The 72,089-nt window shown below is 30.7% G+C and overlaps 5 protein-coding genes and 1 pseudogene across 11 annotated transcripts; 4 read left to right on the top strand and 2 right to left on the bottom strand.

The window, feature by feature from the left end:
* The first annotated feature begins 12,273 nt into the window (after positions 1-12,273).
* SMU1 (transducin family protein / WD-40 repeat family protein) lies at positions 12,274-37,076 on the top strand. Its single transcript, XM_022862628.2, has 16 exons — positions 12,274-12,510; positions 12,631-12,841; positions 14,437-14,589; positions 17,528-17,576; positions 19,394-19,477; positions 20,414-20,517; positions 27,011-27,097; positions 27,196-27,249; positions 30,576-30,671; positions 31,732-31,859; positions 32,072-32,198; positions 32,279-32,338; positions 32,433-32,540; positions 33,149-33,249; positions 35,073-35,124; positions 36,796-37,076. The coding sequence occupies exons 1-16, from the start codon at positions 12,485-12,487 to the stop codon at positions 36,892-36,894; spliced, it is 1,539 nt and encodes a 512-aa protein (XP_022718363.1). The 5' UTR covers positions 12,274-12,484; the 3' UTR covers positions 36,895-37,076.
* Positions 37,077-37,565: 489 nt separating this feature from the next.
* LOC111278001 (uncharacterized) lies at positions 37,566-38,068 on the top strand. The gene has a single exon (XM_089763579.1). The coding sequence runs from the start codon at positions 37,684-37,686 to the stop codon at positions 37,981-37,983; it is 300 nt and encodes a 99-aa protein (XP_089619705.1). The 5' UTR covers positions 37,566-37,683; the 3' UTR covers positions 37,984-38,068.
* Positions 38,069-39,715: 1,647 nt separating this feature from the next.
* Positions 39,716-42,827, top strand: LOC111277683 (GDSL esterase/lipase At1g71691-like). The gene is made up of 5 exons (XM_022864086.2): positions 39,716-40,235; positions 40,328-40,449; positions 41,464-41,703; positions 41,998-42,247; positions 42,343-42,827. Exons 1-5 carry the CDS (start codon positions 39,965-39,967, stop codon positions 42,576-42,578), a joined length of 1,119 nt encoding a protein of 372 aa, XP_022719821.2. The 5' UTR covers positions 39,716-39,964; the 3' UTR covers positions 42,579-42,827.
* Positions 42,828-44,409: 1,582 nt separating this feature from the next.
* LOC111277682 (GDSL-like Lipase/Acylhydrolase superfamily protein) lies at positions 44,410-46,445 on the bottom strand. Its single transcript, XM_022864084.2, has 5 exons — positions 46,017-46,445; positions 45,777-45,901; positions 45,431-45,679; positions 45,085-45,343; positions 44,410-44,627 (listed from the first exon to the last, which is right to left on the bottom strand). The coding sequence occupies exons 1-5, from the start codon at positions 46,318-46,320 to the stop codon at positions 44,410-44,412; spliced, it is 1,155 nt and encodes a 384-aa protein (XP_022719819.2). The 5' UTR covers positions 46,321-46,445.
* Positions 46,446-51,682: 5,237 nt separating this feature from the next.
* Positions 51,683-55,539, top strand: LOC111277684 (uncharacterized). 6 transcript variants are annotated; one of them, XM_089763577.1, is made up of 7 exons: positions 51,683-51,888; positions 51,984-52,039; positions 52,126-52,273; positions 52,816-52,914; positions 52,999-53,226; positions 54,163-54,220; positions 55,150-55,277. In XM_089763577.1, the coding sequence occupies exons 1-6, from the start codon at positions 51,742-51,744 to the stop codon at positions 54,190-54,192; spliced, it is 708 nt and encodes a 235-aa protein (XP_089619703.1). In that variant the 5' UTR covers positions 51,683-51,741; the 3' UTR covers positions 54,193-54,220; positions 55,150-55,277. The 6 variants fall into 6 exon arrangements, with proteins under 6 accessions (XP_089619703.1, XP_089619702.1, XP_089619701.1 ...); XM_089763576.1 differs by lacking the exon at positions 55,150-55,277 and having other exon boundaries at positions 51,687-51,888; positions 54,163-54,339; XM_089763574.1 differs by lacking the exon at positions 54,163-54,220 and having other exon boundaries at positions 51,695-51,888; positions 53,002-53,226; positions 55,150-55,538.
* Positions 55,540-56,755: 1,216 nt separating this feature from the next.
* LOC111277679 (glucuronoxylan 4-O-methyltransferase 1 pseudogene) lies at positions 56,756-58,051 on the bottom strand (annotated as a pseudogene). The gene has a single exon (XR_016343802.1). The product of XR_016343802.1 is annotated as a glucuronoxylan 4-O-methyltransferase 1 pseudogene (transcript).
* Between the last annotated feature and the right edge of the window lie 14,038 nt (positions 58,052-72,089).

The following is a 72,089-nucleotide window of genomic DNA, read 5'->3' as shown; positions in this document are numbered from 1 at the left end:
AATTTACGAGATACCACTAAGTCAAGTGAACCAACATGATTGCTTAGTATGGCATTAGAAAAATAAATGCAGCTATACAATGAAAAACAGCTACAAGTTGCTTCAGAAAATCATAAAGAGAAAGAAACAGATGAAAATGTAATTATTGAATAGATGAGAGGTAAAAAGATATGCCTATCATCTAAATAAGTAATATCACTACAAATATAAAAGTTTTAAACTAGAAGCTAAGCAAGGGATCTTATTAATTAGGGTGAACTTGAGTATAAGAGAGATATCAGTTTTTAGTATGTGTCTAAGATGTGGTAATGAAGAAGAAATCACTTTTTATGCAGTAAAGAAATGTAGTTAAATAATCAAAGTGTGGGATGCTTTAAGCTTTAAATTGGATGAAGCAGTTGAATAACAGACTAATATTTTGGATTGGTTGATAGAAATGATAACAAAGTTGACAAGAGAACAGCTTCAGCTATTTATGGTAAGGGTATGGACTACATTGAATAATAGGAACTGTGAAATATATGGAGAACAAATAAGGGACCCAGATATGTTAGGGACATTTACAAACAATTATTTAGTAGAATTTACATAAGCTTAACAGCAAATTGCAAGTAAACCTGCGCAATAACATCCCATCTAAAAACTTTCAATAAATGGTTACTACAAAATAAACTTTGATAAAGTGATAGATAAAATAAGAAAACAGGATGATATTGGGGTGATTGTCAGAAACTAGGAAGGGAATGTTATTGCTGTATACCATAATTGCTTACCTCATATGACAAGCCTGTTTAATGTTGAAGCCTTTGCAGCAATATATGCTTTAGATTTGGCAAGGCTCTAAGATTACATATAATAACACTAGAAGGGGATTTTTTAACGGTGGTTAATCGATTGCAAAGAAAGCATGAAATTTATCTCTAATTAGAAACTTTATAGTAGAAACCAGAAGAAAAATGAAGTTTGATGAATGCAAGGTCAACCATGTTACAAAACCTGAAAACAATATTAATCATTATTTAGCAAAGCAAAGTCTTATAGAATAGAATGAGAAATACTAGTTTGAATAATGTCTTACTTTTTTGAAATTCCATGTAGACACTAATATGGTTTTGAGTAATGAATGAATTCTAATTTTTTTCAAAAAAAAAAAAAACTAACAAGTTTTACATTAATACAAGTGGATCTTTTCTCATATATCATGGGTCTACTTACACCAATATAAACAATCCATATATATAAAACAATCTTTACAACAAATTAAACTTTCGTAAAGACCAAATTTGTTACTAAAAAAATGGAATCTTGTCACTAGGTATTAGTGACAAACTTATAATAGTAATATATATATATATATATATACACAAAGAGTGGAGTCCAAAGATTAAACAAGCAAGACTCTCTATGCACCATGTGTTTTTTTTTTTAATATTTTTATTTTACCTTTAATGTTAGTTTCACTAACTCAAGGTAACTCTAAAACTTTTATTATCAATCTCACATCTTTAATGGTTTCTTTCTTTCTACTCCCCAACTCTATCCTCAAAGTTTTTTTTATATTTTTTTCTTGTTACCATTGCAATTTAGGCTTGGTTAAAGCTCAATTTGTAAAATTTCATGTCAGTGTGAAGTATAGTTGATTTTTAAAAATGTTTGTAAAGTTCTCTAGCCCTATAAGGGTAAATTTCTTTTTTTTTTTTTTGCTTTAGTCCACCAAAGTTTTATTAAAATTTTTTCTGAATTAGGGTTGAAAATAATGATACTTGACAAATTTGTGTCTAAGGTTTATTTTATTTTAATTTTAATTGTCAAATAGGTTAATTGAATATTATTTTCCTTTTTTGGATTAATTTACAATGAAATTGTTGTGATGGATTAACAAATATATGATACTTGTTCCTTATTGGGTGAAATGCTACAATGAAAACTTAGGTGATTTATATATTCTATATCATTGTCATAATGACTCTTTGAGCATGAAATGGCATTTTTAAATAAAAAAAAAGGGAAACAATTTGTTTGCATTGGGTAATTTTTATGCATCAATAGTTTGAGTTCTACATTTTGTTGATAGGCATGAAGACAAACATATGGTAGTTACATAAATATTCTTAGATTCATTCTAAAGTTCTAATGCAATTTTTTCTTTAGAAAATTATCACAAAGAATAGATTTAGCAACTAAATGTGATATAATTTATGTTGTACAGTTTAAGTGAAGTTTTCATAAGTACCATAGATGAAATATGCTTTGATTAACTTTGTCTCTTAATTTCCTTATACTCGATTGGAATTTCCTTTTTCTTTTAAATAAAGGTCCTTTTATCAAGAGCTTTAGTCAAATTTTTAGGTGCACATTATGGCTAGATTATTTTTGGGCAAAAAGGTAAAAAAAGGATCAAATAATAATTCAATAATTATTTAAGGAATCAACATTTTTTTGTAATCAATCAAATCTTGAATTTTTTTATTTTGAATAAGTTGAGCCCTTAAATATTTATTTTCACCTAATTGAACTCTTAAACATTTATTTTCACTTCAAGTAAACCCTTGGCTAGACGAAAATTGATGTTAATGGTTAACCAATTTTTATCTAATAAGTGCTCAATTGATTAAAATAGATGTTTGAGGGCTTAATTAATTATAATAAAATGATAAAGATTTAGATGATTATTAAATTTTTGTTTAAGGGCCTTTTTACCCTTTAACTTTATTTTTGCAATTTTTTATCCATTTTTAGAGATTATAATTCTTAGCAATACTAATAAGTTCTTTATCTATTTCATCAATTAGCTTGTAGATTTTTATTTAAGAGTGGTCTCATGTTGCCATTGTGTTAAAGTTGTTTTCCTTATCTTTTTAGTGAAAGCAAAGTTAAGGTGATTCAACTATGCTTTCATAGTTTTAAAAACTCATGTGAAATTTTTTGGGTTTTTTGTGTTAGTATGAGCAGCTTGTTGTCCACACCTAGTGACCAAACATTGGAAAGAATTCTGATTATTTTTCATCACACAATTCAGTGAACCATAAGGACAAATTTGCAATGTAGGATTATGAAAGAAAAACCTTACACTGTAGGAGATTAGATCTTTAGCGATATTTTTTTTTCACATTTGGAGTGTTTATAAATATCACTAAATGATTTGTGACATTAGTAAAAAATGCCACTAAGAGTGCTGACTATACCTATGTTGGAGAATATAGTAGCATTTTAGGGAAAAACACGACCAACTTGGGGCATTTTTAAGAAAAAACGTCATTAAATTTAGCAGCACTTTACTAAAATGGTGTTAATTGTTTAATCGCATTTTTAGATAAAATGTCGCTAAATTTCGTGACATTTTCAAACAGAAACGTCTCTAATTTTGGTTCTTCAATTGTGTTTACCAAACATCAGGAATATTTCATTTAGCGGTATTTTTCACTATAAACGCTACAAAATTAGGAAATTTATTTTTTTTATTTTTTTAATATTTACTACTATAACTAAATAAAAAAAAGTATTGAAAGAAACATAAATGAATTGAAATTTTCATAAACTAAATATTACAAATATTTAAATATCTAAATACATAATTTATTTTAGTATGCATGTAACCACAAAATTTAATACAATAACATTTAAATTGTTTTAGTACATTAAGTAGAAATTTAAAAAGTATGAAATTGATGATCGTTGAAAGTTGGAGCACTATCATTTGATGAAGGATTTTTTTTCATCATGATCACTAGCGTGCTTAAGAACCTACTGAATAAAATAAAATAGGTTTTTACACTTAATAATGAGTTATTTTTTATATTAAAAAATAGAATTAGTTATTAAATATAATAACAAAATTGGTAGACCACCTAAATTGGTTCTTGAAAATTATTGTTGTAAATAATTCATAAGAGTAGCAAATCAATTATGTAACTGCTAAAATCTTGCATGCTTCTAATCCATTTTAACACATTCTTTTTTCAATTCTAGCATGTTTCTTTTCTAGTCTGGCATGCTTTTTTTGGTTAAGCAAACAGAAGTGAGAGCAAATAGGTGATGCATATGTTAAAGAGATATAAATAAAGCTCAGGTCAAAAGATAAACCTGGATAAATTGGCATTATTTTTTAGTACTAATACTACAAAAAGACAAAAGAAGCATATTATGAACCGGTTTAGAATCACAGAAACCAACAACCTTGACAAATAGTTGGGGTTACCTTCAATGGTGGGAAAAGACAAAAAGATGGTCTTTAAAGATTTGAAAGATCAATTGACTCTTAGAATGAATGGAAGATCCTATAAAATGCTATCATTAGGAAAAAAAGAAGTATACATTAAGTTGGTTGTAATGGGATGTTTTCTGCTACCAAGATCATTATGTGATAACTTAAACAAATTAATAAGCAATTATTGGTGGATGAATGATAAAGACAAAAAATAAACTCATTGGTAGAATTGAAGATAATGTGTTGGTCCAAAAATGATTGGGGCATGGATTTTAGAGAAATAGGTGATTTTAATAAAGCTATGTTGGTCAAACAAGGGTGAAGAATCCTTACAAACTCAAACATGCTGGCACACAAAATTCTAAAAGTCAAATATTTCTCATGGTGTACCTTTTTAAAGGTAAAATTATGATCACATCCATCATTGACATGAAATATTTGGGTAACAATAGCTATGTTGAAAAAAAGACTGAGATGGCACATTGGAAATGGGAGATTAGTACACACATGGATTGATCTATGGATTCCTTTCACAAAAAATTTTTAACTATTATTCCCAATGAACAATAATAAGAAAGGTGAACTGGTAGCAAACTTAATTCATAACCAAAAGCATAGTTGGAAGTGGGATAGCTTACAAAGGCATTTCACATAAGAAGAGGCTGAGGCAATCTATGAGATACTAATAAGTAAAGTGAACCAACCTGATTGTTTAGTATGGCATTAAAAGAATATAGGCAGCTATATAGTGAGAAGCAGCTACAAGTTGCTTCAAAAAATTACAAAAGAGAAAGAAACTAATGAGAATGTAATTGTTGAATAGAGAAGAGGTAAAAAGATATGGCCACTCATTTGGACAAGTAATATCCCCACAAAGATAAAAGTCTTAAACTAGAAGCTAAACAAATGATTCTTACTAGTTATGGTGAACTTAAGTAAAAGAGGGATCTTAGTCCCAAGCAAGTGTCCGAGGTATGGCAATAAAAAAGAAATCACTTTTCATACGATGAAGGAATGTAATTGAGTGATCAAAGTCTAGGATGCTTTAAGCTTTAAATGGGATGAAGCAATTGAATAACAGACTAATATATATGGATTGGTTGATGAAAATGATGGCAAAGTTAACAAAGAGATCAACTTTAGTTGTTTATGGTAGAGGTATGAACTACATGGAATGATAGGAACCATCAAGTACATGGACAACAAAGAAGGGACCTAGGGATGTCAAAGACATTTGCTAACAATTATTTAGTAGAATTTACATGAGCCCAATAGCAATTGCACTTCAACTCACATAATAACATCATATCTGGAAACCTTCAATAAATTGTTACTACAATATAAACTTTGATAAAGTGATAGAAAAAATAAGGAAACAAGTTACTACAATATAAATTTTGATGAAGTGATAAAAAAAATTAGGAAACAGGGTGGTACAAGGTGATTGTCAGAAACTAGGAAGAGAATGTTATTAGTGCATGCCATAATTGCTTACCTAGGATGACAAGCCTATTCAAATGTTGAAGCCTTCGTAACAATATCTACTTTAGATTTTGCCAAGGCCTTGGGACTACATGTAATAAGACTAGAAGAGGATTCTTTAATGGTGGTTAACTAATTGCAAAAAAGGCATGAAGATTTATCTCTAACTGGGAACTTGATAGTAAAAACCAAAGAAAAAATAGAGGAGTTTAATGAGTGCAAGGTCAACCATGTTACAACACTTGAAAACAAGGTTGCTCACTGTTTAGCAAAGCAAAGTCTTATAGAATAGAATAAGAAATACTAGTTTGAAAGATGTCGTACTTTTCTAAAATTCCATGTAAACAATGATGTGGTTTTGAGTAATGAATGAATTTTAATTTTTCTAAAAAAAAATAAAAAGTTTTACATTAATGTAAATGGATTGTTCCTCATATATCATGGGTTTACTTACATCAATATAAACAATCTATAAATATAAACAATTTTTACAACAAATTAAGATTTCGTAAAGACTAAATTTGCTACTAAAAATATGGAAACTTGTCACTAGGTATTAGTGACAAACTTATAATAGTAATATATATATATATATTTATATATAAAGAATGGAGTCAAAAGATTAAACAAGCAAGTCTCTTTATGAACCATGTGTTTTTTTTTAATATTTTTATTTTGCCTTTAATGTTAGTTTCACTAACTCAAGGTAACTCCAAAACCTTTATTACCTATCTCACATCTTTAATGTTTCTTTCTTTCTACTCCCTAACTCTATCTTCAAAACTCTTTTTATATATTTTTTCCTATTACCATTGCAATTCAGGGTTGATTGAAGCTCAATTTGTAAAATTCTATGTCAGTGTGAAGTATAGTTGATTTTTAAAAATGTTTGTAAAATTCTCCTAGCCTTATAAAGGTAAATTTTTTTTTTTGGCCTTATTCCATAAAAGTTTTATTAAATTTTTTTCTAAATTAGGGTTAAAAATAATGATATTTGACAAATTTGTGTCTAAGGTTGATTTTATTCTAATTTTAATTGTCAAATAGGTTAATTGAATATTATTTTCCTTTTTTTCAATTAATTTACAATGAAAATATTATGATGGATTAAGAAATATATGATGTTTGTTCCTTATTCGGTGAAATGCTACAATGAAAACATAGGTGATTTATATATTCTATGTCATGGTCATAATGACTCCTTGAGCATGAAATGGCATTTTTGAATAAAAAAAAGGAAATAATTTATTTGCATTGGGTAGTTTTTATGCATCAATAGTTTGAGTTCTATCCTTTGTTGATAGGCATGAAAACAAACATATGGTAGTTACATAAGTATTCTTAGATTCATTATAAAGTTTTAATGCAATTTCTCCTTTAAAGAATTATCACAAAGAATGGATTTAGCAACTAAACGTGATATAATTTATGTTGTACAATTAAAGTGAAGTTTTTATAAGTACCATGGATGAAATATGCTTTGATTAACTTTGTCTCTTAATTTCCTTATACTCAATTTGAATTTCTTTTTTCTTTCAAATAAAGGTTCCTTTATCAAGAGCTTTAGTCAAATTTTTAGGTGCACATTATGGCTAGATTATTTTTGGGCAAAAAAGTAAAAAAAGGCTCGAACTATAATTCAATAATTATTTAAGGCCTTGACATTTTTTGGTAATCAATCGAATCTTGATTTTTTTTATTTTGAATCAGTTGAGCCTTTAAATATTTATTTTCATTTAATTGAACTCTTAAACATTTATTTTCACTTCAATTGAGCTTTGGCTAGATGAAAATTGATGTTAATGGTTAACCAATTCTTATCTAATAAGTGCTCAATCGATGAAAATAGATGTGTAAGAGCTTAATTGATGTTCAAAAGCCTTTTTAACTTTTAACCTTATTTTTGCAATTTTTTATTCATTTTTAAAGATTATAATTCTTAGCAACACTACTAACTTCTTTATCTATTTCATCAATCAACTTGTAGATTTTAATTTGAGAGTGGTCTCATGTTGCCATTATGTTAAAAGTTGTTTTCCTTATCTTTTCAGTGAAAGCAAAGTTAAGGTCATTCAACTATGCTTTCATAGTTTTAAAAACTCATCGTGAAATTTCTTGAATTTTTTTTTTTTGTTAGTATAAGTAGCTTGTTGTTCACACCTGGAGACCAAGCATTGCAAAGAATTTTTATTTTTGTTCATCACACAATTCAGTGAACTATAAGGACAAATTTGCAATGTGGGATTGTGAAAGAGAAACTTTACACTATAGGAGAATAGATCTTTAACGACATTTTTTTTCATGTTTAGAGCATTTATAAACATCACTTAATGATTTGTGGTGCTTGTCATAAATTCCATTAAGAACGTCAACTACACTTATGTTGGAGAATATAGTAGCATTTTAGGGAAAAAAACCACCAACTTGCGACATTTTTTAAAAAAACATCGCTAAATTTAGTAGTATTTTACAAAAATGGTGTTAATTGTTTAATTGCGTTTTTAGATAAAATGCTGCTAAATTTTGTGGCATTTTCAGATAAAAATGCTTGTAATTTTGGTTCTTCAATTGTGTCTACCAAACATCAAGAATATTTCATTTAGCAGCATTTTTCACCATAAATGCTGCAAAATTAGGAAATTTACTTTTTTTTTAATATATACTAGTATAATTAAATAAAAAATATTGAAACAAAATAAATGAATTGAAAAATTCATAAACTAAACATCATAAATATTTTAATATCTAAATACATAATTTATTCACAAAGTTTAATACAATAACATTTAAATTGTTTTAGTACATTAAGTAGAAATTTAAAAAGTATGAAATTGATGACCATTGAAAGTTAGAGCACTACCATTTAATGAAGGATTTTTTTCACCATGATCACCGGCGTACTTAAGAACCTACTGAATGAAGTAAAATAAGTTTTAACCCTTAATAATAAGCTATTTTTTATATTAAAAAATATAAATAGTTATTAAATATAATACCTGAATTAATAGATCACCTAAATTGGTTCTTGGAAATTGTTGTTGTACAGAATCCATAAGAGTATTGAATCGATCATGCAACTGTTAAAATCTTACACGCTCTTGATCCATTCTAATATTTTCTTCTTCAATTCTAGCACATTTCTTATCTAATCTGGCATGCTCTGTTTGTGCTTCCATTTGTTCAACATGTAGTTGCATAGTTTGCAACCCCGCTCTCAATATGAAAATTTCTTGCAAAGATTAACTTACTAAGAATGTAAATTGCTGAGAGCTATGTCATAATAATAAAATGGTGTTGGACCCAATCTAAGGCCTCGAACTTGTTCATATCTTTCTTTTTTAGTAACTTTTGTGAATATCTGATTAATCAAATAAAGCTATCAAGTTCAATGATTAATTCATAACATATATATTTAAAATAGTAAATTTTTACTTTGTGTATAAAATGAATCCAAGAAATTACTATAATTTCTTACATTTTGACATTTAGATAAGAGTCTTCCTTTTTGTATAGGTTATTTAAAAAAATTTCACACATTCAATTTTTTCACCAAACTCAATTTTCCTATATAAAAACATATATTATTGTTAAAAACACTTATATTGAATATGAAACTTAAAAAAAAAAAAGTTTCCAATACAAACATTTAAATTAAAGTAAAAATATCCAATGCCATCATTGTTATATTAAAGAATCTTACTCTAATCACTATTTAAAAAAAATAATAAAATAAATAATCTTAATCTCAACAATATATAACTACATCTGATATAAATATATAAAAGCCAAAGCCTTTAGCAAAAATGGAAAGAATCCTATGTGGATGGCTTAAAATGTTAGACATGTGGACATCTAATAAACAACATATAATAAATGTATTTTATTTTATTTAATGCATTTTTAATTTAAAAATAATTAAAAAAATAAATTGATTTATATTTATGTTTTTATTATTAACTTTAAATCACTCTCAGTTTAATTCATATTAAAAGTATTAAAATTTTAAAAATTTCTTAATTTAAGAAATTAAATCAATCCATATATAATTAATAAATTAATAAATACTACAATTATAATTATAAAATAGTTGATTCTCTAATCAATTATTTGATATATTTATATTTGATTAAATATAGTATCTAGAAATTGATGTATTTCATGTGTAAATATATAAAGCAAATATAATTTAAAAAGATTATATTTATGTTTTTATTATTAATTTTAAATCAGTCTCAATTCAATTCATATTAAAAGTATTAAAATTTTAAAAATATCTTAATTTGACAAATTAAATCAATCAATATATAATTAATAAATTAATAAATACAATAATTACAATTATAAAATAGTTGATTCTTTAATTAATTATTTGATACATTTATATTTTATTAAGTATAATATCCATTTGAGTAATTGATGTATTTCATAATGTATTTCATGTGTAAATATATAAAACAAATATATCAAATTAATTCTCCATAATTAAATTAATGGAATAAAATATTTTATTAATTTATATTTGATTGATACATTTATATTTTATTAACTATGATTTCATTTGATAAAATATTAATGTACGTTGATTTCATTTGTTTTCATTTGTAATGTTTTATAATTTTATTATTTGATATTAATGCACATTAATTTAGTTAAAATTTAATTTATTTTATTGCCATTATTAAATATAATAAATTTAATTTGTTTTATTGTTCTAAATTAAGAGATCTTTAAATGTTAATGACATAATAAAATATTTTAATATCAATTAACTTGTCATTGTTAGACCATTATTCACTTATAATTTTTATTATTTTAATATTAGCTTTCATAATTTAAAATTATCTTATTAAGAAATTTTCATTTATGTTTTTATTATTGACTTTAAATCACTCTCAATTTAATTCATATTAAAATTATTAAAATTTTAAAACTTTCTTAATTTGACAAATTAAATCAATCAATATATAATTAATAATTTAATAAATACTACAATTATAATTATAAAATAATTTATTCTCTAATCAATTATTTGATACACTTATATTTGATTAAATATAGTATCCATTTGAGTAAGTAATGTATTTTATGTATAAATATAGAAAGCAAATATATCAAATTAATTCTCCGTAATTAAATTAATGGAATAAAATATTTTATTAATTTATATTTGATTGATAGATTTATATTTCATTAAATATGATTTCATTTAAATTCATTTGGTAAAATATTAATGCATCTTGGATTTCATTTGATAAAATATTAATGCACTTGGATATCATTTGATTTCATTTGTAACGTTTTATAATTTTAAAATCTAGACATTAATGCATGTTGATTTAATTAAAATTTAATTTAATTTATTTTCATTATTAAATACAATAAATTTATTTTATTTTATTGTTTTAAATTAAAGGAGCTCTAAATGTTAATGACAAAATAAAATTTTTCACTATCAATTAACTTGCCATTGTTAGACCATTATTCACTCATAATTTTTATTATTTCAATATTAACTTTTGTAATTTAAAATTATCTTATTAATTAACTTACAATACATCTTTTGTGTAAATAGTTCTAGGTCAAATATAATGCATCTTTAACCACTTTTCACTAATTTTATATCTTTTGCTTACTACTCAACTTTACTTAAATTTTCTCTTTAATTTTTACTTTGCATCATTTCTTGGTCTGTACTGCTTAAATGTTATTCCCTTTTTATACTTATATTTTATATTTCTTTAACTATGATATTAGCTTTCTTTTTTTTTTTTATTTTTTTTTGTTAATGATTGATTTAAAGATAATTGAGTATATACATGAAAAGTCTTTCACCAGTAGAGTTACTATTATGAAAGTTGATACCACTTTTGGTTGAAACTATATGTGATATGGGTGTAACAAGAAATTGTTTAAAATTGATGGGAACTTTCAATATTATTCCTGCAATGTTGATATCCCTAATCTAATAATATAAATTGCTAAGAATGTAAATTGCTGATAGCTATATCATAATAGTTGAATGGTGTTGGACCTAATCCAAGGCCTCGAACCTGTTCATACCTTTTTTTTTTAGCAATTTTTGTGAATATCTGATTAATTAAATAAAGCTATCAAGTTTAATGATTAATTCATAATATATTTAAAATAGTAATTTTTACTTTGTGTATAAAATGAACCTAAGAAATTACCATAATTTCTTACATTTTGACATTTAGATAAGATTTTTTTTTTTGTGAGTTATTTGAAAAAATTTCACACATTCAATTTTTTCACTAAACTCAATTTCCTATATAAAAGCAAGTATTATTGTTAAAAACATTAAAATTGAATATGAAACTTCGAAAAAAAAAAGTTTCCAATACAAACATTTAAATTAAAATAAAAATATTCAATGTCAGCATTGTTATTTTAAACAATCTTACTCTATTTAAAAAATAATAAAATAAATAATCTCAATCTCAACAATATATAACCACATTTCTTTTAAAACGTAATACATAAATTTGTTTTTTTTTTAATATAAAAAATTAAGTTTTATATATTTATATAAGAAACCGAATAAAAATTATAGGCATCATGAACGCATAAAGCACCCGATTAACTGAGAGTGAGAAACTCGGCAAGTGAGACTCTAATTTAAACCCGATAGCCCTGAACCGTTTGAACCCTAACTCTCCAAGCCACGGCTCCAGTTTACTGATAACAAAAACAAGGAGGCTCTTTCCCTCTCAGTGCTACTAAATCCTAGAAAAACATTCAACACATTGTTTCCGCCCTTTCCCTCCGCCACCCAACATGACTCTGGAAATCGAAGCTCGAGAGTACGTTTTCCTTCCCTATATGTTTTCTATATTTTCTGTTTTTTTTCCCGCTTTCTGTTATTGGGTAATGCCCAATAAAATTGAGATTAATTCTTTCAATTTCTTTTCCTTTTTTTTCAGCGTTATTAAGATTGTGCTCCAATTTTGCAAAGAAAATTCGTTGCACCAAACGTTTCAAACTTTACAAAACGAGTGTCAGGTTTCTCTGAACACTGTAGACAGCATCGAAACGTTTGTTGCTGATATCAACAGTGGAAGGTGGGATGCGATATTGCCTCAAGTGGCTCAACTTAAGCTCCCAAGGAATAAATTAGAGGATTTGTATGAGCAGGTTTGGACTCTTATCATCCATTGCTTTAAAAACTAGTTTTTGATACCCTTTGTTCTGTGATTCTTTGTAAGAATGAAATAGAGGCTGATAATTTAGTGCTTCTTTTGCTACTTGCTCTTTGCTTCCACAAGTAATTTGGAAAAAGTTTTTTTTTTTTTTAAATATGGGACAATTATGTTAGAATTGGATTGGTTGCTTTGCCTTTTATAAATAATAACGACATTTTAGGAAGTAAAAGGTATATATCAAAAAGCAAGTACTAAAAGCAACGGTCAAGCTTAGCCTGACCTATTTTGTAGCTTCATAGTAGCTTTTTAGAATGCAATGTAAATAGCAAAACTTGTATTGAGCTGTTTTTATTTTGTGGATGTCATATGTTATTTTCAGCACCCTTGGTGTTGTTTAGTAGAGTTATTTGAATGGTTACTTGATAATCGTTTATAATTAGATGAGGAGTCTGTGATGCTGTAATGCAGTGCGATTAGGGAGAGAATAATGTTTACTGAGGCTAAGAACTAATCACATGGTCTACAAATTACCCAAGAAGCCTTATGTCCTTCATGGTTGTATTTGATTGCTTTTTTTTTTTTTTAACCTAAGATTGAGGTTTTTACTTTACTTCATTGGAAAAGGAATCTTGAGGTTTAGTTTGCACTTTGTGGAGATTGCTTGTGAGTAAGGTGATGTCTTACTGATATGTTGATTTACTTTTTTTTTTTGTTTGAATTTGATGTTTCAAGGAGTTTATAGTGTATTCTCTTGTCAGATCTATGATTTGAAAGTTATTGGTCTATGGAATTTTACTTTCTTCTATTGTTTTTAGAGGATTTTCTTAGTCTAATCAGTAACAGAGTTCCTCAAATCTTGTGCTGTCCTTTCTTATTATCCCTTAACCAGGTTATGTGCTTATCCTTTTTATGAAAATGGTTCTTTTACTTACTCTTTCTATTTTTGCGAATGAATTTACTTCCCTTATAGTGGAGTTTCTTGCAATAGTACACAGGTTTGATTAATTTGATCAATAAGAAGTTGCTTCTTTTGGTTTACTGAATGCAAGGTCAAAGCAAGGTTGAGACACAAGCACACACACAAAAATGTTTGTATACATAAATATCTATGCATCAGTATATATATGCAAATATATACATACATGTATGCACAAATATATATCATACATGTATGTATGACTCTTGTTGTCTTAAACAATAAGAGGTCTTCCAAGTTCTATCTCCATAGATGAAATGATCTCCCGCTTTATTCTACCACCATTCCATCATGTTAAAAGCCCACCTTTTCTCATTAGTTTTGCTCCTTGCATCTAGGATCCTATAGGTGTCATGCAATGTCAAAATAAGAATAGGCCCTTAATGTTGTGTCCGTGCTTTTAAAAAACCAATTTCAACCTCATCCAGGTCCTTCTTAGTCCTAATGTAGCTTGAACTTGAGCTTATGATGAATCTTTGTCATAATTAAGGTGTCCATCCTTTAAAATCATTAGGCCAGCTCTGCCATCTTCATATTGTGGTCATCCTTTTTCTATTTCTTCATATTTACCTCCCACATTATATTTCCTCATTTTTTTATGACTTCTGCAGATTGTATTAGAAATGATTGAACTACGAGAGTTGGACACTGCACGTGCTATTTTGAGGCAAACACAGGCAATGGGGGTCATGAAGCAAGAGCAACCTGAAAGATACTTGAGGCTTGAGCATCTCCTTGTAAGAACTTATTTTGATCCAAATGAGGTAAGAAACCTAGTTTTGATGTCCTTATTTATTGTTTCATTGTCATTTTCATGATGATATGCTTCACTCTTGTTTCTGGAAAATGCATTATGGTTTTCTGTCAAAATAAGTTATTGAAAGTATATAAAAATTACTATATATATTATATGATTGCCACTTTTTTTAAAGAAAATTATTTACAACTCAAGACTTGCCAGGAGGTAGAGGGCTAGTACTCTTAGGAATTTAAAGTCGTAGTAAGTCAAACAGTCCAAGCAGACTAACAAAGCATAATCAACCTTTCACTTCAATTTGTCTCAGAATTTATGTATCCATGCATGTGTAATGAGCTTGATTGAATTTGAATTTAATTCAACATTTATTTATCAACTAATCACAGGCACCACACTGATTGGTTTTGCAGCATGAAATGGAAGTTTGGTTGCCATGTTTGTATTGCTTTCCCTATTTTTTTCGTCTTTGTTGAAAATGACAAAATCATTCTTTTTTTTTTATTTTTTTATAATGGAGCCAATTTTCATTCTTGTTTTCCAGAAAGGTTATTTTGTCATCAAACAGATTTTCTAATTTGATGAAAGTTAAATAAAAAAAGTGGTTTCTTAAACCAAACAGGCTCTGCTACTACAACACAACTTTCTTTGGTGGTTAGAATTGTTGTCAAGTCCTAACTTTCCTTTGTTGTCAATGAAGAGGATAAAAAGGATATTGTATTTGTGGATCCATCTAGGCAGTGATCATTTGAATACTAGCAATGAAGCATGTTGTCATTGTTAGATTGTTGATGAGTTGATGCAATCTCATCACAAATATGGATCATTAGTATCAAGCCTTATATGTTTTTGTTGTTATTTTCTTAGAGCAAGTTGGTAATCTAAAAATTTTTTGAGGAAAAATAGGGAAGTGAGTGGTGTTTCCCTTTCCTGGTTCATTGGTCTCCTCGGAACTGGGGACCAGTGGGGGATGGGGGAGGAGTACGGTTTGAGTATTATGCCTTTGGCGAGAAACATGGGAGAATGTGAGTAACAATTTTCTTGTTTGTTGCATCTGTGAGGCTAAATTTTTTGGCTTCAGATTAGTAAAGTTAGTTAAATTTTTGTTCCCTTATTCTGAGCTGAGTATAATTGTATTGAGTTTCAGTGAGAAGGTACTTACCCTAAATTGCAGCTTTGAAGATGCTTGAGATTCAGTTAATCTCTTTACAAGAAATTGATTGTTGTTGATAGGTCTTGTATATTTAAGAATATTAGTGAATAGCGGGGCATCTCTTACTTCATTGTTTCTTGACATGGGATTGGTTATTGTAGAGGTTCACGTGTTATTGTGGTTGTCCCACATCAGATAGAAGTTGGATTTGAAAGAGAATATTTATGGAGGCACTAAGAACCCATCAGTTTAAGCTTAGGTTAAGTGTTGCCAGCATGTATATATGGGCTCTTTAAGTATGCTCTTTGTGGTCTTAAGCGTTGACTTCTCTCCTAACAAATTGGTATGAAACCTGAAGGGTTGAGTTGGGTGCAACATGTTAAGGTTAAGTCATGTAAATTCCTTTTGGTTTTGTGGCTATTAGTGAATTAAATTTCAAGTGAGAAAAGCCAAACCTTGAGCCCATGAGGAGCATATGAAAAGGGCTCGTATAATGTTGGATGGTTTCTTTGGTCCTATATGCATATATTTACATTCATATTCAGTTTTCACTCAATGTGGGACAACCACATTCATATAACGCAGCCAAGACATCAGCTCCAGGCCTATGCGACTTTTAAGGCGCAGGTGCACCCTTTGGTGACTCAAGATCAGCCCTTCACTGTAGTGCCCTGTTCTAGTGCCTCACATTGGCACCTCTCCGTTGCTTGCTAGTATTGCACACGGATACACCACAGAGCTAGAGAGATAAATTAGAGAGAGAAGTTTAAGACCAGAGTAGCTTTTGTATTCAAATTTTTTGGTTACAAATTAGGGGAGGGGTCACTTCATTATTTAGACAAGAACCTTACAATGAATGGGTAAGACAATATGTGTCACAATGCTGTGAAGGAGGCTTGTAAATGCAGCAGGTTTGAAATGACATGTGGTCGGACATGTTAACAGGGTGAGGAGGACACAGGACAACATTAGCACTCAATGTGTGCCTATGTGTAAGCTGATGTGTATGTGTAAAGTGTTCTAGAGTGTACAGTCCATATATCTTCTAGATAGGTTGAAGAGTATTCTTGCAGGGTTCTAGAGCATGAAGGTTTTAGATACTGATGTGGCACCATCTTGATCATCCATTTTAAAGGGTCTTGTCTATATAAGAAATCATTTCTCCCCTTGTACTTCTCTTTCTAGTTTTCTTGTGTATGAGTATGCAATAATAGCTAGGAAGAGGGATGCACTTTTTTGAGGCACTCGAGCTGAATATTATAGCGAGTCTTTCTTGTGAGGAAGTTTTCTTGCGAACGATAAGCAGTCTCATATCATTAACTAAAATATGCTTGTGTTTGAAGATTTCTATTTATAGAGAAAGAAGCAGTTGAATTGTGCGAGGAAGTTTTCATTACAAAACATATTTGGATAAATGCTTAATTAGCATTCTAGCTGAAAAATCTTTCTTTTATCCTATGTTCACATTTTGTTTGAGTCCTTTAGATGAATAAGCCTTCTTTTTCTGTTTTCTTTGTAATTCCTATAGATGTTTTTAGTTGTGTTATGATACCTTGATTTAGTTGGGTTTTTTATTGCCTTATATTAAGGTTGGGTGTCAAACGCATCTTACCGATTGGTTTTCAGGTGGATTCTTTAACATGTTATTAGGCCTGTTAGTTGCCCCATCTTGCTGGGTTGTAGTCATTGTCCCTGTGATATGCCTGTTAGTTGCCCTAGTAATGTATGCTCTGCATTATAGTTTATGTCCAATGCGTTATGTAACAAGGTTTATGCCTTCTGTGTTATGTAACAGGCTTACCAGGACTCAACAAAAGAGAAACGGCGTGCACAGATTGCCCAAGGTTTTTTCTATTTGTCATTTAACTTCTAGTGGTGTGTTTACCTTTTGGCTTCAAAAGTTGCTTTTTGAGCCTCTATTTAGTTGTTACTCTTACTGATTCCTTTTTACTTCTTACAATCTATGGCTAATAGAAGGGAGCCAAATCATATGTGTGTAGAAATAAGAAAAGGACTAAAATATAACATACATTTAATTGTATTAGTTCTATATTGAAATCCTTTTTATTATCTGTGAAAGTCAATTCTTTTAAACTTTTAATTCTTGATAAATATCTTTTTGCTTTTGCATCAAAGTACATGATTTGCATTTTTGCTTGCAAGTATCAAAAGGAACCATCTAAGAGTTTATTTGTTTGTCGCTTCTTTTTTTTTTTTAAACTTTCTTTTGCTTCAGAAGCCAAAAGGCAAAAAGTGCATTTGGATACAAAAGCAAACCGTTTTTTACTGGAAGAATCAAATTAATATAGCACCTTTATGTTTCAAGGTGGTACATTGTTGTCATGTGATTGTTTTTAATTAAATACAATCTTACCTTTTTTATTTTTTTTTCTAATTTCTTTTACTTAATAACAAAGTCTAAGGGAGCAAAATATTAGTAGAAGAAACAACTTTATGGAGCCTTTAATTTTTGAGGCATATATTTTCAATTATTTGTAAAAGGCCTGATTAGTAAGATTGATGGAATTATCAATTCAATATAATGTCTAAGTATTTAACAAGAAGAGGGGGGTGTATTACAGAGCGAGTAATAAATAGGTGGTAGGCTGATCTGAAGTACATTTTGCAGAGAAATTTCTCTTTTGAACCTCAAGGGACTTAGTTTAATTTTTTAAAAAAAGTTCTTAAGTTCTGAAAATAAAAATAATATCATGCACGATGAAAAGGTAAGTTATAAGCATCTCCAGATTAGATCTTCGGAAATAAGCGAGATTAGAACTCTAGGAAAAGTTTTCCTTTAGGTAATTTGTGGCTAATGTAATTTCATTCTATTTTAATTTCCTTTTCTTGCTGGACATCTTAATCACAAATCCACATGCCTTTTCTCTCTACTTTTTTAGAAATTGATTTTTTTCTTTAAATGCTGACAGTAATTTGAAATGATATGCATATATATGTGTGTGTGTGTGTGTGTGTGTGTGTGTGTCAGAACTTATAGTAATTTAGGCAATAGATGGCAATTTGTAGCACCTACTGCTTTTCAAGGATGTTGAGTTTATTTCATTGCAATTGCGACAGTGTGATGTCACTGCTATTATAAAATCCACTGTTTTATTTCTATATGTATTAACCTAGTAGCTAGATTCATCTTTAGGTTGTGATTAATGTTTATTGAGGCAAGTATACCCCTTTCCATGCAACTTTAAATCTTGGAAATTCTCAACTTTCAAAATACAAGGCACATGTTCTCTTGTAGGCACAATTTTGTGGAACCTGTCCAATGCCATATCCCCACCCCCCTTTTTCTTTTAATTTTCCAGAGATATATAGAAAAAAAAAAAAAGAGAAAAGAAGAAAAAGTTTTGTAGTATTTAAATTAGATCACATTGGTTTTGCTAAAATTTCTCTAGTACTTTACTACGGTCTACCTTAGTGTTCAGTCAAGATGATGTTTAAATCAAGTCCTTTCTACAGTTAAGGTTGAGTATAGCAAGTAGATCATTGTCAATGGACATGACATAACATATCATTGCACTTGCATTTAAAAATGTTAATAGGTTTGCAGATGTACATTGTAAATTTAATGCATTTTCAATATGCAAATTTCATGCTTGAATGAACTTTACAAGTTGGATTGATGATTTATCCTTTTGCATTTCAGCCATTGTTGCAGAAGTGAGTGTTGTGCCACCTTCACGTTTAATGGCTTTGATTGGTCAGGCTTTAAAATGGCAGCAACATCAAGGTACGTTTTCATTAAAATTAGAAGAACCTTCATTTGTTGGTTTCTTGTTGATTTGATGCATATAATTTCTCTTTACCATCTATTTAGATCTCTATTAGGACATCTATAGGGTTTGAGTTTTGGAATCATAAACTTAATGAAGGAAAAATGGGTTAGTAAATTACAACTCAAATAAGCACAAAATAGTGGTTTAATTTAATCAAATATGCCCCAAAAGTCAAAATTGTAGACGTTCAAAACTTAAGAGTTGCACTGCTAGTAGATACATATATACGGTGCTTTTGATCAGTTTTTAAATGCATTTAAAAAGTGTACATTTAGGGATGACTCAAGATGAAACGCTAAAAGATTGCTGTGAGGGGTGACCAAAAGATGCTACACCTTAGAGGGCATTTTAACTGGGGTGTTAATGCTTCTTTGGCACTGAAAGGCAGAGTGTACAAAGTATTCAAACATCAGAAGATTCAGAAAACATCCATGGCCACTGAACACTTTATTTGTCCAAAATTTTAATGGTTTGAAATAGAAAACAAAGATCTGTGTTAGTGGAAGGGAAAAGGATAGGAAAAAGAAAAACAAATAAGAGAAGATGCCTTGAGGGATGAATATCATGAAAGGAAATGGAGCTTTAAAGCAGAGGGAGTGGTGGGAGAAAAGAGAAATAGGTCATTAGATGCATGGGTGCTAGAAAACAAATGTGAAGTTAAAATGGATGTGAAAAGGAAAGTTAAAGGTTGTGGAGTGTGGAGAAAAAGAAATAAAAGAGAAGAGAAAAATAAAAAATTGAAGAGGAGAAAATTGTAAAGCGGAGAAAAAGGGTGGGTCCTTTGGGCTTACTAACAAGTTTAATAGGCTAGCTATTCTTTTTAGCATGTTGGATTTGGTTTGGTTTTACTTTGATTGTTGGGGTCATCATTCAATATATGTCTTTTTCAGGTTTGCTTCCTCCAGGAACACAGTTTGACTTATTTAGAGGAACAGCTGCTATGAAACAAGACATAGATGACATGCATCCAACAACCCTATCACATACAATCAAAGTAAGTTTTATGGTCTCATGTTTCAAAATTGTGTGCTACTTGCTTTTCTTGGTTTTTTCTTGATGTCAGTTTATTGTTTTGGTTTTTAGTTTTCTATAGATCTAACATCTTGTTCTTTTCCTCTTTCTGGTGGGAATCTGAATTTGCTTTAGTGCTTTGTTTTGTTTTTTATTTCTTGTGTACTTTTTTTTTTAAGATTGAAAAATTTTGGTATTGATTTGTTTGGGTAATTCTTGATAATTTTGATGGGTATGGGTGTTCCATTCTCTACAATCTCTCTCTTAGGTTTTTCCATTTAAAATAAATTCAAATGCAAAGAACTGTTAAGATTATAATAGAACTATTTAATTTTTTTTTTAATTTTCTTTTTCCTCCAAAGTTTATTTATTCTTAGGCTTTGAAACAAAAAACTATTGTTAAGCAGTTGTTTGCTGTCCAGCATTTTCTATTCCTATAATCTATTAGAAGGAAAATGTCTCCTGAGACAGAGAGATCTCAAAGTCTGATAAATGATAGTCATTTGAATTTTGCTTAGTGTTAGTTCAGTTATCTAAGTAGCAACTAATGGACTAGGATCACTGAAAGCAGCAGATGTTGATAACACATAGCTAGTGTTATCAACTGGATATGTATAAAAAGTCAAAGATTCAAAACCCCCAGAATGAGTTGAACCTTTAGCGATCTGAATCATTAGGCAGTCTTCGTTCAGTAAAGATACTCATATTCTCTCGGATTTTTGCTATGTCATATCGTCTTGAGTTTGATATGGCATATAAATCATCTTTAGGCTTGGCACCCATAATTTTTTATAAGTGTTCTTTATGAGAAGATTTTGCTTTTCACTTTGGTTCTAGTGTAGTAATAGAGGACATAACTTATGAGTTCTAGTTTTAAATGGGTTCATCCCTACTAAAACATATTTGATTATTTTATTGGCTCAAAACTGCTGGCGAGTAGAAATTATTGGGATAAAAGTCAAATCTATCATTGTACTATATTGGAGCCTCCAATTTTACCATCCTACTTTTTCTTGGGGTACAATGCTATTGTCAAACTACAGATTTTGGTGCAATTTCACCATTTTACTGTTAAGAAGATGATGTTGACTGTTAACGGGAAGATGTAATTGTTTGAAGTAAAAAATAAAAAAAAAGTTTATCAAAATTAATATAAAATAGTGACAAGCTATGAAGCACGAACATGGACGCGCAATACAGGTATGAAACGACATAGACATGGTGACACAACAATTTCTAAAAATAAGGATAGGGTACGACAAAACATGACCACAAAAATATTTTTTATGTAAAATTATGTAATGTAAATGTAAGTACAATAAAAATGTAAATATTGATATTTTTCAATCAAATATTAATATGCAGATAGCTTCTTAATTTTTAAAAATCAGTTTTTGAGCTAAAAATTTTGAACCTTTAAAAACCCATTAGAGCCAAATAGTTTAAACTCAAAGGCCAAAGGTCCTAAATCATCGTGGCCTGTGAGGAATTTTTTTCTTGGTTTGTGCTGCCTTTTTTTTTTCCCCTATCGTTCTCTATCCTTTTAACATATTTCCATGAATACTAAACTTTTTACTCCCACTTTCCCAGCATTTAGCTCTCTTCTCGTCGTGTTCTCTGTTTTTGCTTTTCATTTTTTTGGGGTTTTCAGCATCTCACTTTCTTAGGATTTAAGTTTTTGCTTATTGTTGATTCTAGATTCGGTGAAAAAATGAAAAAAAAGAAAACTTCATCCTGTGTTTGGATATGCCTTGATCATGTTTTGATCGTGTCCAATTTTTTTGTGTCCTAATATGTTCGATACTTACCCCGTCATATCAGAGAAGTGTTCATGTCGTACAAGTATTAGACATTGGTACGCAGGGGTGCAAAACGTGTTTGTTCTTCATAGGTGATAAATAAAACTAATAGCCAACTAAAAAACTCTAATACATTGTTTTTATTGTTTATAATTCAAAGGAATGCTTATGAAACAATTATCAAGAAGAATTAGAGAAACTGTGCTAGACAATTCCAAATAAAAAATGGTATCAAAGAAATTCAACAAATTTCAAGATGAAGGTCAAATTTACCATGGCACTATTATGGGCCGCCTACAATTTTGTCAACTTACTTTTTCTTGGTGGAATATTACCATCATATTGTGATTTTTCGTGCAAACTTTTAGGCACTTTTGAAAGGAATAAGAATATTGCATTAAAAATGTAGAATATTCATTTTTTCAAGTTGACAAGATAAAATTTTTGTTTTTGCTTATAACAATGCCAACTAGGCCACTATTATGATAATCTTTTGTGAAAGAAAAAAAATGCTAACTAGAAAAATTGTTGAAAAAAACTATATACAATTAAAATATTATAAATAGTTTGAACCATCTATAGCCAAGTAAATAGCAAAATTTATTTTTAGGGAAAAAAGAAAAAGATCATTGGTTTTGATATTAAATTTTTTTTTACATGTTATCTATGAAGCACGGACTTGACATGCACCCTTGCGCATCGGTGTTTGATACGTGTCTGATATGGACACACCTTTGACATAGCGGGATATGCATCGAATATGTCATTACACGTAAAAAGAAAATGGATATGGTTAAAACATGATCAAGACATGTTCAAAAATGGTTGGACATGAGATGAAGGTTTTTTTTCTTTTTCCCCCAAATCTAGAATTAATAATGAGCAAAAACCTAAATCCTAAGAAAGTGAGTTGCTAAAAATTCATAAAAAATAGAGAGAACACAATAAGAAAGTCAAATGCTGGAAAAGTGGGAGTAGAAAGTAAAATATAAATGGAAATATGCTACAGGGATTGGGAATAACAGAGAAAAAAGACGAGAGAAAGAAGAGAGAGGCGGCACACAATTATAGCCAAATATGAAAAGAATTCCCTAGTGAATAATTTAGGGCTTTTGAACCTTTGAATTTGAGCTATTTGGTTTTAATGGGTTTTTGGAGATTCAATTTTTTAAATTCAAAATTGCTTTCAAAAAATTAAAAAGCTATTTACATATTTAAATTTGATTGAATAGCATCAATATTTATATTTTTATTGTTTTTACATTGAATTTTTTTACGTAAAAATTTTTTTATTGCCATATTCTTCTGTTCCTGTGTCATTTTTAAAAATTGTTGTGTTGTCATGTTTGTGTCATGTCGTACTCATATTGCGTGCTTTTGCTTAGCAGTCTATCTCATGAGGATCTTCATTTTCTATGAGATATGTCCTATAGAACCCATCATATATCATTTAGTAGTGGTAGATTTACAGAAATATCCAAGATTTAAAAGAGGATTTCTTGTATTTGTGAGCCATATTGTGGCTTATAAGTATTTTAAAGGAGCAATGTTTTATAGCAGTGAAGGTTCTAGAAATTGTATGTTTAACTTGATATAAAGTTCTTTCTTTGTTTCCAGTGTTGCTTGCATTTCCGTAACATCTGAACTCATTTTCTGCTTCCATCACTTCATTGCTTAGGTTTACTTGTAACCAAGTTAAATACCACGTTCTTATTGTTCACTTTTGCTTAAATTTGATTGGTTGAAGCATATCATTGTTGATTTAACTCTCCTGACTTCTTACACTGCATATTCTCCTTTCTCCTCCTATTGTTGATTCCATCATCATATACCTTAGAGAAAGTGCTCCTCCACGTATTCTTATACACCGTGTTGCTTTTTGTTTCAAGCATTTTAATGCAAGTGTTCTCTGCTATTTTCCAAGGACTCCCGGATGGAGAACATTAGTTTGCATTGATTAAGTAGCTAAAAATATAAGTGCCGGTGCTATTGGTTTTATTTGATTTCTTGTAGGGCTAATTACACATTTGGTACCCGAATTATAGTTAAATGTTTCTTTTGGTACCTATTTTTCAAAATGAGCAATTGGCTACTCGAACTTTGCTTTCTGTCTCCTTAGGCCAAAGTGTAATGTGACATAGATAACCAATAGAAAATTGCCACCTGTCCATATAATGCCATGTCATTAGTGGTATTTTTCCTCCTTTAACCTATGATGTGGCAGCAGGGTTTTGAAAAAGCATCCCCATCGTGAATAGCAGCTGCTATATAGCAGTAGTGGTGCCCTTTGCCACCGTTATTTACTGCAATGGAGGTGTGAACGGTTATTTGTGCGTGTAACACCTCTTTGCGGCTGCAAATAGCAGTGTAGCAGAAAATAATGGTTGTAATGGCATAATAATGCCACTGTTGCCTTTTTTATTTTCGGCTCCATGCCAAAAAGAGAGAAAAACCTAGTCAAAATTCAGTCAATTCAATCAAAGTTGAACAGATTTAAGTCTTAACCAAAATAAAAAGAGAGAATTGAGTCAAGTTAATAAAAAAAATTCACTAAAAAATATCCTTTTTCTTCGCATCTTTCGACATTTGAGTTCTGGATGGTGGTGAGAGAGAGCTCTCTTATGGCTTCCATGGGTGTTGGCTTTAGGTTCTGTTGCCATCTCCAATCTTTACTTTTGAGAGAGATAGATAAATAAGACTTTATAGTTGAAAATCTTGAGGGAGAGACTATGATAATTTGAAAGAAGCATGTGCGTGGTTTGGTTGGGTTGGGTCATGGTGGCTCTGTTGTGAGATGGGGAAGAAAAGTGGAAATAACCAGGGGAAAAAACAGAGAAGGGGTGGGGAGAGGGCATATTGAAGATTTGTCATTTTGTGACACTAAAATCAAAAGTGGGTTTTGACTATTTAACTTTTTTGGTGAAAGTTTAAAGAGGGAAAGAAAAATGGATGGTGGAAAACTGGTATTTTAATATTTTTTTTGATAATGTAAATGAAAATTTAAAAGGTAATTGAGTTGTTAAATATTTTTAAGAGTTTAAGAAAGAAATTTTGGGAGAAGGTGCAAATTTGAGAGGCTGTCACTTGTGGGTGCTTTTGAAAGTTCAAATTAATTTTTCATTTTCTCATCCTTAGTTAAAAATTTTGAGAGCAAAAGACACATGATTTATGAGAAATGGAAATTTGAGAAATTTTTTGGATGATTTGAGAGGGAACTAGACATGATAAATGGTGAATTTTATTTTCATAAGTGTTTAGTATATGTTATAGTCTCATTTTAAAAACTTATATTAAATGATAAAAATTTGGTATTACTTAAGTTATTTTAATTTTTTTTATATTTTTGGTTTTTGATTTAAGTTAGATTGCCAAGTATCTTGTTAATTAATATATTAGAACTTTTGGCTATTATTTTTCTAGTCAAGTTAAAATTAATGAGCTTAATTTCATATACTTGAAAAAAAATTAATTTCACATAGATGTTTGCAACTGCGATAAACGCTATGTACCGAAAACATGACCGTGATTGTAATTTAAATCCCTACATGGTAGTGAACCCAATGATGACGTGGAACATTATCGATGTGTGGCATGTTTTAATTGACTACATGGGACACGTCATACATTGGCCTGACATACTTAGTGGATGTGCAATATGATTAACAGAAGCAAAGTTTGAGCATCTAATTGCACTTTTTTAAACTTTATATGTACCAAATCGAACATTTGACTATAGTTTAAGTACCCACTGCATAATTAAACCTTTCTTTATTATTATTATTATTATTATTATTATTATTATTATTATTATTATTATTATTATTATTATTATTATTATTATCAAACTTAGATCAGAATGATATGTGATAGTGGGCTTACTGCTGAACAGTAGGAAGAATATTATGGAATCATTTGGAGGTTGGTATTTATGGCTAAAGTTGTTTGGCATGGGTCGAAGATAATATGCAAATAAAACAAGTGGTTGAAAGGAAATTTAAGACTAGTAGCAAACCAAGACAAGTGTATAAGAAATAAGTAAGATCTTAATTGAAGTTATGATTAGAAAATCAGTCCTTTGAGATGACTTATCACATGCTCTAAGGTCATTATTGTGCAATAGTGATTAAAATAAAATAGAAACAACAAAAAGAATAGGAGACAAACCAAAAGTTTATGTAAGTTGGAAGTAGTTAAGGGAGATTTGGCATTTAAATATCTTCCACAAGAATGTGCTTTGGCATTTGCACAGGCTTTTCTACGAGTGCTTTTGTATATCTTCTATATATTTGGTTGTGGCCTATCTCCTTTTTTTTTTTTTCTTTTTTTCAATGTGTTATTAAAAAAAAAAAAATTTACTTAGCATAGAGCTTGAGATAGAGGATTCATGTTGTGTCCATTGTTTGGGGATGCTTGATCTGAGTTAATTGGTTTTATATGTGGCTGATATTTCTAATTGTGGAACCTGCAAAAAAGTTTTTAATTACCAGTAAACATGAGTTTTGTTTAAATTCAAGAAGGTAAATGTTTTTGCTGTAGATTTTCTTGGAATGTGAAAGTTGGCATTTTTTTGGTTCTATAGCTATTTTTTTCCTTACATGTCTTCTGCTATTATTTTCTTATAAAACATTCAATTCCTTATCCTTATTTTTCTTGGCCCTGATGGTTTCCCTGCTTCAGTTTGGGAAAAAATGTCATGCAGAATGTGCTCGGTTCTCACCAGATGGGCAGTTTCTTGTTTCTTCTTCTGTTGATGGATTTATTGAGGTTTGATATCTTCAAAAAGGGAAACTGTCTCCATTAGTGTAAATTATATCGTAAATTATATTGATGATCTTTTATTGTGTTAACCTTTTTGTTAACAGGTCTGGGATTATATAAGCGGGAAGCTCAAGAAGGATCTTCAATACCAGGCTGATGTGAGCACTTTGTTTCCTTTTTAAAATTATTTATTTCATTATTGTTTTGTTTGATTACTGTCTCCAATACCAAGTGGAAGGACTTCCTGCATAAAAGTAAACAATTCCTAATTCTAGCGTGATTATTATACTTTAATTGTCTGATATTTGTCTATATCTTTTATTTTTCTGGTCATTAAAAAAATTCATTTGTAGGTCTGTGTTTTTATTCCTTATGGAAGGATTACTTTTCTAAGATTCTTCCACTTGTTTTTATAGTTACACTATGATTTTTTGGAGTTTTGTTTGTATCATTTTCTTTTCCTGGCCAATTAAAAAAGCATTCATCTGTAGATCAGTGTTGTTGTTACTTTATGGAAGGATTAAATTTGCCAAGTTGCTTCCACTTGTTTTAATATGTATTTCAGCATCTTGATATATTCTGATTAATAAGTTAAATTATGCTTATAGGTTTTGTTTGTTTATAATGTAAACTAAAAACGTATACGAAGATTAACATTGATCATTAAAATTAGCTCAAAAGCATCTTATGTATGATTATGTAGAGTGTACTTATTTCGTTTCCTCTTACTTAAACTTTGTTTCCTGTGAGGGTAAAATGAAGGCATGAAGTTAGATTGTTAAATGGGGATTATGTTTGTGCTCACATGAACTTAATCTGGACTTAATACTAGTTACATAAATTCATTGATCATAAACTCAATGCAGTTTCTTGTGAATATAATTGTATGTAATTGGTTACATCTATTTTCCGCATCATTTGTTATTAGATATTCATCAAAGCAGGAACCTCATGTGTTGTTAGTTATGCATCCTCATCAGCGCATTATATCTTGCTTGCAAATCAAACAATCTTTATGTCTTCACTTCTATGGAATTTGTTTGCACATGAGATTTTTGCTTAGAGAGTATGTATCATGAGCATCCTACAATTTTCACTTTCCTGTTTATAGCGAAAGTCGATTTTCTTTCCTCTTATCCTACTGAAATAAAGATGAAAAATGATAAATCATTTTGAAATTTCGCTGTGCATGGTTTGGCAGCATGTGTGAAATTATTTTGAATGAAAACTAAATCTGAGGCCTTTAAACTTTTCTTTTTGAATGAAAAATAAATCTGAGGTCTTTAAACTTTTCTTTGTGTAGAGACTAGCAATGAAATTTGAATGATAAATATTACTAGGTAACCTTGTATTAGTGTGATGTAGCATGGGAGTAGAAAAATGTAAAAGAAAACAGAACACTGGCTAAAATCGATTAAGAATTGAAGTTCAAACAAGAACAGGATTCATGATCGTAGAATCAATTGCAATGATATTAAAATATGCTGTGGCTGCTGCAGAACACTGGCTAAAATCGATCAAGAATTGAAGTTCAAACAAGAACAGGATTCATGATTGTAGAATCAATAGCAATGATATTAAAATATGCTGTGGCTGCTGTAGGAGATCAGAAGACTATTTACACTGGGGTATAAAGCAGCTATTAGTCCCTTATTTGTTTTCCTTAAAAATTTATGGCTACTAAATGAGTTCAAAAGACTTTTAATAGTAGGGTTACTGAGCAGTTTCTTCTTATTAAGTATACTAGTAGATGCTGACTTAATTAAATGACAAGCTCTTTGTAAGCTAAATTACGCAGTTAATGATGATGCACCTCACCACTGTATAGAACTTCAAATGATTGGTAGAATAGCGATGATGTCTGTTTTTTAACTTCTCATTTAAAAGCTCCACCAGCATCCCATCTTGACTAAGAGCAGTTTTGTTCCAGTATTTGATTCATCACATAGCGCAATAAGTAACTTCTCCAAATCTGATTGTGTAAAAGCAAATGCTTCCTTTATCGTCAGTATGGTTCAAAAAGGTTTCTATACAGAATTTAACCACTCAAAGTTGTCATTTTTCAAGATTTACTGATGGGACTTCTAAAAGAAGTAATGTTCCCTATGCATTTCTTGTAGAGCAAGACTAACCCATAAAAACTTTGAATTTCTTTGATTGATTTTGGTGATCTTTACCCTTTAATGCTTAACGCTTTCTCCGGCTTTGATTTCAGTCCTTTTCTTCCCACAGTTAAACCTTGAAACAACACCTTATGGCACAAGAAAAAAAAATATTCTTCAAGTTTATAACTAGATTCTCTCTAACGGTTGCTACTAAAACTTGATTTGGATTTAGTATAAATCAAGATGTCATCGAAAGAAAGGGCCAAAGTTTAGTTCAAGAAAGGCTTTAGTGCCTTTATCAAAACTTGCATGAATGTGCTTGGTGCATTTTGAATCAAATATCACTAACCATTTTTAGAGCCCATATGTAGTCTTGGAGGTTGTCTTCCTTTCTCCAAGACTCGTTAGTTTGATATGATGATAACTACTTCTTACATCAAGATTAGAGAGCACAGTAGATTGGGTTGATTGACCAAGCATAACTTCTAATAAGGGGTGGTATCTGATAGTAGTAACTTTGTTGATGGCTTGACTTAAAGCAAATGATCCTAGCCCTTAAAGCAAATGAAAGTAGTAACATCAGGAACCATCCTTGTTAGGACAACTTTGGCTGGAAAAGCAAATTAGAGCATTTAATCCTAGCCCTTGGTTACAAATGATCCCCTTCTAATTTAGGCTTTAAAACTAATTAGAAGGTTACAATCTAATCACATGATAATATATATGAACCATAGGCAATTAAAATAACAAACATAAGATAAAATGACAAAATAAGCACTTTAGTTAAGTTATAGGATGCTTGTGCATGAACATGTTTGATCTTGAATTTTTGTGTCCCAAATTATTTGGGTTGAATAGCTTGAGTAAGCTTCTAATTAAACTAAACCAAGCTCATGAGTGCTTAGTACACTTAGCATATTGGAAAACTGTGTGGATGGTAATTAGTTTTATCTGAACAGAATATGAAGATGGGTTTCCTTGTGATCAAATTATAGATGCAGATAGTTCTTATGAAAAGCCCTAATATAATGTCTTGGGAGAGACAGTTAGCAGATGTAGTCTTACTGGTCTAATTGCCCCATGTTTCTGTTAGCCATTGCAAAGTTAGTTACTCATGATGAGGTTGCCTTAAACAAAGTAATTTTCTGTAAACCGATTGGTTCTGTAACCTCATATTTGTTGATAGCTATGACTGTTTGTGAGAATCATACTTTGATTCTGAGTTGAATGTGAACAAGAAGCAACCATTACTGCTGTCATGTTTGCCATTCACCTGTCTTCAAGAGAGGATGGATGATTGTATTCTTTCTCTTGTCCTTTTGTTACTTTTATTTTATTCTTTTTTTAACATTTGTGCTATTCTTGACATATCATCACAGGAAACTTTCATGATGCATGATGATCCTGTCCTTTGTGTTGATTTTAGCAGAGATTCAGAGATGATTGCATCAGGGTCACAAGATGGAAAGATTAAGGTAAGTTACGTTGCATATGCTTGAATTTATGTTCTAGTTGTCTGTGCTCTGGACAATGACGAGTCTATCCTCAAAATCCTATGCAATTTCTTGTTTACCACCTGCCTTTTGTTTTAGGAATTTGTCTAATGAAAACATGTTGTGAGAAGCCTGAAAGAATTAGTAGTTTGTCTGATGATATAATATCAGTTCTAGTTGGTATTTTAATGGTTGCTTGACATTTGTCAGTCAATTTTGGGTCCAAGGAAACTGATATCTTTTGATGATTTTAATACTTTCTGATCTTCAGTTGTTGCTTCCTTTGCTTTTCATGTTTCCCTTGTTTTAAAGGGTTTTCATTTACATAAAATACTTTTATGCAGTGCCAAGAATGATATCTATTGTTGTAAGGTGCTTGTATCTCATGCAATGGTTAAAAATGTAAAACTGCAATTCCTTTTCCTTGACAAGAAATGAGGTAGTTACAATGCCACAGCTAGAGTGATTGGTAGCTACCATATGACAAACATAAAACAATGGGAACACTGCTACTATTTAAAATAGCAATAGTCTCTACAATGCTAAGAACATCAGTAGCTGGAGGAAATTTCAAAACTTGTAGCGGATGGTTTTTATTTTGGGTCTGGATAACAGGTGCCTATAGGCACTAATTAAGGATAGTTAAAATACTATTTTAAGAAAGGTTTTTACATCTAATGCACTATTTTCACCAAATCCAAGAAGGAGCAATGCATTAATTACAAATCTTTTTTCTTAAATATTGTCTTAACCAGTGCCACTAGGCACCGTTTAACATCTCCCTTTTATTTTACTTGTCAATTTTTGGTTTTTGGAACTCATTTTATGCTCCATTTTCATGGTGGGACTTCATCTTCTGAGTTCATAAGATGTACCTGATTATACTTGATGCTACACCTCTGTTGAAGCAAGTTGAATTTCTTGTCAGTATTGCATTTTTTGTCAAGTAGCAGCTTTCTTTGTGAAATCAAATGTCATTGGTTTACAATTGGAACTTAATAGAAGTCATGCAAGTACAATCTGACTTGTAACATTTTTTCAGGTTTGGCGCATAAGGACAGGTCAATGCTTGCGCCGTCTTGAGCGAGCACACTCTCAAGGTGTGACAAGTCTTGTCTTCTCTCGTGATGGAAGCCAGTTACTAAGTACATCTTTTGATAGTACTGCAAGGTACTGGTATATGGCCATCTCCTTTTCATATACTCTTAAGTGTTTGCTTATGTTTTTTCATTCTGAAATTCTCATACCCATCAGTGAATGTTTTGGGTGCTGATATTTTTCCATATAAATGGTCATGATGTATTGATTTCAGGTGCAAAATCTGACAAATTCTCTGATTGCTTCTTTCCACCCACCTTTTTTTTTCTCTTTTTGGGGTGCAGAATCCATGGATTGAAATCTGGAAAGTTGCTGAAAGAATTTCGTGGCCATTCATCTTATGTGAATGATGCCATTTTTACAGCGGATGGAAGTCGTGTTATTACTGCCTCCAGTGACTGCACCGTGAAGGTAAATTATCTATACATGTAGTCAAATTTCAATCTTTTAGTCTTATGTTTGGTACATAACTGTCATGCTGCCTTTTGTAGGTCTGGGATGTAAAAACAACAGACTGCCTACAAACATTTAAGCCACCACCTACTTTAAGGGTATTCTATTTCTCAATAAAGTAAGCTCATATCATAATATCATTTATGATGCTCTTTGTCTTTACACCTTTGCTTTATATCTTTTGATTGGTAGGGTGGTGATGCTTCAGTGAATTCAGTTCATCTTTTCCCCAAAAACACAGATCATATTATTGTATGCAATAAGACATCATCAATATATATCATGACACTTCAAGGACAGGTAAGTTTGAAAGGAATTTTACTCCTGTTAATGTGATTTCACATTGTTATGATTTCGCTTAGTCCTTTTCTCAAATTACTGCATTGATGATTGCCGCTTCTTTCTTATTATCAAAGCATATTCAATTCTTGGAGTTTTAATAGCGGGTCCATTGGAAATAACTTAAATTAACTATTGTTTTTGTTGAAATTATTAAATTATGATCTCCTTGACCACTGTTGCCAATGCTAGTTTTGCCACTTCCACCTTTCTGTCACGATTTTTTATTGAGTTCTATCTTTTGCTATACCATAGTAAGCATTATCTATTCTAAGTCATAACTCATTAAGCTACACTTTAGAAATTTTAATCTGATGGGAAGAAATGAATTTGAAGTTCTGAATCTTTTAATATTGCTTCTAAGCCTAAATCTTTAAAAAAATTTTATCATTCTAGTGAATATAAAGAGGATGAAGTATCGGTGCTTTCCCTTTATTAGCAATGGTAATATTAGGTTTGCTTGTAGTTAAGCTAATACTTTGTAAACTCTTCATATTCTTGTCCTATGCTGGTGGAATGGAAATGAGCTTTTATGATCATACTTTACTTCCATAATGGTTGTGGTGCAGGTTGTGAAAAGCTTCTCATCTGGTAAAAAGGAGGGTGGGGATTTTGTTGCTGCCTGTGTCTCACCAAAAGGTGAATGGATATACTGTGTAGGCGAGGACAGGTAATGCTTGAAAACATTCTTTTAAGAAATATAAAATTTAGATTATAAAGGTGATTGAGGGCCCAATCAACCTGTAAAGCCAACCTGTAAAGCCTCCAAGGGAAGGAAATCTCTTCAGCCAGCTCTTATTTGGCATGTTGAGAAGAGGGCTATTAAGTTTTAGCATGGGAACTTGATGTGTTTATTGTTATTGTAATTTTTGGCAGCTTAGTTTTGGTAAAATGACTAATGAAAAGGTCCTGGAAGTTCTTTTCACTGCCGCTTTTTTGGTTGATAAATTTGGCCTGCTGAGAAATCTCACTACTTTGCAATATAAAGATTAATGATTACAAATTGTTTTCCTTTGAATTTGAAAACAAGCATTTACAGGTTTGTTTCTTGGCAATACCCCGCTACTATTAAATATAAAGTTTGGTATGGCCTTATATTCAAGTTGGGTGTCTCCACCTGTTGTCAATTTGTTTTATATGGTGTCTTAACATGGTATCAGAAAACAAGTTGTTGTTGCCCCTTATTTGTTATCCATGTGTTAGCTCCCTCTGTTTTTGTTGTTAATATTCAGCTTGCACATGAGGTAGTCTATTAACTATTGTTATCCTGCATCGGTTAAGTTTAGAGTTCATTGTTACCTTATATTCAGGTTGTCAACATGTATTTATTCAAAGTGGCTTCTACTACCTCCAACTGTTGTTCTAGATCCAATCTCCAAGTTTCCATCATCTTGATTTCATGATTCCAAATTTTGTCTTCAGTCTCTTTTTCTCGCCGATACTAGTGATTCTCCTCTATAAACAAGTAATACTGCCTTTGAGCATTCTTGGCTTCTTATTCTGCATATCTCGCTGTTAGTACTACTAGTTTCTCTATCTCCTTGTTAACCTTCCCTTGGTATTTTTACTCTTTAGTATTGGATTTCTGTGTGATCACTGGGTAAATTACTGCCCCGTGATGAGTTGTAAAACAGCATCAAAAGGCACCTTTATTATCTGTTTTTCACTATTATTGTTGTTGGGTTGTAATTTCCATCAAGGTTTCCTTTGGCCAATCTGTTCCTTATCTCGTTCTCACAACTCCCTAGATTCTCTTACTCTTTATGGTAGTGCTTCTTGGAACTTGGTGTGAAACTTTTCAAGCGCTTTTTTATGTTGCAGGTTTTCTTTTATATAGCTATTCTCGCTTTTCGTCCCACTTCTCCTTGTCCTCTAGAAATCCTTTTTCTTCCCTCAAAGCCCTGGCTCATCTTTCTTAATGCTTAAGCTATGGACTAAGCCTTCAAAGTCTACAATCTCTTCTTACAATGGGGCAAATTTGAGAGCTACGTCTGATTCTATGTGATATAGGCTTTAAGAATTCTAATTCCACAGGGCCTGGATTATTTAGTTTTTGAGGGTATTTTTTTTTTCCTGGTGTCTTACAACAGATAAGGTCCTGACTGCCTTAGTAAATGTGGTCCAGAAACTGTCCACTGTGGGATTTGTTGCTGTGGAAGAATCAGGACTCATGGCTGCACATAACTAACTGTTAAGCCATTTATCCTTGGACATAATTTATCAGTTTATTGAGTAAAATATGCACCCTTTTTCTCATTGGTGGATGCAATATACTTGGTTGTGAAGTTCAGGTGCTGTTGTAATGTTCAAGCATTGGTGTCTTATCTGGGAAATTTATAATTGGCTGCTACTTGATTAACAAGATTTCTTCCTTTTTGCTGCTGAATGTTATGGAAATTACTTGGTTAACAATGTCTTTAAAAGTAATGTATTTTTCTTAATTTCTTTATCATTTTTAACTTGCTTTTATTTAATTTGTATTAATATCTGCAGGAATATGTACTGCTTCAGCTACCAAACTGGAAAACTAGAGCATCTAATGACGGTAAGCACTCAACTTGAGGCTAAGCTTGTCTATTCCGCACTTCTTTTTTGTCTTTTCTTACTTTCTACAGTTTGTTGTTTTCTTCTATATATATATTTTTTAAATTTATAAACTAAAGAGTATATTTCCATTTTCACTCAAGCCATCTTTCCTTGTTCTAATTTAAATCGATCTAGAAGCCAGCTTTAAGAAAAGAAAATTGAAATTGGATTGGTGGTATATGTAGATGGTTCGTTTACTATAACCTTAATTTCATGATTTGGAATCATTACTAAAGTTAATTTGGAAAATCAATAAAGAAAACAATAAAAATCAAGTTAGAATAATGAATATATCTTCAATCCAATTGTTTAGGAGATCTTCATAAGTGAATATCTTGGGCAATTCAATTCACCCTTTATACAAAAATTTCAAAATGTGAATGGGAATCCTTCTTAATTAACTACAGATCCTTCTAATTTACCAGTAATTTCTGAAAGCCCTGCTACTGAGATATAATGGGCTCTTTGAGAAGGAAAATGTGGCTATGGGTGTTGGTAGCTCAGAAAGATTCTCTACTGTGATTGATGTTGACCATGGGGGGATTTGGTTGTTGTGTCCTGAACCAAAGATGGCTCTTAAGAGTTGACTGTTAATGACCGTGTCAGCTAAGTTTTGCATGTTTGGTGGTGTGCACGTGGGCTGTATTCCTCTTGGTGATATAGTATTTAATAAATTAAAAAAGAGAAAACAGAAAATAAATCAATTGAAGTAATAACAATTTGAATGTAATTTCATATTGTTAGTAACATTGAACCTTTGTATCAAATGATATTTCGGACAACTATTGTATCTTCATGCATGCAGATCTTCACTCTCGTTTGTCTCTGCATGGTGTGTAAATATCCCTTAACCCCAAATTCTGTCGTTAAAACTATAAAAGTTGTCCTTAAATATTCACCTTGAAAATCACAAACGTAAAGGAAGAAAAATTAAACCTGTGGTGTCTCCTCAACTGTTATAAGTCTTTAACAAAAAAAACAAAAACAATAAAATCATAAATTTGTACATAACTCTATTTGTTTATACGCATAGCACTAACAAATCACATACTAACATTTTCTTGTAATTATTAGTAATATCAAAATATAATTGCTGATTAAATGGGCATATTATAAATAAAAGATTAAAATAGTATTTGTGTGCTTATATAGGTCATTAGGTATCATAATTAAAAGTTTAAAGTACTCTATATATGCTTATATTAAATTTAAATGGGTATAAAAACATGTTTTATGTGTCTTACACTTGTTAAGCGTGTTCTCTTATGTTACAACTAATTTAAATGTCATTTGTGTCTTACATGTGTTCAATATACCTGCATGTTTTACAAATCTCCTCATGCAGATTTTGCTTTTTGAAACTGTGAGCTAGCCTTTGTCTCAACTTGTTATAAAATTGAACCATCATAATAACCTTTTAATCTGTAACAACCTGTGTAGAATTCATATGTATGCGCCCTCCTCAGATTGTTCTTGAATTTCATGCACGGATTGATCATACATGATGCAATAGAATGGATATCCATGTAGCATAAGATATTTTCTGCATTTAGAGTTGCTTCATGTTGAAAGATTCCGAAGTTGGGGCCAACTGTACTATAACTGTGTATTACGTTTATGTCAATGACAGGTCCATGAAAAGGATGTAATAGGTATTACACATCATCCTCACAGGAATCTTGTTGCTACATATGCTGAAGATTGCACCATGAAATTATGGAAGTCTTAAATTCAATCTCTGTTATTTCGTTTCATTTAGGTTTTTTTTTTTTTTTAGAAAATTTAGCTTTTAATGTGTTCTGTATGTTACCGGTTGTGTGGAGAGAACCAAAAATGTTTCATTGATGGTTTCAGTAACTAACTATTTAGATACAAATTATAATACACTTGCCCATAGTTTTATCCTCTGAACTTGTTAATTTTATATGATCTTTAGCTGGACAGCTCCTTTCTGATGTTAATGGCTTGAGCACCTGCATAACTCAATGTGGGAAAATTTCACTTAACAGTCCCTTAATTATTATTTCAATTTTATTTTTTAAAAAGGGAGGCTAAAGATTAGGAAATATGAGCAGAAATTTAGGAGTGTTGGAATTGAACGAATGCATTAAACCATCGAAGAAATTGAAGCGTCAAAGACAAGGGCTGCTGACTTTTTGTAGTCTTCAAAGCAGACTTTGAGAAGTTTCCCAAGGAGAGAAACTCTTGGATTTATTTCGCTTCTTGATTTAATTTGCAGATTGCATGATGTAGAAAGAGTACGCCTGGAAAGTTAAAAAATACATGGTATCTAGCTATCTATATATATTAATTATAGCTTTGAAGTTGGTGAAAGTCGCCTAATTATATGTGAATGACTCTTTCATTAAACCATGCCAAATTATATCTAGTTTGAGCGTGACCATTACACCAGCCCGTACATTACTAGTATAAATATTAAAACGTTTCCAACCTTATTGTTTCAACTCAGAGCCTTGAAATTTCATCTCTTAGACAACTAAGCTGTAACTTTTCCATAATGGGTGGCAAAGGTGGGAGTGGCGGTGGTAGCAAAGGTAGTGGGAGTGGCGGTGGTAGCAAAGGTGGGAGTGGCGGTGGTAACAAAGGTAGTGGAAGTAGAGGTGGGGGCAGTGGTGCTGCTGGAAAAGGTGGGGGCAGTGGTGCTGCTGGAAAAGGTGGAGGCGGAGGAGGCGGGGTTTCGGGAATGATGGTAGCTCCGGGGAGTGGAGGGGCAACATTTATTTCGAGGGGCTCTTTGGAAAGCAACCCCCAGGGTTACTTCTCTGGCCTCCATTCAAGCGGAAAGGGCAACAAGTAAACGTTAATTCTGGGAAAACATCCATCATCTTCATCATGTGATTGTAGTTATACATGATTAATAAATAAAATTATCTTTGGGAAAATGGCAGTATCTCTTTTTTTTCAGCATTACACTCTACTTGCTCATCTTTAAATTATTGACTTCACAACATTAAATGCTTATATTCTTTGTTTGTTGTACTGCTTCAACTTCCGCCATACCCACATTCCAAAGCTGCAATTATAGTTCCCATGTATGAATCGCTTTTGTCAACTCTATCTTTAGTTCTATGGCTTCCATGCATAATTCTAGAACCAAAAAAATATAAAAAAAGAAACAGAAAAATGTTAAAATATTTGACAGTTCAACTGCAATCCAGTTGTCTACTGTGCGATTTATCATTGAAACAAAAAAAAAAAGAAAACCCATGAAATGATTTATTAGTTGTTTCCAGTTCAGTTGGAAGCCGATTAAAGAGCTCACACAGCAACAACATGTGCGATTTATCATTGGATTTCCTCTAATTAAACTTTCAAATGTGTCTTTGATTTGTGAAATAAGAGAAGACTTTCTTTTTTTCATTTTAAGAATTAAAATTATTGTTTTGCTTTCAAAAAAATTAATTACTCTTTTCTAGGAAATTTTATTTTTTGTTAAATTAACAATTAATTGCTATGCAAGATTACAAAATGTGTTGAAGATTGAAGCGGATATAGATTGTATATATTTTATTAAGTGGATTAATTAGTGGGGTTTTATACTTTGAAAAATTAGTAAAACCAGCGATAAGTGAAGTAATGCTTAGTGCCTTTTGCTATCATGAGAAGTGAAGAAGGTACACATCTGGTATGTACTGAAAATTTATTGAAGCCAATATAAATGTAATGTGTTGGACAAGAGGAAGTCGTGCTTTAGCCCAGGTGATGTTTTGCACTTTAACTTGGCTTTAAAGTTGGTAACGCATGGATTTCAGCCTCAATTAGTCAAGTGGTATACATAACTTGGTTAATTCAAAATTTAATCAAATTAAATTCAGATGATTAATTTCTTGAAGTTAATAAATTTATTCGATTAATAAAAATAAAATAAAATAATTTTATTTTGAATAATTTTATTAAAAATTAATCTTATTATTCGATCTAAATAAATTCGTACCTATACTTAAAGAGAGCAAACATTGATTTCAATCATCCTTCACTTTCCTCTCTTTACCATCAACCACTTTTTAATTTTACATTAATTTACTTTATACAAAGAACAAACACTAAATGATTAAAACAGATAATAATCCTATTAATAATCCATTACAAATAAAAGCAATGAATACATAAATGCCCTTAAAACGATTTTTTATTATAAGTTCTACCTTTATTTCTGCTTGGACTGTTACATTTGGCATAATTTAGTGTTGTTTGTGCCAAAACCGAAATTATTTTGCCAATTAATTTGTTGAATTGATAAGGTTTGAATTTAGATTCAAATACTGCTAATAGCATTTTTTTATTGATAACGATATATAAATTTAATATAAATTATTTCTAAAAATTACAATTTACCCTTAACTCAAATTTTTTTTTAAACAAAAATGAAAAGATGTCCCATGTAAATATAAGTTGCTTAATATTAATTTAGAAGAGATAAGGTTGAAGTTGAAGCCTTGGTTAACCTAGGACGAGGATAACATTGATAACTGTGAGATTGGCAGTCATCGCATGAAATTGGTGATGGATAGTTAAACAAAAAAAAAAAAGAAAAAAATCAAAAGAAAATAAGGAATGGTTGAAGAAAGAGGCAAAGGCTGCATGCAATGTTGGAGTGCAGAGTGTAATTACTGCCTTGGAGGAAAACAGGTGAATTCATTTACTGCTTTTCAACAACCAACCATACCTCGTATATTTAACCCCAATTCAGAAACCAACTTCTCGACCCCTATGCTCACTGCTTACTTCACCACTCTTTCTTTATTTCTTTCTGATTTCTCCACTCTCTTCAGAGAAGTATGGCGTTGTGGATATTATGCCTGCTTGTTGTTTTAGGTATGGGGTTCAACATGGTTTCAGGACAAGGAGAAGACCCTTTTGGACCAGAAGGTGGGAGGAGAAGAGAAATGGTGCCTGCCATGTTCATCTTTGGAGACTCTCTCATTGACAATGGCAACAACAATGACCTTCCTTCTTTTGCCAAGGCCAACTATTTCCCTTATGGCATTGACTTCAATGGCGGGCCTACTGGTCGTTTCTCCAATGGTTATACCATGGTTGACGAAATAGGTCTGTAACTGATCTTTCTCTTCCATCTCTTCCGTTAGTTACTTCTCACTAATTGAACAGAAAATGAATGTGTATGCACATTGCACATGCAGCTGAACTGCTAGGACTTCCTCTGATTCCTGCATACTCTGAAGCTTCTGGCGACCAAGTGCTTCATGGTGTCAACTATGCATCTGCAGCTGCTGGAATCCTTGATATCACTGGAAGAAACTTCGTAAGCATTTCCTTTCGATGCATGTATCCATGATTATCCACATTTCAATCTTGCTTATGTTACTCAGTGACGTGAAAAAGAAAAATAGAATTATATTATTTATGGTGATATTGGATGTTAGGCATTTAATACTCTTCCAATTTTCTAGAGACACTTCCCATACTTCTCAGTAACAGTGCATTAAATATAGGCTGCACCTCCATGCATGCAGTCTTGCCGCTGAAGCCTTAACTGCATTAATTTAGCTGAGTAATTATATTATAACTGCTTAATTATAATAGACGACAAGCGGCCTATATTCGAAACTATTAATTAATGGCAATACAAAATCAAGAAAAATAAGCTCTTTAGAACATCTGCAGTGTGGTTTCTACTTGTAGTACACTAGTTAGTATATTCTAAAGTTAATGCACTTATATTTTAATTAAAAGTTTATCTGTTGTACATTATAAATGAATCTGTGTACGACTTCAGAATTTAATTTCTTTTATCTTTTGCATGGTGCAAAATTTTATTATGCAGTTTCAATAAACGATAACATGCAATGCAAGTAAAGGTCTTTAAAGCAAACATGTAGAGTTAAACCCTAGTTTAATTCGTTTGTTTCATGTATATCACTTTTAAGAGATGACATATCTGAGATTCAAATATCAATACCTACCACTTATTTTTTATTTTTAGAATACGACATTCTTTATAGTAAAACATGTAGAGTTGATTCTAATGCATAATAGTATATTATTTCATATCTATAAAAAAGAGAGAAGAGGGATTTGTTAATTGAAGTTCTCTTGTATTCAGCTGTCTGCAGTTCAAAATGGAAAAAAAAAAATCAATTAATGTTCTGTCACTCGAATTTGTTTGGTGCTTATTAAAGCGTGACGTTGGTGAGTAAAATTTCTAATAGTACAAGTTTTGTGGGAGGAGTAAATACTAAATACATTGCTTAGTTTTAAATCACTAGCATTTTCTTACATGTTCTAGTTGGTAACTTTGTATATTTGCTTTGATCAGGTGGGCCGAATACCATTTGATCAACAGATTCGGAATTTCCAGAACACCCTGGATCAGATTACAGACAATCTTGGGGCAGTTGATGCAGCACAAGCACTTGCTCGCTGCATTTTCTTTGTTGGAATGGGCAGCAATGACTACCTTAACAACTATCTTATGCCCAATTACCCAACCCGAAACCAGTACAATGGCCAACAATACGCTGATCTCTTGGTTCAACAATACACTCAGCAACTCAAGGTATGATTTCACACTTAAGCATTAATTGGCCAATTACCATTGTATGCAGTGGCGGATCCAAATGGGAAAGTATAGTGTCCATGAACATTGTAGAAATTGAAATACAAGAAAATTTGAAAGAATTTTTTTTATTGAACACTACGATAAAATTGATAAATCCATCGATATTTTATATTTATATTATAAGTGTATACATCCGAAAAAAGTCCTGGATCCTTCAGTGACAATGTTGCCTGTTCTACCATCTTGGTATGAGAAAAGAGAAACCACAATTCGTTGCTTTGTGATGTGCAGACACTATACAATCTTGGAGCACGTAAGTTTCTACTAGCAGGGTTAGGACGAATGGGATGTATCCCAAGCATCCTAGCACAGAGCACAGCCGGAAGCTGCTCAGAAGAAGTGAACCAGCTTGTTCTACCTTTCAATGCAAACGTGAAGGCAATGCTGAATAGCCTTAATGTTAATCTACCGGGTGCAAGATTTATCTATATCGAGATTGCTCACCTTTTTGAAGATCTCATTGCCAATTCCAAAAGATATGGTAACTTATAATTTGAAGTTGAATTTTTGGTGATATATAGAAATTGATAGCAGTCCTTCCAAATTGGCATGACACTTCCTGTTCCGTGCATGCAGGATTTAGTGTTGTAAATAGAGCGTGCTGTGGAATCGGACGGAACAGAGGGCAGATTACATGTCTTCCCTTTCAGACGCCATGTGAAAATAGAGATCAGTACGTGTTTTGGGATGCGTTCCATCCAACGGAAAAAGTGAACATCATAATGGCAAGGAAGGCTTTCAATGGGGATACAAGCATTGTTTATCCCATGAACATAGAGCAGCTTGCCAATATTGATATTGAGCCAAATTAGTACTACATGCCCTTAATTGTCATGTCTCTATATCTGCACTTGATTTTCTTCTTGATTGGAAGCAGGAACTTTTATGATTAACAAAAAAAAAAAAAAAAAAAACCAATGGCTTTGCTTGTATTGCTACTTCAATATCTCCTCTATCCTTTGATTTGGCATCATATCTGTTTATTATCCGTCTATATATAAGCAAACAATTGTCAATTTAAAGAAACAACGAACGGCATTGATATAATTGATGGAATTTGGCTGGACTTGCATCTTGAGGTTCGAGATCAGTTTGAGATCCAGTCCTTGTAGATTCAAAACAAGTTCTAAATTTTGTAAATTCGAAACATTTTAAGTTTTGATTGTTTTGAGTTTTTGATCGTCTAAGTTTTTTATCATTTTAAATTCAAATCAATTTGGGCAGCAATTATTTTTTAAATTCAAATCAATTTAATTTTGAACCATTTTGAGTTAAACTTTCAAGTTGTTCAAATTTAGGTTATTCAAAACTCTTAACTAACATTTGTATTTGGGTAATTTCAAATCCCCCTGTTGCTACTTCCCTTCAACTAACTATGCCACATGTACTTCTGTTATTGGCCCAAGCAAGCACTTTATAAGGCTCATTTGGCTTTAGCATCACTAATATATATAATCCTCTTAAAAGATTTCAAGTAGCTACCATATACCAAATTTGCCACATGTAATCAGTTAATTGGTCCTTAAAAGCAATTGCCTTGGGGCTAAAAAATTCTACCTCGTCTATTAATCCTTTAAACAAAATATCAATTGGATGACATGGATTATTCGCGCCATCTGTAACTTGCCAATTGACTAATCGAACCCCATGTCATCTTCCCAAGCCAAATCACATTTTTTTTTGCAACGTGTCTTTACCTAATTGGTTGTTATATTTATGATACACCTGTATATATAACTGTATGAGTTTGTTTGGTTTTAATCTTAGAAAAAAACTGTAATTTATGACCCTCTGTTTTAACTAAAGTTGTCCACTACTTCAACCACCAATTTAGGGCTGTGAGCTCGATCTAAGTTGCAAGAACCTAGATGTGATTTTTTAAATTCGACTTATATCTGGTTTAAGATATTATTATATGAAGAGGAATTCATTTCACTTAGTGTAAATTTTACGTTTTTTTATTATTGGATTAAAAGAGCTAAGATCAACAATATCATTTTGATTCAGATTTAATTTTGATCCAATGATCAAAAATATATATATAATTTACACAAGCGTAAGTGAATCTTTACTCTTATTATATTAGTATATGCTATATGCTATATATTTTAATTTTTTAATTTAAATATATTAAAATATTTTCAATGTTTAATAATCAATTAATGTTACATAAATCGACATGCGGATATAACTTTTTTTTTAATTTTTAATTTATTCTTAGACTTTCAAATATCAACTCTAATAATATATCGATTGATCAAAGGGAAAATCAACAACATGAGGATATAATTAATTTTGAATGGATCTAGTAAGTGAAGCTTGACATAATTCAGCCTATGAATATTTCTAGTTTAGATTTTAAATTATTAATAATCAACTTTGCTGGTATAATAATATAAAATGAAAAAATTAATCATAAATTCATAATTTATTTAGATTTAACAAAAGATAACTAGTTTAGCAAAGCTGAATCGCATGCTAAAGCAGAAACTAGGAACATAATTACTAGCAGAACAAGTACAAGCTTCACGTTGTGATAAAATAATCAATAAAAGTAGTAATTAATAACAGTAATCATCACATTCATTTATCAACTAAAAAAAAAAAACCATGCACGACTCCAAGTTATTGAACCCTTCAGTTTTAAAGACTTGCCAATTGTTTTATGTTTATAGGATATGTATATGACTGTGATTCAAAGGATGACTGTGCGAATAAAATATTGGCTAGTTCGGTTGGATGAAAGGCATCCCAGAACAAGTATTTCCCTCGATTATTACATGGTTGTTGAAGGGGAAGGCAAGTTATCTGTCCATTGTTCCTTCCAACTCCGCAGCATCCTTTGTCTATTACTTCAAAGCCTGTTCGTAGATTAATTCTCCAAGTATGAGTTCATGTAAATTTAAAAGAAAATTAGGAAGCAGCTCCAAACAAAACATATTTGAGCATTTAATTTCATGAAAACATTAAAATTATTTTTATTTAGGTTAATGTTACTAATGGTCCTAAACTAGTAAATATTTAATGTAATATTAAATTTTAAAAATATTTAATATAGTACTTGAATTATTATTTTATTAACTAAAGTAGTATTTAAAAAGTTATTTACTTGTAATATATTATCATTTAAAACTAATCATGTTATGATAAATATCTTAGTTAATAGATTTATGGTTGATATATACTATGTTAAAAATTTTTAAAATACATGTATTACATTTAAGATTTTACTATAATTAAGAGTCCTTTGTAAGGTATCCCTTTTATTTATTTATTTATTTATTTTTGCTTGAAGTTATTTCTAAACTTGCATATTACCGTTAGCAGTCCCGTTTTCATATAGATCAATGCTGCTTTTGTAGGAATCCAGGTATACAAACTTTGCTCCTTGCAGTTGGCCACCATTGAAACGATCAACCAGCTTCCTTAGCTCAGTGTTAAAAAGAAGGATTGCCTTGTTGATATTCTCATTGCAGCGGCTGCTATTACCATGATATCGTGCAAGTTCGTATGGTATGCAACCAATTGGTCCAACTGCTGTTACGATCACCTTTCGAGCTCCTAAGCTATGCAATTGCTGAAATATGAAATTCATGCACACATAATTCAGATTATCCAACAATTCAATACTTTTAAACACCATCACGGGAAGTCATAAACTTACAGTTAGCTGGTGTGTGTAGTCCTGAATAAGTGCAGCAGCATAAGCTTTAACAGTGAAATCAGAACCAGTTGTATAGAAGGTGGGCATGAAATAGTTATTAAGATAATCATTACTTCCCAACCCACAATAGAAGATGCACTTGCTCAGATAGCTGCTTAGAGCATTGGTGTCTCCTCTGAACGACCTTCTCATTTGTAATACCGTATTGGCAAAGTTGGCAACCTGTCCATTCATCGATGTGTGGGCTCCCTGCACTTAAACTCAAAACAAACATTAAAAAAACATGTTTAAAGACCTTGACCAGAATGACAGAAGAAGAATGGTTGAAGGATTATAATTTCTATACCAGATTGTCGCCTGTCTCATCTCGAATACCAGCTGCTCCTGAGGCATAATTGACTCCCCTCAATAGTTCAGGGCCCCGAGCCCTTGAATATGGTGGAATGTAACGTGGAAACCCCATAAGTTGAGCTGTGAAATTTTTGTGGGGAAATAGAATTAGGATACCAACACATAGAGTGTCAATTTCAAGATTGGAAAGTGGAAACATGAGACTTTGGAGTTGAAGTGAAGTAACAGTACTTACCAAGAGCATCAACAAATGTTCGACCATTAGTGAAACGTCCAGTGGTACCCTGGGGAAAATCAACGCCGTAGGGCCTATAATTAGCCCTAGCAAGCGTAAGAATACCATTGTTATTTCCATTATCCACCAAGGAGTCACCAAAGATGAAGAAGCATGGTACTTGAGGCTGCTGTGGCTGTACCTGTGAGCAACCTCTAGTAGTAAAGCATGCGACAATCAAACAAACCAACAAGACTAGCTCACCAATGATCTCCATGTTTGAATGAGCTGCGATAAAATCACTGATCCCCATGCAGATGCACATTTATAGCGATGAATTGGACTCATGGTTTTTTCTGCTATTATGGGATTCATGTGCATGCAGATCCATACATTTGCTTTGAGCTTTAGGATATAGATGTCGCTAGAGTAAGTGAGAATAACTTTTAGTTGTGGTCATGACTCATGACTCATGTGTCACATAAAGAATTTACTTTATATTGAAGCAGCAGCGGTGGCGGAAGGAAGTATCTCGTGATCAACTTGGCCACCAAAACCTAGCTAGCTGAGCCTAGAACATCGCGTTTTGTCAGCTAGCTCCCCTTAAGCTAGGTACAACCCAAATGATTAAGGAGTTAATTAAGATTACTGAATTAAAACAATATTTACTTCATATATTTTTTTAGCATAAAGAAGATTGCAGTTTGAAAAAACAAAGAAAAAATTGTAAATATTAATATTTAAATTTTAAATTAGTTAGATGTTACTTCTCTAAAATAACTCTTGAACTAATGAGTTAATATTTGTGTTCAACATGAACTCTATATATTTATGATTAGCCATTACAAAGAATATGTTGATAAGAGATTAAAGATAAGAGATTACCAAAAAAAATAGATTAATCAAAGTGAAAATTTAATTTGAGGGATTAATGTTATAAATGATTTTTAAATTTTAAAAAAATATTTAATGTGATATTTAAATTTTAAAAATTTTTAATGCGATAGTTGAATTATATAAATTTGTTAACTAATATAACATTCGAAGAATTTTCTATCTGACTTGTATCATTATTTGAAACTAATAATGTAATTATGTGTGAGTTTTAAATTAATTAATAGATTTATAATTTAAATATCATATTAAAAAAAATTTAAATTCAAATACCATGTTAAATGCTTTATTATAATTTAAAGATAATTCGTTATATTAACTCTAATTTGACATAAAAAAAAAGGTATATGTTATGCGGCAATATATAGGTATTATTGTAACCCGTACAGACCTTTATATCTACGTAGAAGTTAGTATGAATGCCTTAATTAATACCTTTTATTTTCTTTCCTTATGAGGGGGAATATAGTTGTATTAGTCTATGTAGGTTGTTTTCACAAGCGAATATATCTAAATCAACTATATTTATTTTTAATTAAAAAATACTGTATGCTTATTTAAATAGATTAAGATATTATAAATATTAAATAAATTCAAATATAAATATCTTAAAAATAGCATATATCCGCTCCGTTATCATCTTTAAGCATACACCCAAAAGTAATTGGACTATTTGGGGTAATTAGCATACTAAAAAGGTAATAATACTAGGGAGGCAATGAGCATCCTGAATTAGTAATACCGGGAAGAGGGAGCACTCCGTTAGAATGAAAGTACATTGTGAAGAAAGGTGAAATTCTAGTTGGTTGGTAGCAAAACACTACAGCCGAGCAGTGATGGAAAATTCCATCGAAAATAATTATATTTCCGTCGTAAAATGACATTTTTGACGAACTTTTCCAACAAAAAATTTTATAGGAAACTTTGAAATTGCTAAAAGCATTTTGTCAGAAATGAAAATTTCCGTCAAAATGAAAAAACCATTATTAGCCAAAATTTCCATCGCTTAAAATTTTATAATCCATCAGAAGATTTATTTGAATAATTTTCCAAGTTAATAAATTGGAATTTCCAAGGAAAATACACTGCTAATGATGGAATTTGCAACAAAGTTTCGTCGGAAATTATTGGTTATTATCAATAATATTTTTTATTTTATATTATCTTTCACTAATTTTTTAATTTTTTTAAATTAATTATATCAAATTAAAATATACTAAAATAGATATAGAATAAAATAAATAAATTCCACATTTCGTTAACAAAAAATGTAGTAATATTTTACAAAATTCCTCATGAAATCTAATTTATATATGTAAGAACAAAAAAAAGTTACAAACTTTGTATAAATATTCTAATAATACATGCCAAACTAGTAGTTTCAATCCACAACAATTAAAGCTTATAAGATAGAGTGAAAATAATTAAATCATAAACTAAATTAACATATGTAATTATAATTATATCCCCCCCAAAAAAAACCTAATTCCGTAGAGAGGAAGTGCCATGCAGGCATTTAAGGTTTAGTCATACATATAAAACCAAATTGTGGATGTCAAAATTTTTAGATACATAACAATAAATGACCCTTCATTGACTTTTGTGAGAACAGCTACATAGCTTTTCTTAAGCCTTCCCCATAGCCAAAACATTTCAAAATGTAATTAATTTTATAGCAATATAATTAAAGAAATGCAACCACTGTTAATAAAATATAAACTGCTCTTCGATTGTTGTTGCTAGGTTGGGCCAAAATTGAAGGAGTTAGCTGCAAAGACGAAGGAGGAAACAGTTGGGAATCAAATATAAATGGAGGTAACTTTCAATTGATCAAGTACACATACCTCATACTCATCATACTTGAGCTCCAATGGTTCTATTTTTTATTTTGGGATAATGTTATGAACAAGCTCTACTTCTTTATAAACGAATTTGTCTTTGTTTGATTTTAGATTATCCCTTCGCATTTCGATTCGTACTTTTAATAAAGTAAGTAATTTTTTATAACTTAAAAAAAAAAAAGAAATTCATAAACTCAATCATTTTTCAAAAGTTATAATAAATCTTATTGATTTTTACTAATTCGGTCAAGTTTCAATCGGTTGCATCATTATAAAATCAAAGATAACATGGGTTTAATTAATGGTTTAGACTTAATTTCACTCATTCTCAAATTTAATTAAGGGTTATAATCACAATGGATTAAGAGTTAATAATATTTTCATGCAATTAGATTAAAAGATAGATATTTATTTTTGAGTGAAATTCGAAAATTTGTTTGGTTATTATGTTGACCTATAACATTTAAGTAATGTATAAATTTATGAATTTTTTAAATTTGATTTCAATCTAAATTGAGCTTCATACGATCCAATCCATTCCAAATTGAATTCTATCAATCCGATTCAATTTTTAAATTATAATTTTTTTTTATTTTTTATATATTGTTTTAAAATTAATTTTTAATATATTTAAATAGATTTTTGTATAAAATAATTATTTTTATTTTATAAAAATGTAAAATATATATAAAAACTAATAAAAGTATATAATTCAATTCAATTTGTTTTTTTTTTATTCATTTTCGATTGAAAATCTGATTCAAACCTAATACATATATTTAATATTCAAATTTAATTCAAATTAAATAAAAAATCAATCCGAATTAAAACGATCATTATAATTTTAAATCAATTTTTCATTTTTTTATTTTTTTCTCACTCCAAAATAATGATACCTAACAAAATTTTCACAAGAACAATGACATGCCATCTATCATTCACATTTAAACTAAAGTTATCAAAGGGGAGTATTTCCTTTTATTTTATTATCTTTTAGAAAAACTTATAGTTATTTAACTACTCAAAGTGATCAAAAGATTTTTCCCTCTAAATCTAATACTTCCATTAGGATTAGATGTAGAGTTACTCATGGATCAGGTCGGATTCAAATCAGATTTAACATAATATTTTTGCATTTTAAGCCTGGGCTCAGCTCAATCCAAATTTTTTGGGTCTCATTTTTGTCCAAACTTGTTCTTAATAATATGTAATAATAAAATCCAAATCTGCCCAAAGCACTAGTATTTAAAATTGAAAAAAATAATTTTTTATCTTTTTTGTAAATTATTAATTTAACTAATTTAATTAATTTTAATTAAATTTATGAATTATTTGGGCTTGGATCCAATTTAATTTTGTTGAATATAATTTAAAATTAGATTATTGTTTTAATGTTTTGCATAAAGAAAAAAATTGGGCTTTATCCTATTACAAATAATAAAGCAAATTGACCTTATACATTATAAACAAATAAAACAAATAGACCTTATTTCATTAAAATAAAAATATTTTTTAATTTTTGAATCAAGCTGAGCCAGATTCGAACTTTAAATGGTGAAATCCAAATTCGATCATATCTTATGATCAAGCCTCATTTATTTGTCTAAATTATTTTAACGGATTTAATATTCATATCCAAACCCTTTAAAATTTCAGACGAACTTTTGAGTTCAGGCAAATAGCATGACCCATAAACAAGTCTAGTTAGATGTTTGCATGCTTGAAATAAAATATTTAGAGCTTTTAAAGTTAAAGGTCTAGGGTTGAATGCAGAAATGCATATTTTAATTAAGAAGAAGAAAAAAAAACATGAATTCTAGTACACAACAATTTTATTTCAACAACACTTTTATATTCTAACCGAATCAAACAGGCTCGTGCGTTTTGACAATTGCTTTTGATTTTCCTTCCTTAAGGCTGAACAAATCCCAACCTCAACGATATTAACTGTGGCAAATGCTGGAATTTGTCCGATAATGCTCAAATTTTTCAAGCATTAGACGTGTAACTGCCATGGTCTTGGGCTTGTTGAAAGAGGCTATTAGGTAACAAAGAATGAAGAATAAAATGACTTAGAGAACGAATCAAATATAAATAAATTCATCATATTTATAATTTATTTATTTAACAAATAAAATTTTAAAAATTAATTGTGATCATTTATAATTTTAATAAATAAATAGAAATCAAACTTATTTATAAATTATTTGCTGAATGCTTTGTTTTCATATATAAATAAATTAAACATGAATTTTATTATATTTATTATCTATTTATTTTATTAAAGAATATTATAATATTATTTATAATTATTTATTAAATTTAATAAATAAATATAAACTATTAGAAACAAAACATGTTCTCAAAGATAAACACTACATTCATATATGGCATTGTCAGCTGTGTAATACATTTGTCCTTTTATGACCACTATGTCCAGCTTTGTGTGAACTTTTGGTCTTTGTCTCGATCCAAATTGTAAAATGTAAACACATTTCAGTATCATATACTTGTAATTTTTTAATTATAATTATGTAATTTTTAATTATAATAATAAATTATGTAAAAATTTATTATTTATAAGTATTAGTTTGATACAAAATTTTAATGAAAACTTTAAATTATTTTGAATTATGATTTGGGATTCATTAATTGTGGTATAGTAATTATAAATGGCATACTTCTTAAAAGAAAATTTCTTTATTGAAATAATTTTTAAAAATTAAGTTTTAGTTTGATAAGAGTAAAATATATATGTTCATAAAATACGAAATTATATAAGCATCAGTCCAAATTACTTTGTAGAATTATGACAAACACTAGTCTGTAGTCCCTAGGGCCAAGTCGATGTGGAGAAAATGTGAATGTCGCTTTCGCAAAACATAAGAAAATACAAAAGAGGAGTCGTTTCGCGGCCATTTCTCATTTCAACGGACCATAAATGAAGGGTTGGAATTGTTTGGGAAACTATTGTTCTTCAGTTCTTTCCTTGTCCATTTTTTTTTCCGGTGATGGAAGTGAAGCTTAGCCATAGAAAACATTCCTCTATCCCAAAATCTCTTCTTTCAAACCATACAAAAACAAGCTTCCCTCGTCACACCTTCTGTTTAAAATCCTCGGCAGCTATTGAACGGCAACGTTTTAAAGGCCTCGGCAAGGTTTTTTTTCTCCAACCATTTCCATAAGAATTGCTTACTAGTAGACTGTCTTTGTTGGCTTTGCTAGAAAGAATGATTTGGTTTGTTGGTGACAGAAATGGAGATTGCAGACCAGCACCAAAGACTATTACTGTGCTCATGTGGTGAAAGAGTTAAACCAACCTCCTTTTATCCGTTGTATTCTGGGTTTCTCTCATTTAAGAATATTCCAAACTTATTCTCAAGTTTGAACTGCAGGGGTGAAACTTTGTCTTCCATTTCAAAAATGTATGGCGTGTCCGTTTATTCAATTGCAGCAGCTAATGAGGACATAGCGGACATTGACCTTGTTTTCAAAGGACAGCTCCTTAAAATCCCTGCTCCTTCCCTGTTAGATACTCAACTTGTAAGTAAGATTGTCAGGTTATTTAACATATAATAATCTTGGCTATCAACATTTGCTGCTATGTGGGCTATTAACATTCTCTCTTCTGAGCATTTCCCTGTATTGAATTACATTGCAATCATCTGGCCACACTCAAGTGGTATCAGCACGTCTGGGGTTCAAGTCTCTGTACCTACAACCCCTTTCTTTATCTCATATTACTATCTTCTTTGTACAGAAAAAAAAAAAAAAAAAGGTTTTAAAAATCGAACTGTCTTTTTTTTTCTTTTTCTTTTTTTTGGGTTATTTTGTCACACTTTAAAACCTGCAAGCCTTCTCATATGATAGTCTAATGTAGGTAGATGGGGAACTAATTTAGCATGTATTGTATAATGTGCTGGATTATTGGATTTGATGTATTTTAATGTTGTATGGATAGAATGCCAAATTATAGTTCGACTTTACCCTAGAACTTTCTGCCTAGTGTTGAATTACGCCGGATTTCTATCAGCTTTATCTTGTAATTTACCTTGGTACTGTGTGTTTTGTTTTCTTTTAATCAGGATCAGGCCAAAAATAGGTTATGGCATTCCATCCGTGCACTGAAAACTCCTTCACAGAAAATTTTTTCCACCATGCTAACATCAAATGCTTTATCAAATGTAAGCCTGTTTATAAAATGATCACAAAGTTATTGATGATTTACTAGTGTTAGCAAGCTCAATACGCTTTCCTCACTCTATCAGCAGGCTAAAGGCACTGGTTATTTTCTAGTTCTGGTTCCTCTTATAGCATTTTGCATCAGATGCATAATCAGTACCTTTCGCGTTAGAGTTGCTAGAGATATGAGACACCAAGCTGTGGAGAAGTCAAAGGGACATCATACTGGGGCAAAAAGCATGCGATGGAAGTCTGCTCTTAAAGACACAGTGGAAGGAGATGCTTCAGACTCTGAATCAGGACTTGATTCCAATGTAAGTACTTAGTTCAACATGGTTGTGCTGATTTAGTTGTGCTTGGCTAATGATATATATGTAAATATTAACTATCATAGACAAACACGTTTCCGGTTATCATCCATATATGTCAACCTTATATTAAAAAGATGTTGCAAAAATCCAAATGCTTTGATGTCTTTTCACTTGGGCCCAATCTTCCATGATCTTCTATAACTTTTCTATAATGGAGCATGCATCTGATACAACCAGATGCAAGAAATGTAGCATTCAATGCAATATATATTCAGCAGTGATTCTTTCTTTGGTTAAAATGCCATCATTTATTTATTTATTTTTGTGTAGAATTCATCATTTGGAGTCCATATTGCATGGGTTCTATAACTGGCTACTGGTATATGTTCATCTTGTTTCTTTCCAGAGATTCTAACTGTTTTGAGGTGTTTGCTAAGTGATAGGAATATCCATAAGATAACCATATGATCTTATGTTGACACGAGTACCCGTGGAAAAGTCTAGCATCCACATAGAGTGTCTTAGAGCCCTCAAAACTAAAACTTTCAACAATAATCTTTTGTGAGTTTTGCTTGTCCCATGTAACTGTGAATTGCAAGCAGAGAGGGTAAGTAAGCTGTAGGATTTCAAAAGACTATGTCTTATCTTCCTTATGCCATCATAGTGGAGTAATTTTATGTAATTCTGATTGTCCCTGCATACGAATATTGGAAAAATTTTTCCTTTGTTAACTTTTTGCTGACTAGATGATTGTACATGGGGCAGCCTTAGTCTCAGCCCCCAGTTAAATGACCCTTTATGCTGGGCATCGCTGTGAGTTTACAGTTTAGTTTGTTTGAAAGTGGGATTTCTTAGAATATCATTCTCATGTTTCTAACCACATTGAAGAACAGAAAACTGTCTGTTGGATAATAGAAGTTGCATTACGATTCTTGTTAGGTTGCTTCAGTGATGGTTTTGGTGGCATAGAGTAGAATTGCGTACTGCATCCATTCAGGTGGGAGATATGACTGCAATATACCATACTATCTGTCTGTGGGACTGAATGATGCACCAGAACCAGAGAATGCTCAATACAGGCTACACTGGGCTTGACATCGCTTGTGAGATAGAAGATGCAATTATGGATTTGGCTGTGGAAGATTGCCTAAAAGCACAGTGGCTACTATTGCATATTGGAGTCATGCATAATATAGGCTTTCAAGCATGGTTGTTCACTTTTGCAATGGCTTGCAGTCTCCTTGTATGTTGTTTGTTATGTAAGTGGCAATGATGGGATGTCAAGCTTTTGCATTGATGCTACTTGGCTGAAGGACCTTATTACCAAGACGATTCATTCATCATCCTAGACACAATGAGGAAGCCAGATATGGCTACTTTGAGTGACTGGTTCTTAGCTTTTTGGACAAAGAGGACATGGCAGCTCCATGATATTTGTGGTATGCGTAGGAGTCAGATTGTGAGACAGATCGAAAAATCATTTACAGTTATCAACATAATTAGTTAGAAAAATTCTTTCCTTGATTCTGAGGATTGATGAAACTGCATTGTCCCTTGTTAGTTGCCTGCAACTCTGGAAACTTAGGGTATACTGTTTGGTTCCTACCCTTCTTGTTTGTCAAAATCATTCAGTATGGAGAAGCTTCAACCTGCCAATTACCAATGACAAATCATTTTGGATTTGCTATTTGACAGGGAGTCCAGTTTGCTACACAAGCACACGAGATAAAGAAAATGAAACAACAGACACAATAGATGTTCACATAATCAGCATTAGCAATCATGATATATTTTTGTTTTTGATTTGTTTGATAGCTAAAAGGTACTACTTTGTTTACAAACTGTACATGTTATATCAATATCTCTTATGATAAAAAATTTCAGAATCCAGCTTGGGTGCTAAGTTACTTTGGAACTGTTGTGCAGAGTCCTTCAGAAGATGAAGCTTACATTTCCTACGAGGAGGCCTCTCCGGATTATGGTAGACTTCAACATGATTATCAGAAATTTCTCTCAGAATGTGGTATTAGTAAATGGCGATATTGGCGGGGTGGTTTTCCTGGGGCCTCACAGGAGCATTAAAATGCCTTTTTATTCTTGCTAGTATAATGGATACTGACGTTGAACAATAGCTATATTGAACTTATGTACAGAGCAGCAATGATTTTTTGCCCTGCATTTGACTGCTATTATTAGCTACTGCATTTGCCCATATTTTTAATGAAATATTCCTAACATACAAAAGACAATTCAAATTATATTGTATGACCACTTTGTTTTCCTTTTAATGAAGTTACTATAGAGCATCAGGTGGATGTTTATATGCAGTCATTTCGATGCACAAGCATGGTCAAATAGGCCATGAATTTTGAAGATTATTTCAATTACAGCATGAGATTTCATGCATCTATTACTATACATGCAACCTTGGCTTTCACAGCAGCTTTTAGGGATTTAAATTAATGACTTATTAAGGTTTGAACTTTGAAGCATGCCAAAATTTATATATACAAGAATTTTGACTTATTACTTATTTAAATATTACTTACTATGTTGTCAATTTAGAAAGTACAATTAGTTTTTATATTTAAAAATTTTATCTTAAATTTTAATTCGATAAAATAATTTGAGAAAAAAAAATGAAAATGACCGCTCGTAGCAATACACAAGATATAACCTCGTGATTTGATTATCTTAAAGACACAAATTCTCATGAACCAAATGCCAAGTAAAGCAATAGGAATTTTATGGTAAATTATCGAGTACCTAGTTTTTATATATAGTTATTGTAGACAATAGCAACTTTGGTATGTAAATAATTCCTATATATTCCTACCTTGCCAAAAAGTGCTACTCCCATAGGGAGTGAAGAGAATAATAAGCATTCCACGCTCAACTAAAACAGGGGAGGCAAAATTATGGTAATGCAATCCAATTATTCCAACATTTGTTTTTAATGTATGTTTTTTTCTTTATCCAAAGAAATGAATTCAATTCTCTCATCTTATTGTAATGCAATTATATCAACATTTTGTTTTTAATGTATTTTTTTTATTGAAAAAATTGAATTTGAATTTCTCATCTTCAATATATATAAAGAATTAATATTTGATATATTATCAGTATAAATTTTTAGTTCTATAAGTGATGTTAAGATACTAACACATCTTTTATTTTTATTTTTAATGTATTTTTTATTTTTTTATAGGCATCTTGTGAAATCTAAAAATTTCATTGTCAAAGTAGTTGAATTTCTTTTATATATATATATATATTTATTTATTTATATTTATATTAGTGTAAGTGTTACACACTTTTTTTGAACCTTGAATATCTTGATCCAATGATAAAAAATGTACACTTACGTTAGTGCAAGTGAATCCCTCCTACACATACAAGGGATCAGCCTTATACTAGTATAAAACTAAAAGGTTTTACATTTTTCTAACAATTTATTTCAACCCAAAGATAAGAGAGATAAATAAAAAAGAGAAATAAAATGATTTAGTTTGATTTTTTGGATCTATTAAAATTAATGATTAAGAAACAATATAAAACTTATTAGTTTACAACGGTGTAAATTGATCCATTCTCGTAGACGTAGCATGAAAAAATCAAGAGAAGAAAAAAAAATTGAATCAAATGCTATAATAACTTCATAAACGTAGATCCCAAAAGATAAGGTATTAAAGATGAAAATTTCTTGAATAAAAAGGAAAAGAAAGCATCCTTTCCAATTCCTTGGGGTTGGAAATTGAAGTAATTAAGGACAAAAGGGTCTACCAGAGCCAACCCTGTGACTGGGAATGATGAAATGCCTGAGTCTTCCTTCTTGCTCTGTCAGGTATCCTTCACAAAGAAAAGCCTTTGAGAACTTATCTTCCACAACTCTATCCACATCATGCACAAAAACGTCTGTCTCCCCTTCTTCTCTGTTCCTAGCCATCAAGCCTGCAGTGTAGATAGCATTCATTCTCCCAGGAGCTTCATCGTGGAATCCCGTGGGGGCATCAACCATTATCAGATCCCATTCTATATCATAAACGTCACTTGGAAATCCTTTGAGAACAAGCGCACACTTGGAGAATCTGGGGTCACTCACAACTTTGCATTCCTCTTGCCTTCCTGTCTCTAGCAGATCATCTGCTTGGTGAACTTTGGTCGCATACTCAACATGGTATGATTCTAAACTGGGAAGTTTTTGCTTGATCTGCTCGATCCATGCCTTGTCTTCTTCCAGGAAAACTGTACGCCCACCGTGGTTAAGAGCTGTCCACATCAGACTGTCACGGCCTAAGCCGAAGACCAAGAAGTTGCAGGGTGCTTTCCTCTCTAACACTCTCCCAGAGACTGAGATTTCCTTGAGGGTTTGTTGTGGGGTGATGTTTGTGGTTGCATAGTGGATGAGGGCATTGGCTAGAGATGGTGGGGTTTTCGTGCATGTTGGCGTCAGGGGAAGGGATGGGCAGGCTACTGACGTTGATTCACTCGATTGTGGCTCCTCAATGGGATCTGTTGAGTTTGATATGCGGGATTCTGAAATGGGTGATGGTTGTTGTTTGGAAAACGTAGAGCCTGTGCTAATTACCAGGAGGAGGAAAAGAAGAAAGAAAGCACAGATCAGGATGAGCTTGGTGTTAAAAGGAGACTGAGGTTTTGAGTTTGACCTCATTGTTCTTGCTTCAATTTCTTTTGCAGGCTTTACCAAAAAGACAATTCTTTTCCAGGGAAAGGGGGGGAGGGAGTGGAAGACAATCCAGTTACCAGATGGGTATATGATGTTGATTATGCTGACGCTTTTCTCAGGCTATATTTTAGTATCTCGAGGGACGTGAGGAGAAAATGACATAATGAAACGTAAACCAAATTATTGAGTTTGGCTCATTTAAAATCAATTTCCTAAATAGCCAAAATTAAAGTTAATTTGAATTCAAAATTTAATTAAATTAATTCATATAATTATTTTTTAAAATTAGTATAAATAATTATAAATTATAAATCTTAATATTTATAATTTTTTTATTTCAAGTTACAATTATCTTTACATAAAAAAATAAAATTAATTTAATCTAAAATTTAACCCAATTACTTTATATAAACACTATTCACATAAGGATTGTAAAAAAATCAAAGTTAATTTAATTTTCATCATTGCTCTTTGGATCCCTTTCTTTTCATCTTTCCTTTTCTTTTTTAACGTGGCTCTTGAACGATTGTGATTAAATCATTAAAGCATTCTTTCAAAAAAGGAAAGCTAATTTCAATTGTTTGTTGTTGATATGACTCGATCTTAGAGTTGAAGCAAAGGAGAGTGATGTAGACAGGAAATCTACTAAGGTTTCTGTTGGTACAAATAAAAAATACATGTTTGGTAGGTCTGCTCATGTGGGTTGAATAATTGAATTTGATTTTCCTTGTTTCTTAGATGGAAGTTGTGAAGTGGTTGAATGTGTTGATGGTACTATGATCTGTTTTCATTACATAAATTAATGCCTTTCAAGGCATCATATGTGCTGGCCAAAGGGAATTCTTCTCGGTAGTTGCAACTTTTTTTTCTCAAAGTATGAAAGCCTAATTATTATGAAGACTCTGTTTTTTTCTAAAATTCCCTCACTGTCCTTCTGTCTTACTTGTTATATTTAAAACAATTAAAAATTATATTTGAACAATAATTATTTGGGTAATTGTATTTTTAAAATTCGTAATATGGTACTTGAGTTGAACTGTTAGTCAAAAAAAATGAATAGACTATCATCCAATTACCTAATTCAATGGGTTATTATGTATGAAATTAATTTTTAATTTAAAAAGTTCTACATCAGCATATATGTGACATACCATCACTGTTCAAAAACTTTTTTTTTTTTTTTGCTAAAGAAACAATTACGGTTTTTTAATTAAAAATTAAACTAAAAACCCCTTAATCAAAAACTTATATTTATTATAGTTTTATCATTATTTTTGGTTTATTTTGTATATATAATTTTCTATTTTTCCTTTGCAATTATGAAACAATTTCATATACTATTAATCTGCATTATTTTGGAGGAGAAAAAGCCATTTTTTTTCTATAAATTGGAGTTTTACTTTTTTCTTTTTTGTTATTCTTTTTGGAAAAAATCATAATATTTTTCTTTGGCAAGATAATTGTAGCCAAAATTTTTGGACCAACGATGCCATCTATGCTGACTTAATTGTTTTTTAAGTGAAACTTTTTCATGAATGAAATTAATATAATACATGACATTTCACATGTCATATTTTTATTAGATTAAAGTCAATTAATCACTTTTGACTAATTCAAGTATCAAATATGCTAACAAATTATTAGTTCAAATACAACATTATCCTTTTCAATTCGGTCAAACAAAATATAAATTGTTCTTTTCAAAATTTAAGTATTAATTTGAAATTTCAGCTATTGTTAAGTAATAATTTTGTTATTAATTTTATTTAAAAACATTAAATACTATTATTATTATTATTATTATTATTTACCTTCGTCGATTTAAATTATATTAGAATAATCTTAAAAAAATAAGATTTCATTTAAAACATGTTGTCTCATGATTTTTTTTAAAGTCTAATGAATAACATATACTCTCCAACACCAAATTAATTCATATTAACATTCCTACTAATTTTTCTTTTATATCAACCGAAATCAAATTCAATTTCAACACTACAAAGGCAAGAAAGCTCGATTCTCCAAATCATCTTTTCAACCCTCTACTCTTGTCCCATACATGTTTACCAAAATTTTTTCAACAATTATTTTTAGAAGATAAACTTTAAAAAATATATTATGCAATTTAAGACGGATCGAAAGTGTCTCCTAAAATTTAAAATTTAAAATTTTTTAAATATTTTAAAATTTGATACTTAATTACTTTTTAGAGGTGAAGTAAAAAATTTTGCTTTTAGGTTTAGGTAATGTAAAAATTTAAATAATGTATGAGACGTAGTTTTGATTTATAAATATAAGTCTCATGATAAAAATTTAAAGGGTTATAACAAATAAAAGATGAAAAATGTAAGAAAAGTTAATCCCATAATTAATTATATAAATAAAGATTATAATCATTTAAATTTTTTAATTGTTTTTTTAAAGGGTTTTTAATTGTTTTTTATTAGCATAGAAATAAAATACTAATTGACATATCTTAATTAAGGTAACAAATAAACGTATAAAATGTTTAATTAAATGAAGAATTAAAGAAAATCAAATTAATCATGAGATTTAAAGCAAAAAAAGTTAACAAATATATCATACTAACTTATAAATTTTGTAAAAAGATCCAATTAAAAAATCTTGGGGAGGGGAACTAAAGTGAAAATTTTCCTTTGTCGTAGTTGATAAAAGGTTTATTAGACTTTTTCCATCAATTTTCAATGGCTTGGGGCTCTCCTAAATTTACTCCTAGTACCTTGTGCATTATTTTCGTTAATTCTAAAATTAATCTCATTCATTTTTACCTGGTTTTTTTTTTTTTTTGCAAATTCTCTAGCCTCTCTTTTAACTTTTGTTTCAATAAATTTGCTCATTATACTCGTTAATTGTTGGAACAAATACAATATTTTTATCAAATCATAAATCTCAAAAAATCTTTTTTTTTTTTTGTCAAACATTCCTAAATTAAGAATGAAATGACATTATCAACAAAAGATATTACTCCATATTAAATTATTCAAATTTTAGAACAAAAATAAAGAAAATAAATGTTAAAAAATGCCTAAAAATAATAAACAAACACATCAATCAAAGAAAAATTGAGACCCCAAAAATATGAAAACAAATGAAATAAGCATTAGAAAAATATAATTTACAAACTAAGACTTGGATTTAGCGCAGACTACATTGGTGGCCCCAAGCTTCATACTTTAAATCTTAGGGCTTATCGGCTTCTGTTGAGGGACATTTCCCTACCAATTGGTACTAAATAATTGGCTTTTCATTACTTTTGCTATTGAGATTTATTCTCTCTTGAAGCATCTCATACCCGTTTCAATTCGCTAGTTAACTTAAGTGTTAGCCAATAAACTACTTTCTTACTTTACTAAATAAAATGATCCCTCTTTGTGTGATTTTGCTACTAAAAGATTGTGAATGGATTAGGAAAATTGATAAAAAAAGAAAATGGTTACAAGGAAAGAATCTAAAGAAAAAAAAAAGGGAAGAGGAGGTAGATAGTGAACAAAAGAAAAGAAAATTAAAGATCATAACATTAAAGTTGATGGAAATAAGGCAAATGCTAACATAAGTATTGTAGAAAATAAATTGTCAGATTTTAAACCTCAAAGTACTTTCAATTTATGAAGTTTACGTTTCTTAATTTAAGGATACCTACTGTGCAAATCTATATTTGAATATGAACTGGAGCCTAGTAAAATATATAGTATGTCCTCAAGCCCAGGTATGGAAACCTAAACTTGATAGTTATCTTGTTGATAGCCGAGTTGTCCATGCATATCCTCCATAGACTAGGCATCAAGATGTTAATAAAAGCTATATAGAAAATAAATTGTTACATTTTAAACCTTAAGTTATTTTCAATTTGTCTTAAATTACATGATATATTTCAAAAGTTTAACATTTTAAAACTATAGGTATAAATATATCTTTGAATGCAAACTAGAGTCAACTAAAATATATATCGAGTCCTCAAGTCTAGGTATGGGAAACCTATACTTGATTGTGATTTTGTTGATGGATACATTGTTTATGGCTTTGTGCACATCCTTCATGAGCTATCCATTTTAGGTGTCAAGAATGCAGGAACATCATGGTGACTAACGTTATGCATAAGCATAACAAACTCTTTTGTTAAAAGTTCACCTACTTGTCTATTCAGCTCATCTCTTTATTTAGGGTTCAACCTATGATGGGGCAAGTTGGGTAACTTTGACCTTAGGACCAAGTCTATGGCAAGTTGGATATCTTTCATAAGAGATAAGTCACTAAGCTTCTCTAGTATATCATTTACAAATTCACCAAACAATATACTCACATCAAGAGTTATAGTACTTTAAATAGTAATGGACTTATAATTTTCTTTGGTAGCTATGCCAAGTGAACACTTACTCTCTAAGGTCTCAATTTCAAAATCTTTACAACGTTACTACACGAGTGTTTTGTTACTCATGCCCTTAGAAATCAACTTATCCTTAAGACAAGATTCATCAGGTGATGGTTTGGCAAGAATTAGAAGGATCCAATGACCATTATGCTTAAATATATGGGTGTTATCTTAACCACGACTAACAACGTCAACATCAAATAACCAACAGCAACCAATTACACTACAAGAAATTTGACGTATACTGATGCTAAAAAAATTATCGATAAAACTAAAAAATTCGTTAGTATAGCATGATAAACTATATACCAACGGTCAAAATGTGTATTCCTATGAATTTTTAACTATCGGTATAGACTTATACTGATGATTTTTAAAGTGTCGAAATAGCTCGTAGAGATATACCTATGGTTCAAGACCATAAGTAAATGTATATTTGTTGGTATAGTATCTGATATGTGTTTTATCATGATACTTTTTATCGATGATTAACACCTATTGGTATAAACTTGTATGTATTAAATTTTTTTTACCTATACCGACGATTAACGTCCATCAGTATAAACTTGTAATTTTTTTTACTTATACCAATGGTTAGCACCCATCAGTATAGACTTAAATGTTTTAATTTTTCTTACCCATATCGATGGTTAACGCCTATCAGTATAGACTTATAATTTTTTTTACCTATATCGATGTTTAATATCTATTAGTATAGACTTGTATTTTTTAATTTTTTTACCTATATCGATAGTTAAAGACTATCAGTATAGACTCATATGTTTTAATTTTTTAATTATATTTTATTGATGATGGTGACTAATAGTATTGCCTAAAATATTCCAACGATCAAGTGCATTAGTATAAGTGTTAAGACATTAGTAAATTTTTTTAAAAATTTTATTTTCAATTATTAATATTAACTTATTTATAATCATAATATGATATATTTTCATATAAACAAAGAATACATAATAACGTAAAAGGTATTTAATAACATTAAAACTACAAATAAATTGTTTATAATCCACAAACTTAGTATAAGTAAAGAACTAAAGTAATTGTACCAAGTATGATAAAACTAACATCGATAAAACAAATATCATTCGATATCTATAATTGAATGTCCATAAATATGTTGCTCAGAGTAAATAAACAACTTCTTAAAATAAATAATCCCATAATAGATTTCTACAAAGAAACATCTGCATAGTATAAAAAAACACAATTAGATAATTTTTGTAAATTATCTTATATATACAAAAAGTAAGAAGGTAATCATTAATTCATATACCAGCAGAAATAATTTTATAAATATCTTATTCATTCGTATATACAAAAGGTAATTATCCATTTATACACCAGTCAAAATAATTTTATAAACATCCTATTCATAAGTGTAATGCATGAATGAACCATAAATAGCTTAATTTGCATGTGTAATCTCCTCATTCCTTTTGTTTAATTCCAAATAATAACTTAATGAAACCAATCCAAGATTGTCTTAGTCAACAAAACTATCATTAAATAAATATTTTTACTATAATATTCAAGTATACAAATGCAAAGTATGCTTATATCATAAGCAAACCTTCTTAAAGGAAAAAAAAAAAAGGCACAAAAGCATTCTTAATGAAAAAAAAACAGGCTTTAAACAATGGTGTAATTTAATAATTATAGCAAAGATGATAGGTAATGTTTCAAGAATACAATAACATGATTCAAAACCTAGATTCAAAATTGATTTTGGCATTCTATCTAAGAAATAAGTATCAAGCAAAGCATTTTCACATATTTATAATGTGATGACAAGTTTACCATTTTCATTTTGATTAAGGTGATGACTTGAATTTGAAGAACGATAGCTTTCACGAGTGATTTCTAGAGCATTACTACCATCAGAAACTTAAAAATAATTCAAAAAAATTTTAATAAGGTTTAAGATTCATGAACAAGATACATAGGTAGTACATCAAAATAAATTTTCATACTTGTAATCACGTATTTAAAGTTTTACTACACATATTCCAATAACAGGCAAAGTAGCTTTGTTAACCTAAGTTACCCTAAAAGGAGATTAATGTAGTTCCACCTTAAGGTTTAATCAGCCTAAAACACCATTGGACACCAAATTCATAATACTATTCCATCAATCACTATTCTATAAATTTTATCATTTCATTTAATGTTTGTTTGAAAGATAATCATTCTTTTCCACTCACTATCATCACTAGTAATAGATAGAATACGTCTAACAACATTTATATGATGGGAGTAAACTTTTAATTCATCATTGACCATGCTATTTCCAATCATTATGGTAATGTGAATAGTATCTCAACCTTCATTTAATTCTCCCCCATTCCCTTCAAGGTATTTTAAAGTATGTATTACTCATACAATTAACTCAAAAATGACTTCAAACTCAAAGTGTGGAGACCTGCATTTAGCCTGCGATGTATTATTCACTTTGACCCGAAGGTTTTATAGTTTTATCTCACAAAAAATGTCTCATAAGTTTAGATTTAAACTTTTACTTATATATCATAACAAATCCTTAGAATATTTCAATGTGAAATTAGAGTGTCACAAAATTTTTTATTAAAGCTTGACATCTCCATCAAACCCAAAATAAAGTATACATAGATCATAGGATCACACTAGATATTAGAATTTTAGAGATAGGTCTCACTATATAGCACTTAGCTCTTATAGAATTCTAGAGTTGGTCCCTTGGTGTAACATTTAGCTTTCGTCCGATTGATGACTGTTTTGATACCATTTATGAAGATCTACACCCAACCTGTGAGATATTATCTGATTTAACCCGAAGGTCTCACGATTTTATCCTACAAAAGGTACCTCACAAGTTTAGATTTAAGTCTCTATTTATATATCATAGTAGATCGTTATAATCTCTCAATATGATATTGAAGTGTTACACAAAGTCTAATGATAATGTTCTATGCAGATGTTGAGAAGTGATATGACTCACATTATTACTATTATAACACCAAAAAACTAGCACTACTAGTTTGATTAGAAACATTAAAACAACTAGTAACTTGTAACTAACCATACCCAGTAATGCCCTTACTCAAAATTACATAGCTAGTAGTTTTCAAAAGAAAAGTAGCCATAAGTGGATTAGCATTACTTATAGGGAAAAATGGTTTTTGTTGGAATGGAACCTTAGGGCATTGCTTAATTATCAAAGCATTTTGATATGCCTTATTTAAAGAGCCAAGCCTAAACAACTCTTCTTTCTCCTTAATCTCATCCTCAATGTCACAGACAAGCCTATTAATTGTATGAAAAATGTTTTCATTTAGGTGCACACTAAACATAAGTTCATCAAACATTTCAATATAAGTAGAAATAATGTTGGTTTGTCTAAGGTCTAAGAGTTGGTACTATAGTTGATCCTATAATAAGGATGTAAGTATTTTTTTTTTAACTTCTATCTCATTACAATCCAATATTTCTTAATAAAGCTTACTAATTTCATCTTAGCAAAACATACCTTTTCCATGCCATTCATGTTCAACCACTTAAAACAATCATCTAACTCCTCTATCCAATCTAAAAATTCATTAATCTGATTTCTCAGCAAAAGGTTTAGTTTAATCTTAATTAATTTTTTATTATCAGCATAATCATTGTAATGCTTATTATCTTTACCAAATTGCCTATCATGCTCAGATTAATCTTCTTGTTGTCTACTATCTAGGTGTCATAACGTCTAGATCCAGGGATCTATCACTAGACATTGACTTAAGGGAGTCGCCATCAATCTTTTTTTATCTAGGTGCGATTGGTCACCTAAGGAATCTGTCCTTTCAGATAACACCTAAGTTTAAGGGTCCCTAAAAGAATAGGTTCAGGTCTACTAACCAGAACAGGGTTTAGGAGTTCGGTTACGTGTGAGGAAGGTTATAGCACCCTCATAACGTCTATCAAAATATGGTACCAGCTTAAATTTATGTTATCAAATGAGCCTTAAAATTTTACCAAGTAATTAACTATTAGAAATTATTCTCAATTGACTCTAATACTTTTAGCAAAAAATTAAAAAAACCCCATCACCTCAGGAGTATGCAAGAAAACTACTGCTTCAATTGCAGAGGCTCCATTATCGAATTATTTAACATTAAAAAATAAAATGGAGAAAAAAATAATTGCTTTTGTGCAGGAAAAATTGATACTTTCAATTTTTGCTCAAAAATTCATTTTTTAAAATTTATTTTTAAGAAAAATTGATACTTTCAACTTTTTTCCAAAAATATTTTTTGAAAACTTTTAATTTCGAGGAAAATTAATACTTTCAACTTTTTCTCAAAAAAAATTTTTTTTTAAATTTAATTTTAAGGAAAATTGATACTTTCAACTTTTCTCGAAAAATATTTTTTGGAAACTTTTAATTTTGAGAAAAATTGATACTTTCAACTTTTTCTCAAAAACCCTTTTTTGAAAATTTATTTTTAGGAAAAATTGATACTTTCAACTTTTCCTCAAAAACCTCTTTTTTAAAAATTTATTTTTAAGAAAAATTGATACTTTCAACTTTTCCCCAAAAATATTTTTTTTGGATTTTATTTAAAGAAAATAAAATAATAAAACAAAATAAAAGTGAAATAATAATAATAATAATAATAAAAATAAAAAAAAGTAAAACAAAAATAAAAATAAAATAAAGATAAAAGAATATTAAATAAACCTAATGTAAAAAAAACAAATAAATAAATAAATTAAAAAAAAATTGGAGCGGCTCGGAGAACGGCTCGGCTCGACTTAAGGAAGAAAAACGACTCGGAGAAGCGGCTCAGGACGTCGGCTCGGCTCGACTAACGGCTCAGGGAGGCATAACATGTGCGGGTTGAAAAGTGGATCGACGCTCGGGTCGGGTCAGATCTTGACAAAATGCGCGGATCCTCTAGGTTATTTAACACAAAAACGACGTTATTTTGGGAGGGTATATAAGGCTGGTTCCTTCATTTTTTCAGCAAACCGAACCTTCTCCCTCTCTCTCTTCCTTTTTTTCTCTCTCTTCTCTCTAAAACTCCTGAAGAACTCTAGTGAATATTCAACGAATTCTATAATTTTTCATCGAAATCTGGGTTTTTCGCTGGAAGTTACAGGAAAACTGATCGATTTCTAGAAATCTCACCGAAAACTGGGAAGTTGGTCGAAAACTTCAAACTTGGCCGAAATCTCCGTCAAAAAATTCAACGTACACCAAAAAATTCATCGAAATCTAAAAATTTTCCAGAAATTTCTAGAAAAAATTTCGTTGAAAAATCTCCAAAAAATTTTTCCCGATTCCTAAAGCTGTTCTAATGCTTCTAAACCCTTCTTAGCCTTCAAACCTCTTCTATATGCCTTTTTCTCTCAACCAGTAGCTGTTTTTCTCACTGTTTTTTCTATATATTGTGTTCTGTTCCTGAGGATCCCTCCCAATTCCTCTTTGGATCAGGATTCAATCATTAAATCCAACATGGACTTTTCTGATTGAATCTCAATCCAATTTCCAGTCGGATAAATAAAAAAAATAAAAAAAAATCAAATGAAGATAATCAGATAAATAAAAAAAAATTAACAGATAAATTAAAATTAAATAATAGATAAATTATAACATATAATCTGATATACCTATAAATATTAACAGAAAAAAAAGAAAAAAAATAATAAAGATTATATATTAATAAATAGTAGTGATAAATAAATAAATAATAAATACCTAAAATAAAAGAAAAATATATATAAAAATAATAATAATAATAATAAATAAAAATAGAAATAAAATAAAATAAAAATGTAAAATACAATAAAAATAAAAATAAAAATAAAATAAAGAAAAAAAAAATAGACTCACTTATTTGGACCAAGCCCAAATGATCCGGGCCTGGACCAAATTGGGTGTCTACAGCTGCCCCTCTTTGCACATTTTTTGTGAAACAAAAATTACGCAAAAACGTAGACACCCAATCAAGACTCAACTCGACATTTTTATTTTTTTACTTTTTTTTTTTACCGAAGCTTCTCTAAGCAGTAGCTCAACGACTTTGAGAAACATAAATGGCTCCTCTAATCCGAGGCTCAACGACTTTGGAAAAATAAATTACTTCTCTAAAGAGAGGCATCACGACTTTGAAAAGTAAATTGCTCTTTTAAACAGAGGCACCACGACTTTGGAAAGTAAGAGGCACCACGACTTTGGAAAGTAAATTGCTCCTCTAAACAGAGGCACCACGACTTTGAAAAGTAAATTGCTCCTCTAAACAGAGGCACCACAACTTTTGAAAAGTAAATTGCAAAAGAAATTGCTCCTATAAACAGAGGCACCACGACTTTGAAAAGTAAATTGCTCCTCTAAACAAAGGCACCACGACTTTTGAAAGTAAATTACTCCTATAAACAGAGGCACCACGACTTTGAAAAGTAAATTGCTCCTCTAAACAGAGGCACCACGACTTTTGAAAAGTAAATTACTCATTGACAATCATGTCCAAAGGAGTTGAAAATTATGTTTGAAGAAATTTCAGGAGATTATGCCCAAAGGTCTTATAAATCAACCATGATACCACAAGACATACTATTTCAAGGATTAGGAACTTACCTAACAAGTTTCTTATCAAATTTGAAAATATCTTCACATCTGTCTTCTCTATGTGGGATGTTGAAACACCCTTGCTTCTTGAATTTATACACTATACTTTCCTGAAAGTAGTATATGCTATGCAATGCATATGAATTTCAATGCATGCTATACAAATATTGGCCAATTAATTCTTATTTAATGTATGGTACTAAAGTTTCTCAAACTCTTTTCTTGGGCATCAAGCCCTTTGATTCTTCAAAGATCCAATTACACTGCTCTTCTAAGATCGAGCTAGTGTAGCTCTTAATTATCTCTTTCACTCACATTCTTCCTATAAGAAATCTCTTCCCAGATTCAATGTCCTAATCAAGAACTGAACATCTCGATTTTACCTTTATCACTCTTGACTTATTCAATGTAATGTAAAAATCTTTCATGTTGTTATTCATTCATCAATCGTTATTTCAAACTCAAAAAGTAAGAATGCATTTGCACATTTCTTCCATGGTGGGGTATTAAGAAGAAAAGAATATGAATGGTTGAGAAACAGTCATCAGAAAAAGACACAAAGAATGAATTATTAGCAAAATGTTGGCTAATTTTGGCCAAGGGAGAATTACAAGGATAAGTATGGGGACAAAGCCTAAAATGAACAATCAGATAATCATGATAACACATCTCAAAGTTTTTTCTGAAAACCCAACCCTCTGGCGTATTTAACAACTTGGAACTCTTCCAAATTTGCTAGCCTCCAAGTCAACAGACTTTTAAATTCGATGCTGTATTCTCCTTATCTAAGTTGCCTTTTCAAGTTTTCAACTTAGACAAACCCTCCATGACTCAAACCGCCCTTTTAGGATTTTCGCCTTGAGTCTTCTTTTTTTATTCATTTTTTTTCTTTTTTCATTTTGTTAAGCATAGTATTTCTTCACAGCATCAGAATTTATAAGATGGGGTAAATCATTTTCATCCATCTCAGTCAGTATCAGCGTTCCACCTGAAAAAGCCCGTTTCACCACATACGACCCTTCTCAATTCAGAGTCTATTGTTCTCTACTATCATGTTGGATTAGGAGAATTTTTTTCAAGACCAACTCTCATTCTCGAAAGCAACGGGGCCGAATCTTCTTATCATGAGCCCTTATCATTTTTCTTTGATATAGCTGACCATGGCACAGTGTAGTCAATCTTTTTTCTTCTATGAAATTTAACTGTTCATAGCATTCTTGAATCCATTCAGCTTCTTTCAACTTAACTTCTTTTAGAACCCTCAAGGAGGGGATCTCTACTTCCACTGGTAGTATAGCTTCCATCCCATAAACCAAAAAAAATGGGGTTGCCCTAGTAGAGGTACGAACTGACGTTCGATATGCATGCAATGCAAATGAAAACTTCTCATGCCAATCTTTGTAAGTCTCAATCATCTTTTTCAAAATTTTTTTTATGTTCTTATTGGCTGCCTCAACTACCCCATTCATTTTCGAACTATATGGTACCGAGTTATGATACTTGATCTTGTATTGAGCATATATTTCTTGCATTATCATACTATTTAGATTCTTGGTATTGTCTGAAATAATTCTCTCTGAAAGTTCATATTTATAGATGATCTCTCTCTTTATGAATTTACAAACCATAGATCATGTCACACTTGCATATGATGCTACCTCTACCCATTTTGTGAAGTAATCTATCATCATAAAAATGACTCTGTGCCTGTTAGAAGCCTTTGGGGTGATTGGACCAATGACATCCATGCCCCACATTGAGAATGGCCATGGTGGTGTCATAACATGTAAAGCAGATGGCAGAGCATGAATTTTATCAGCATATATCTAGCATTTATGGCATTTATGAGCATAGTCAATGCAATCATTCTTCATCGTCAACCAGTAATATCCTGCTATCATGATTTGTCTCGCCATCATATGTCTACTAGTATATGTCCTACATATTTCATCATACACATCTTCAATGATTCTCCTCGTTTCAATCTTATTTATGCACCTTAATAATACTTGATCCCTACTTCTTTTGTATAGAACATCCTCATCCAGGAAAAAGCTCATAGCCAATCTTCGGATGACCCTTTTATCATCTTTTATTACTTGCACTAGGTACTGCTGATCCTTAATATACTGTAGGATGTCATAATACCAGGGCTTTCCATCTTTTTCTCCCTCTACATTAGAGCAATAAGCTGATATATCTTTAACATCTAACTTGATAGGCTGAATGTCGGTATTATCATTAATTTGAATCATTGTAACCAGAATAGCTAATGCGTCAACAATCAAATTCTCTTCTTGAGGTAAGTGGTCAAACTGGATATTTTTAAATTGTTTCATCAACTCTAAAATATACTTATGATATGAAACGAGTTTTGAATCTTTCATCTCTAATTCTCTTTTCAACTGATATATAACTAGAGTTGAGTCTCCAAACACTTTTAATACTTTCACTCTTCTATCTATAGCAGCTTGTAAGCCCATGACACATGTCTCATATTCAGCGATGTTATTTGTGCAATTAAAATTTAACCTTGCTGTTACAGGACAATATTGTTCTTCTGGAGAGATCAGAATTACCCCAATTCCATACCTCAAGGCATTAGCAGCTCTATCAAAGTACATTCTCTAATATTTTTCTCCATGTTCCCCTTCCTCCAGTTGGAAAATAGTCATTAAGTCTTCATCAGAGAATTTCAGCTTCATTGGTTTATATTCTTCAGTAGCACGATCTGTAAAAAATTCTGCTATAGTGCCTCATTTTATTACTTTTTGGCTCACGTATATAATATCATATTTCAAGAGTATTACTTGCCATCTAATGATTTTTCCAAATAAAAAAAGCTTCTCAAAGATATACTTAATGAGATCTAGTTTCGTTATGAGCCACGTAGTATGATATAGTATATACTGTCTGAGTCTTTTGGCAGTCCACGTTAATGCACAACACAATTTCTCCAATGAAAAATACTTGGATTCATATTCTGTAAACTTTTTACTCAGATAGTAAATAGCTCTCTCCTTTCGGCTAGCCTCGTCTTGCTGCCCCAGCACATATCCCATTGAATTTTCACATACAATTAAGTATAAGATTAAAGGTTTCCCTAGAATAGGTGGCACCAATACTGGAGGATTCAATAAGTATTGCTTAATTTTATCAAACGCCTCTTGACATTTTTCATT

Source organism: Durio zibethinus, chromosome 7 (assembly GCF_047325235.1).
Source record: "Durio zibethinus cultivar Kanyao isolate XHJ-2024 chromosome 7, ASM4732523v1, whole genome shotgun sequence".
Lineage (NCBI taxonomy): Eukaryota > Viridiplantae > Streptophyta > Magnoliopsida > Malvales > Malvaceae > Durio > Durio zibethinus.
Note: the sequence above shows the minus strand (reverse complement) of the source record. Positions and strands in the feature narration are given on the sequence as shown.

Bases quoted from the DNA above. Each gene is read 5' to 3' on its own strand.
- SMU1 (XM_022862628.2), top strand. From the start codon at position 12,485: ATGACTCTGGAAATCGAAGCTCGAGA. The intron at 32,339-32,432 runs GTATTCTATTTC...TTTGATTGGTAG, and splicing joins AGCCACCACCTACTTTAAGG to GGTGGTGATGCTTCAGTGAA. The intron at 32,541-33,148 runs GTAAGTTTGAAA...GTTGTGGTGCAG, and splicing joins TCATGACACTTCAAGGACAG to GTTGTGAAAAGCTTCTCATC.
- LOC111278001 (XM_089763579.1), top strand. From the start codon at position 37,684: ATGGGTGGCAAAGGTGGGAGTGGCGGTGGTAGCAAAGGTAGTGGGAGT.
- LOC111277683 (XM_022864086.2), top strand. From the start codon at position 39,965: ATGGCGTTGTGGATATTATGCCTGCTTGTTGTTTTAGGTATGGGGTTC. The intron at 40,236-40,327 runs GTCTGTAACTGA...TTGCACATGCAG, and splicing joins TACCATGGTTGACGAAATAG to CTGAACTGCTAGGACTTCCT. The intron at 40,450-41,463 runs GTAAGCATTTCC...TGCTTTGATCAG, and splicing joins ATATCACTGGAAGAAACTTC to GTGGGCCGAATACCATTTGA.
- LOC111277682 (XM_022864084.2), bottom strand. From the start codon at position 46,320: ATGTGCATCTGCATGGGGATCAGTGATTTTATCGCAGCTCATTCAAAC. The intron at 45,902-46,016 runs GTAAGTACTGTT...AAAATTTCACAG, and splicing joins AACATTTGTTGATGCTCTTG to CTCAACTTATGGGGTTTCCA. The intron at 45,344-45,430 runs GTAAGTTTATGA...TTCATATTTCAG, and splicing joins ACTACACACACCAGCTAACT to CAATTGCATAGCTTAGGAGC.
- LOC111277684 (XM_089763573.1), top strand. From the start codon at position 51,742: ATGGAAGTGAAGCTTAGCCATAGAAAACATTCCTCTATCCCAAAATCT. The intron at 52,040-52,125 runs GTTAAACCAACC...TTTGAACTGCAG, and splicing joins TGTGCTCATGTGGTGAAAGA to GGGTGAAACTTTGTCTTCCA. The intron at 52,274-52,815 runs GTAAGTAAGATT...TCTTTTAATCAG, and splicing joins CCCTGTTAGATACTCAACTT to GATCAGGCCAAAAATAGGTT.